This window comes from Vipera berus (genome assembly GCF_964194415.1).
Source record: "Vipera berus genome assembly, chromosome: 7".
Classification (NCBI taxonomy): Eukaryota; Metazoa; Chordata; class Lepidosauria; order Squamata; family Viperidae; genus Vipera; species Vipera berus.
This window is the reverse complement of record NC_138209.1, coordinates 32,841,490-32,913,578: the sequence shown is the minus strand read 5'-3', so window position 1 is coordinate 32,913,578 and position 72,089 is coordinate 32,841,490. Positions and strand designations below refer to the sequence as shown.

At 39.6% G+C, this 72,089-nt stretch overlaps 1 protein-coding gene across 1 annotated transcript; it reads right to left on the bottom strand.

Moving 5' to 3' along the window:
• Window positions 1-54,002: 54,002 nt before the first annotated feature.
• Window positions 54,003-63,042, bottom strand: PCDH18 (protocadherin 18). The gene is made up of 4 exons (XM_081332154.1): window positions 60,520-63,042; window positions 58,966-59,051; window positions 58,690-58,853; window positions 54,003-54,958 (listed from the first exon to the last, which is right to left on the bottom strand). Exons 1-4 carry the CDS (start codon window positions 63,004-63,006, stop codon window positions 54,300-54,302), a joined length of 3,396 nt encoding a protein of 1,131 aa, XP_081188280.1. The 5' UTR covers window positions 63,007-63,042; the 3' UTR covers window positions 54,003-54,299.
• Window positions 63,043-72,089: the final 9,047 nt, after the last annotated feature.

Here is a 72,089-nt window from a genome sequence, read left to right as displayed (position 1 = left end):
TCTCAGAAGGGAGAAATCTTCATTCAACAGCAGCATGGTAATTCCCTGGCAGGAAAGAGTCATTAAAATGCTTTATTCCCTCATGGGAATGCCATATTAGCAACCATAATAGCTAGAAATGTTTCTCTTGCTTTTATTAATTTTTGGGTCCTGGCCTGTGTATTTATGCTTTATTAAATACTATATTTCAAGCTATGATGCCAAATATATAATAAAGCAACTTTTAATTTTCTTAAGTATGCTCCTGTTGATAAGTATTTATTTCACTACCTTTTTCACATCAGTTGTGTATTCCATTGCACTGGAAAATGCATTGATTTTTGCAAGAATTTAATTTGAGCAACTCTCTCTTTTTTGTTATTGGAAAACAAATTATAATGGGCAAAGAGTAGCATTTGCAATAATGGTCCCATTCGCTCTGTTTCTGTATGGGATCGTTGTACCAGACATAAATATGGTTAGTGATTGGGGATCCTATTCTATCTTTAGGTTGAATTTTCCTTTGAATTAAGCCCATAGTGAAGGGGTTTTTATCACCCTGTAAGCAATGCTGTGTTATCGTTTGGTCAAGTGAGACTTCAAATATGCAGGTTACTTCAGCATGTCTTTATGCCTGAAAACAGATGTAAAATATCTTTTCAGAATCAACAGAAAGCTTACATTCTTTACATTTTCAAATACTTCTGAATAACTGTGATTAATAGGCTTTTGAGAAACTTTAATATTTTTCCCTTTCAGTGGTTACCAACAGTTTGTGATAGGATGACTTTCATGGTTCACTGAATCTACTTTTTCTAAAAAAAAAATCTGCACTTTATATGCTTCAAATTAAGCTTGAGTTACATCCTGAAGTTTAGGTTAGGTCAGCAGAAGAGCATGTAATTTACATGGAGGAGATTTCAGGTTCAGTTTATGTCATTCCAAGTAATCGGTGGGGTTAAAAGGTCTAGGAAGTCACATTAGCTGTCAGTAATCCGAGTGCACTTCTGTATAAGACATATCAAATGTACCAAAGTTTTATTTCCTGTTCCAGAAGGTCACTCATGAAATATTTCTTTTACAAAAATATTCCTACTCAATAGGATTTAATCCAAGAAACAAAACTTGAGCAGAACAAGAACAGCAGGTGACATCTTTGGTTATTCTGAGTGAAAAGTTGAAAATATTACCTTGGGGGGGGAATGGAAAATTGTAGTTTTTAAAGTAATAGGTTTTTTTTTCTTCAGCAACTGAATATATTTATTTTCACCTGTACTTTTGGTAAAAAAATAGCCATAAATTTTGATATTAAAAGATTAACTAATTTGAAGCTAGATTTGAATAGTGTAATCTGGGGAAATTCTGGGATCAACAAAACGGTATTATGTGAGGAAGATGTTCCTTGAAGACTTAAGTTGAAGACTGTATCTTGCATTAGTCATCGTTATCTTCTTCTTCATCATCATTGTCTATCCACTGCAGGATGAAGGCCTTTTCCATATGTTTCCAACCAATATGGACCTGAGCTTTCTTTTGCCAGTTGAGCCCGTAATATTTGGTGATATCATGGATCCATCTTGTTTTAGGTCTCTTTCCCGGATGCTTTTTATCAAGTGGGAGCCATTGGGTGCCATCAGTTCTTTTTGCTATGTGACCAGCCCATTTTCATTTCAATTCTTTTACTCTCTGGATGATATGGTATATTTTTTTTCTCTAATTCATGTGCAGGTCTTTCTATCTTGTGTTGTGATGCCGAGCATGTATCTTTCCATGGCTCTTTGCACCACTCATAGATTTTGTACCAATTATGAGGTTACTGTCTATATTTCACCAGCATATGTTAGAACAGGTAGCACACACAGATTGAAAACTTCTGGTTCTTCATATATATTTTCTTTCTTTCTTTGGTGAATTTATTAAACATAACATGCTTCTTTTGCAGGTTTATTTTTTAGCCAAATGGTTCTCATGCTTTGTGTAGCTTTTGAATGTGTCTTGTAACTCTTCTGTGAGATGAGAACCATGTCATCTGCAAAACTTAAGTAATTTATATAGGTACCATTGATTTTTATTCCATCTTTTGCCCAGTCTATTTTGCAAAGTATTTCTTCAAGACGGACTGAGTAAAGGATAGGTGACATTGTATCATCCTGTCTTACAGCTTGTTCTAGGCTACACCTCCCCCATGTATTAGTATGGTATAAAATTTCTTTATAATTATTTTTGCAGTGGTAGTCCCACCTTTTTCTCTATAGACAATTCTAATATTCTTATCAGTTTTTTTCATTTGTAATTATGTGGGAAACAGTAGGGATCAATTTCAAAAAATGGCTTCACATATTTGTCGTTTTAAGAAAATATCATGCCTCTCATCTTGAATGTTTTCATGCTTCATTATGTCAGCAAGATTCATTATGGTATCCATTATGGCAACAAAAGAATAAGCTGAGTTTGTCTGCAATTTCTCAATTGAGTATGAAAGAATATGAAAGTATATTGTGAGAGTTTAATTTCCTTGCATAACAATAAAGGCACAAATAAGAAATGTACTGTTAAGAAGAGCTGTACATACGTATGTGTCAAGTTAAAATGTTTGATGAGAAAACCTCATGCATTATGGAATTAACTGTTCCTGATAAGAAGTCAAACTTTTCCAAGAACATTTGAAGGGCAAGAGTGTTGAACCACTTTTATTAATTTTTATCTTTGAAACTAGTTTGAATAATTCAGTTGAAATTCTTCAATAAAGATTATTTGATATACACTGTTACAAAATAAAGATTTATATGTACTTCTTTCCATAGTGTTATAAAAAATACAGTTCCTGTTACCAGTTTGTTCTATTTATATTGATGTAAGCCTTCAACACAGAGAGAGAGAGAGACTGATTGGTCCTAAGTCAGCTAGCCAGCTTTCATGCCTAGGCTTTTTAGCCTAGTGCTTTAGCAACCAAACTGGCTGTCAATAAATGCAAAACAATATTTTGTGTGTTATTTATTTGTTTACTTATTAGAATATATCTACAATGTGGTTTACAAAACTACTGTAAATACTAAAATTCACCAATGTAAAAATTTAACTAAAAAAACAGCAATCAAAACAAGCATCAAACCAATTTTAAAGTCAGTGATACATATTTAAGAAATGAACATTTAAGAATAAAATTCTCACTTTAAAATGACACTTTTCCCACTTTAAAATTATACTCTATTATGGAGGAATCCTAGAGGAGGACAGAATAGGCATTCTTTAGAAAGTAAATAAATAATAATAATTCAAGATACCAAAATGAATTGTCTCTGGGTCCATGAATCTCTAACCTCACAAAGAGTTGGTACTCTTCATAAACAGCTGGATAGGATGGGCAAGATCTGTCTTGAAAAGGTAGTTCCTAATTTAGGATAGACCCAAGCCATAACTATTTTGAAGGTTGAGATCACTGAACTGGACTTAGCAACCTAAAGTTATCCAAAGCATTCTAAGTAAACCAAAAAACCCAGTAGCCCCAAAATGAGGAAAAAACAGGAATCATACAATGTAAGGAATGTAACAGCCACTGTGTAGGACAAACAGGGAGAAGACTAGCAGAGCACATCCATGAATATGAACTAGCAATCAGAAGACATGATAAAAACTCCTTAAATTTACAACACATGGGCATATACTGAACCATAGCTTCAACTGGGAAACTATGACTATCTTAGATCAAGTCAAGTCCAAAAACAGTAGGGAAGTGCTGGAAGTCAGCCATCAGTAGGCATATAGACATAAAAAAAAATCACATACCATTCAAAAAAGACAATCAAAACCCCCAAAAGATAAAAACACTTCTTCAGCAGCAATCAATATCCAGATAAACAGAGATTAATGCCAAGATTAATACCAGACCAATAATCAAGAAATAAACAATACCAACAAGGAATTACCAACTCAGAAAAACAGTAAACAATAATCTAATCAAAGAATCACCAAGAACACTGACAGGGCAATCCACTAGTATATAAAAAGAGAGTAATCTCCATTCACTAATAATGTTTCCCAGTTTGGTAATGAAATGTTTGTAAGAAAACAACCAAGCCTAAATAATTTGAAGTTTGTAGCTAGTTTAAATTCCCCTTAGTTAATGAAGAGTTTTGGATAAAATTTGCCTGGCAATTTCTCATGGATAGCACAGTTTTATTATTTGCCTTTTTATTTTAGAAAATAAGGAAGATGATTTTGATGAAAATACGCAAGAGTCTTTAGGCAAAGGGGGTAAAAGTCTTTTTTAAGCTGGAAAAACAAGATTTTATTTCTTTTTACAATTCTTTAATCCCTTTATTCAGGGTGGAGTTGGGGCAACTGAATGGAGCTGAGCATTTACTGGCTGAATGATCTTCATGATGCCTACATGGAATTCACAGCAGATATTTTCTCTTTGTGCCCTGATAAACATCTTCACTTCTAGACCACCATGCCACTTAGCAAGATAATATTTGGAAGAAATCAGGATTACACTTTCTTTTTTTTTTAATTGAAAAGTTTTAAAATACAGTTTTCCCTTAAAAAACCCCCCTTCCCCCTCCCTGCTCCCCCCCTACCTCCCCCCAACCTCCCTCCCTCCCCCCCTCCCTCCACCCCCCCCTCCCCCCCCGACTTCCCAGAGCTAAATACAAGGTATATATATATAAAAAGGCAACCATAAACAACCATATACTAACAACTATAAATTCTAAAATCCATCACTCTCTAGCTTATATAGGATAAGACACACCTTAACAATATTAAATATATATAAAAAACTAGAATAAAAAAAAAGAAAAAAAAACGAAAGAAGACTTATTCGAATGCTACATAAAACTTCTTAACCCTATACTTGTTCTGGATAAACTCAATCCATTTTCTCCATTCCATAATATAGCGTTCTTGCGAATGATCTTTCAAATAAGCCGAAATCTTCGCCATCTCTGCCAGGTCGGAAACCTTTAAAGTCCACTCTTCTATGGTCGGCAGTTCCTCTTTCTTCCAATATTGGCCTATCAAAAGTCTTGCCGCCGTAATTAAGTTCAACATCAGCTTGGTGTCCACAACTGTAGCGTCTGCAATTATTCCCAACAAAAAAAGTTGCGGACAAAACTTTATCCTCTGTTTAAAAATCTTCTGCATATTCCACCAGACTTTTATCCAAAAAGCCTTAACCTTCTTACATGTCCACCATATGTGAAAATACGTTGCATCTTCATCACCACACCTCCAACACTTAGGCTGATAATTCGGATACATACTTGCAAGCTTTTTAGGATCTAGATGCCATCTATAAAACATTTTGTAAAAGTTCTCTCTTAAATTTTGAGCTTGAGTAAATTTTACGTTCCTCACCCAAATCTTTTCCCACATGTCCATTGTAATAACTTCCTGGATATTTTGGGCCCATTTTATCATACAATCCTTAACAAGCTCTGTTTCCGAGTCAATCTCTATCAATGCAAGATATATCCGTTTAATATGTGTTGACCCCTGATTTCTAATCTGCTTTATCAAATTTCCATCAGTCATTGTAAATCCATTTTTCTGGTCTTCTTTCCACCTGGCCTGTAATTGGATATATTGAAACCAAGATTGAACAACCTTCTCTTCTCGCAAGAGGCTATATGATTTCAAACACCAAACATTCCTTTCCAGGCTTAAAATTTCCTTGTACGTAGTCACATCATGTTTGAAACCAGCATGTATATTTTCTATTGCGTGTTTTGGAATTGCCCACAATGGTATCTTGCTGCTTAGCTTATGTCTATACTTCTTCCAAACTCTCAGCAATGCCTGTCTTAAAATATGCATCCTAAACACAGTATCTACCTTCTTATCATACAACAAATATGCATGCCAGCCAAACAACAAATCATGGCCCTCAAGATTTAATAACCTCAATTGCGTCAAATTAATCCAATCGCTTATTCCTACTAATGCAGCAGCTTCATAATATAATTTAAGATTAGGCAATTTAAGGCCACCTCTCTCACGAGTATCCTGCATAATCTTAAGTTTAACTCGTGGCTTTTTCCCTGCCCACACAAATTTATTGATACCTCGCTGCCATTCCTCCAGATTAGAATCTTTCTTAAGAATCGGTATCATTTGAAACAAAAATAAAAATTTGGGCAGGACATTCATTTTCACTGCTGCAATCCGTCCCAGCAAAGACAATTGCAATTTTTGCCAACTCTCCAATTCCTTTTGAATTTTCCCCCATAGTTTTTCATAATTATTTTTATATAGCTTTGTATTAGAGGGCGACAAAATCACCCCCAGATATTTAACCCTTTTAACAATCTCAAATCCAGTTAATCCTTCTAAGAGAGCCTTCTGTGAAACTGTCATATTTCTAGCCAAAATTTTAGTTTTCTGTGTATTTACTTTAAATCCAGAAACCTTCCCATATTGTGTTATTATCTCCATCAGGTCCACAACAGAGTTCTCTGGCTGGGTCACTGTAACAACCAGATCATCTGCAAATGCTCTCAATCTATAGTCCTGATCTCCAACTTGTATCCCTTTAATTTTTTCCGAGTTCCGAATCTTAACCAATAGTATCTCTAATGTTAACACAAATAACAAGGGCGATAACGGACACCCTTGCCTTGTGCCCTTCTCAATATTACATGCTACTGTCAGGCTATTGTTAACTATGATTCGGGCAGTTTGTTTTTGATATAATGCCCTAATCGGCTGTAAAAAATTTTCCCCAAAATCCATTTTATCTAAAACTTTCAACAAAAATTGCCAATTCAATTGATCAAAGGCCTTTTCAGCATCTAAAAAAATTAGCGCTGCAGAGATCTGGTTGTGCCTTTCCAAAAACTCTAACACATCAACTATATGTCTCACATTATTTTTCATTTGCCTGCCACTAATAAACCCCGTTTGATCCCCATGAATCACCTGTTGCAGAACCCTCATCAGTCTATTAGCCAAAACCTTAGCAAATATCTTATAATCTGTATTTAAAAGCGATATCGGTCTGTAGTTTTTAACTTGAGTAGCATCCTGGTCTTCCTTCGGAATCAAAGAGATAAAAGCTGTTCTCCAAGACGGTGGCACCTTTCCCCCCCTCTGAATTGTCTGAAACAGTTCCTTTAACGGCTTTATCATCTCAAATTGTAAATTTTTATAATAGGCCGCAGTCAAGCCATCCGTGCCTGGCGCTTTATCCACCTTCAACTCCTTAATTGCTGTAAGAATTTCTTCTTCTGTAATCAGTTGATTAATCCCCTCTTTTTGTACTTGCGTAAGAACCGGGATGCTAGCATTCTCCAAGTATATATCAATATCTTTTACATTAATTTCCTCTTTAGTATATAATTTCAAATAAAAATCCACAAAAGCATCCTTAATAAGATTCTGTTGAAACACAACCCTTCCTTTATACTCAATCTTATCTATATTAGAGGCCCTTTGTTTTTTCCTCAGTCTATAAGCTAACCATCTGCCTGGTTTATTAGCGTTGCAAAAAGTATTGTGCCTAGCAAACTCATTGATTGATTGATTTATTCCAAAAGTTTATCCAGAGCATCTCGTAAGTCCTTCGATGTCAGCGCTTCAGAAGGGTGCAACGCCTGTAGTGATGACTGTTGCACCGGCGAGGATCCACCGCTCCGAAGAGTTTTAGGGGGAGGTTTCGCTGCCATCTTTTAGTCCTCAATTATGACGCACTTTCACTTAAAGTTTAAAAAGTCGAACAAGCTAGAGAGTATAGTAAAATAATCCTCTTCACCTTTGCCACTTGTACCGCTCTGCCTGCTCCTTTAAATCATAGTCCTTTCTTCAGGCAGGGATGGTTCGCAGACGCCTGGCTCTGCTCCAAGAAGTTCAGAGCAGAGACGCCGGCCAGCTGGGAGCAACCCAGGCTTCGGGGGAGTTCAATCCTTCAGCCGCCCAAGCTCCAAGCTCAGGCAGCCCCGGAGAACTCTACCCCTACCAGGGGCCTCACCCCCTCCTCTTCTCCCAAGGAGGGGGCTTCAATTTCGCCCGAACAGCTGATCGGCGCTGTTTCGGGCGAAAAAACAAACAGCTGAGCCGCGGGCAGCCGGGGAAGGCTGTCTTCGGCGCCGCGCCGCCACCGGAAGTCCCGGGATTACACTTTCTTGATTCATTGGCATATGAGAAGTAAGGAGATAAATCACGGACTTACAAGATAGAGTAATTCCTTGAAATTTTATTGTCTTTCAACTTTGATATTCATTCAGAAACTTCTTGTTCACCCTGTGAACCAATGTCTTCAGTCCACTCTGGAAGCAGCAGTCTTCAGTAACTAAAACTGTTTTAAATCCTATTTTGAATTCTTCTTCCCCATTCAGCTTGTATGTCTGGGAGTTCATGTGACTGGATGACAGATTGCATTTATTTCCTCCATTCCATCATAAATACTTCATCCTAAATAAATTGAAGAGTTATTCTAGCAGTCATTGTTGACAACCATATGCAGAGGATCAAGCCTTGTGTTACCACGTATTGGCGCAACCATGTTTTGTGCCATGCATTCAATATATGATTCCCTAACATATAGAATGCAATGGTTTTATTAACATAACATTAAACAAAGATTTACAAAGGTGCTGCATTTCATTTGACTGTAAGTTTTAATGGCTTATAATATGTACTTGAGCTATTTCAGCTCAATAAGAACAGTGATCTCATCATTAATTGTTGGGAGAAAGACATAATTCATAGTATGATTTCATTCCTAACTGAGACAGGGAGCCACAAAGTCAAATTTTACTGCATGAGTTAAAATGCTTCCATTTGCTTTTAATGATATCCAAATACTGACATTCAGTGCTACTTCGATGTTTAGATATTTCTATTAGAAGGCATTCATTTTCAGACACATTTCGTTAAAACCAAAATAGTGAACAACTCAGCCAACTACAGCTATGTGTGCTAGAAAAATAATTTGAATAAATTTAGTTATGAGGATTACTTTGTCCGTGGATATTTTATTTAGCATCACCAAGCAACTCTATTTTTAAAATTATTTTAACTTTTAATAAATTTGTAAAGTAACTGGATTTTAATTGCAGGTATTCTTGAAAAATAAAAATAGTAAGTAGTTGCACACTAATGGCCACCTCACCAGGAATGCATTCATATGTACACACACACACACACACACACACACACACACACACACACACACACAAATAGCCTGAAAAAAATTAAGGTAATAAAATCAGTTCTCTCTGATTTTATAACGATGGATACTTGGGAAAAGATATGGGTTAGAAATGTAAATTCACACAGGCACAAAATTTAAGAGAGAACTTTTATAAAATGTTTTATAGATGGCATTTAGATCCTAAAAAATTAGCAAGTATGTATTCAAATTATCAGCCTAAATGCTGGAGGTGTGGTTGTGATGATGCAACTTATTTTCATATATGGTGGACTTGTAAAAAAGTTAAAGCTTTTTGGATTAAAATTTGGTGGAACATGCAGAAGATATTTAAGAAAAAGATAAGGTTTTCTCCACAGTTATTTTTGTTGGGTGTTATTACAGACTGTACTGTCATAGATACTAAATTGATGTTGAATTTAATTACGGCAGCAAGACTTTTAGTAGCGCAATATTGGAAGAAGGAAGAACTACCTACTATAGAAGAGTGGACTTTGAAAGTATCAAACTTGGCGGAAATGGCAAAGATTTCAGCATACTTGAAAGAACAATTGCAACAGAGATATATTGTGGAATGGAGAAAATGGATCGATTATATTCAGAATAAATATGGGACTAAAAAGTTTCATTTAGCATATGAATAAGTATTAGTATTATATGATGTATTATTAGTTACTCAATATTATTTGGTTATTTAGTTATGTTTAAGAGGAGTTAAAGTGTGATAGAACTTAATGTGTTTTTTTAGTTAGTTAGCATATTTAGCTTAGGTTGGTAACAATTAATACCCTGTATTAAGCTCTGGGAAGTCGAGGGGGGAGGGGTAGGGAGGGGAAGTGGGGGGAGGATGTTTTTTTTAAATGTATTTTAAAACTTTTCAATAAAAAAATCAGTTCTCTCTCACTTGCACTTTCGTTCGCATGGTAACATTATTGAACATTAAAATTAAAAAGATAAGAATTGATACAATCTGAAAAAAAGAAAAGGAAAGAAAGAAGAAAGAAAGAAAGAAAGAAAGAAAGAAAGAAAGAAAGAAAGAAAGAAAGAAAGAAAGAAAGGAAGGAAGGAAGGAAGGAAGAAAGAAAGAAAGAAAGAAAGAAAGAAAGAAAGAAAGAAAGAAAGAAAGAAAGAAAGAAAGGAAGGAAGGAAGGAAGGAAGGAAGGAAGGAAGGAAGGAAGGAAGAAAGAAAGAAAGAAAGAAAGAAAGAAAGAAAGAAAGAAAGAAAGAAAGAAGAAAGAAAGAAAGAAAGAAAGAAAGAAAGAAAGAAAGAAAGAAAGAAAGAAAGAAAGAAATGACTTCCCCCTTCAAAATAACTATATACAATTTTAGTAATGTATAAACTGTTCTTAAAATATAACCAATGATCTCTTCTTTCTATACCACATCTCTTATATGTGAATAAATCTTTAAAGCCTCATTGTTCAGATCTGATCAGCAATAGTCCATTAAGGATCACCAGAGATAGTAACATATGTATTTTAACCAGTGCTTTTTTTGTAAAAGAAAAAGGTGCCGGAACTCACATGTGTCATACAACCCGCCTTGCCTACCCTACAAGGTTCTATCCAAAAAAAGGTGCCGGAACTCCGTTCTGAGCGTTCTATGAGAAAAAAAGCCCTGATTTTAACCTTGATCAAATAAACCAACTGCATATTATTTCTTTTGGAGTCAGACTCAGCTACTGCATAGAGTGCTTCAGGTATTCAATTGTCTATTCCCCACCCCACACACAGAAACACTGTTTCTATTCCTCCTAAGATCTCTACACCCTACCAAAGTATATGACTTGAAAACAAGCATCCAGATGCTAAACTGACCGGCAAAGCTTAAGAAAATTGGCAACACCTGTGCACATTTAGTAAGGAGAGAATTAAAATTTGACAGTAACAGTTTTCTCTTTCTAGAAGCGACGTGATGATTTCACTTCACATTTTGTGACTCTTGCCTGGAATCCAGTTATTCATGACCCCAGCTTGTTAACTGACTAAGACTTCATCTCTCTCTTCAGTTACCATCATAAATCCTTGTCTTGACCTTGGATTGTTTAATTGGAATTCATCTTTGTTCAGCTATGTTATTATCTTCAAGTAATCCCTTTTTCCTTGTTTTTGCCTTTTTCTCCACTATCTCCTGCTGCCTTGGTCTCAGAACTCAAAGCACAAATCCTCCCTTTAACACCACTGGTGATTAAGAACTGTATCTAGCTTGTAAATGAGTGTTAAGAAAGCCAGGACATGAAATCCTTTTACTTTTAAGAACCTTGATTCTTCAACTCCTCAAATAATATTCTAGAAACATGCTTATTTTTTGTCCCTTCTCACAAAATTCTTTACATTTTTTGCAAGTCATTTTGTAAATCCAATATAAGAAAATTATCTAGATTACCTTTTGGTTTAGTAAGACATCAACTGATGTCATCTGTATATCCAGTGTAGCAATTTTTTCCACATCATTTTCTTAGCTTGTTATTTTTAGGTCCACTTTCAAATCAGTCTCAGACCTATTCAGTAAAGCCTGGTTTTCTTCCATATCATCTTTGAAATGCAGTCTGTCTATAATGACTAATATTTTTAAAATAGAACTTCTGGTTCCATTATTCACAATTAATCTACAATACATCCAATATTAAAATACTTTTTCTATTCTATAATAGTACATTTAAGTGCTCTTTTCCTTTAATTTTAATATTTAATTGCTTCTTTTAGTTTCCCACCTTCAAAATTAATTTCATCATTTTTTAAAGAATTCAAAACAGCAGCATTTTGCCATGGTAAGAATTTGGTAAGGATTGAACAAATTCACCCAGTACACAAAACATGCCCTTATCTTGTTTGAGGTAGGCAAGACTCCAAACTTTCTTAAAGTATAACATAGAGGCTGTCTTTTAGGTCAAACATTCCCTAAACAAAAAGACCGCCAAGTTACCAATTGACTTATGTGCAGCCAGCAGGAGAGACAATGCTTTCCATTTATTGCACAGTGTGTCAAATATACGAAAGCTTACCTGCTCGGAATAAGTCATGAATATTCAGTAAACCTAGCTTCTAGTCTCTCAGAGATGAAATTTGTATCCTTAAATCAAGGTGATTGAACTTTAGATAGTTGACAAAACTTTATAAAATGTATTTATTCTATTCCAAGAATTATGGCCTCTGTACTGTCATAGACAAAGAGGGTCTTGTGGTAAAGGAATATTTTATGAGTACAGAGAAAAAATTTTTTATAGGATAACCCCGTTTCTTGGGTGATAAACCCACATTGTTTTATTCCAAGGATAGTGAACCAAGACATGGAAAGCTGTTACAGGTAGGTTATTTGGTCGTTAGAATTATATGGATTTGTGACATTTAGGTATATTTCAGGATAACCTGTGTGCTTGATGCAAAGATTCTAGGCATAAAAAACCATGTACGTAAATTGCTTGACAATAATGAAGCAAAGATGGTAGATATTGTCATCTGTACCTGGTAAATCAAATAGGAAACATAAATAAATGTGCTAAATCAACTTTTATTGTAAGGCTATGTTGACAGAATCTTCTAAATACAAAAATACAAAACTTTCCATCAAGACTGCTTGAGCCAATTGGACAGATCCTCTCTAAGTCACCATTTCTCTTGTCTGATTGTTTCCTAGCATCTCTTCTTTCCTTTCCCCAAGATCATTCCAGATGTGAGTGATGATGTATGTTATGTATGCAGGCATCTGCATAGCAACAGCCCTCAGGGGGCGTTGGCCTGGACAGTTTCGGCGGGAAACCTAGGGCCAACCCCATTGGCTGTTAGCTTACCTGGCCAGGTATATAAGGAGGCGAGGTAGCCCTCATTCCTCAGTTCACTTCCCCTTCCAATAAAGAGCTGAACTCACACACCGGCTGGCGTCTCTCTTGCGTCGGACCCACTACACAATAGTGGCGACGAAGGTGGGATTGCTGCCGACCAAGAGCTGAAGTCACTGGGGAAACGCTCCGCGAGCTGAAGGGAAAGGCATTTTTCCTTCTTCCCCCCACGACCGCCAGCCGAACCGGCAACGCCAAGCGCCACATCCACGACCAACTGCCGCCATGGCTAGAGCCGGACAACCCCGTGAATTTGAGACCCGCCGCCCCGAAACCTGGACCCGTTACCTGGCTCACGTTGAACTGTACATGCGGTTCAATCAGATATCCGAGGACGGTGCAAAGGCGGCCGCCCTGCTCTGACTTGGGGGACCAGCGCTGCAAGAAGTCGCCGCAAACCTGTTCCCCCAGGAACAACAACGTCGCGTACCGAGACCTCGTGGCCAGGCTCAACGCACATTTCAAGCCCCGGTGCTCCAAGGTGGCCGCCCGGTCACAATTCGAGAAAAGGGACCAGCGCCCCGACGAGACCGGTGCCGACTTTCTCGCCGCCCTGCGGGAAGCTGCCATCACTTGCAGGTTCACAAATTTGGAGGAGCGACTACGGGACCGGCTGATTTGCGGCCTACGCGACAGGCGGTTGCAGGAGCGCCTGTTCGAAAGAGAGGAGGTCTCTCTCCAGGAAGCCGAGGACGCCATCCTAGCCCACGAAGCGGCCTGCGGGGCCGTCCAAGCCTGCCAGGAAACCCGGCCCGGCAACCAGGCAACCAGCGTCCACCGGCAAGGGGCCACAGAGGAGGACGACCTGAGCATCGACCTCCTCCAGCGGAAGTCGACCCCCGACCAGCGAGCCAGATGCCCAGACAGGACCAGGCCTCCCAGCAACACCGCCGTTCCCCAGAGGTGCACAGGGTGTGGTGGGAACCACGTGCGCAGCCTCTGCAAGTTCCGGTCCGCCACGTGCCGGGCCTGCAAGAAAACAGGCCACATAGCTGCCGTCTGCCGTAGCCGCCGCCCCCGAGAGGAGATCCACGAGCTGCAGCCGGAGGAACCGCCGTTCGAAGGTACTGGGGCCCCCACCAAAACAAAAATTGGCTATGTCGAGAGCCGGCTGGCCATTAACCATACGGGTAGCCGCCGGCTGCTCAAACCCAAAATTAGATTAACAATCCGTTTGCAAGGTGTCCCTTGCAGCATGGAGCTTGACTCCGGATCAGCGGTCTCGATTATTTCGGACGAGACCCTTAACCACATAATTAGCCAGAGCAAGCAACGGATTAAATTACGGCCTACTAAATTAACCCTGACCGATTTTCAGAATTCGCCGGTCAAGGTGAAGGGGGAGGCCACCATTTCAGTGGGCTTTAAGGGTCGCGAAGGGCACCTGGATGTTGTAGTGGTAGAGGGCCACAGAGCCAGCCTGGTCGGGCTGGACTGGTTTGAGGCCCTGGGAATCTCAGTATCCGGGATCCATCGGATCCAGGGGGACTCCGTTGAGGCCGTTTGCCGGGAGTTCGCCGACGTCTTCGACGGGTCATTAGGCAAGTACACCGGGGGCCCCATATCGTTCAAGCTTAACTCGAACGTCTCCCCCGTTAGGGTCCGGCCACGGCGAGTCCCGTTTGCGCTCAAACACAAAATCGAGCGCGAACTAGACAAGTTGGTGGCCCAGGGAATCTTAGAGCCTGTAGATGGAGGGGAGTGGGAAACCCCCATTGTGACCCCCCTCAAGCCCAACGGGGAAATAAGGATCTGCGCCGACTATAAGTGCTCGGTGAACCGCGCCCTAAACCCGCACGCTTACCCGGTTCCCGCGGTCAGCCACGTTCTCGCTTCCCTCCAAGGCGGCGCCATTTTTGCAAGGCTCGATCTTGCACAGGCGTACAAGCAACTCACGGTCACTAGGGAAACAGCTGACATCCAAACCATAGTAACCCATAGGGGGGCGTTCCGGGTGAACAGGCTGCAGTTTGGAGTCAGCGTTGCTCCCGGCATTTTCCAGGAGGTTATGGAAAAGACACTCAAGGGCATTCCAGGAGTCTGCCCCTATTTTGATGACATCCTGATTGCAGGAGCATCAGCAGAGGAACTGGCAGGGAGGCTTAGGGAAGTGCTGGCAAGGCTGCGCACAGCTGGCCTCAAACTCAAAAAGGAAAAATGCAGCATAGGTGTTCCTTCCACAGAATTTGTGGGGTTCAGAGTAGACGCCAGGGGAATCCACCCCACAGAATCCAAGGTGAGGGCCATCAAACTAGCACCCACACCCAAGAACAAAGCAGAGCTTCAGGCATTCCTGGGTCTGCTGAATTTCTACCATACATTCCTCCCACACAAGGCAGCCATCGCTGAACTGCTCCACAGGCTGCTAGACAAACAGGCAACATGGGCCTGGACGGCCACCCATGATCAGAGCTTCAAGGCCCTGAAGGCATTGCTGTCGGACAAGTCCACAGTAACCCATTTCATCGAGTCCAAGCCCATTTGTATCGCCTGCGATGCATCCCCTTATGGTGTGGGCGCTGTCCTAAGCCACCTTGAGCCCAACGGGGCACAAGTCCCCATAGCATACTATTCTAGGACACTGTCTGGAGCAGAAAGAAACTATGCCCAAATAGACAAAGAAGCCCTGGCAATCGTGGCAGGAATCAAGAAATTCCACGATTACTTATATGGCAGGGAGTTCACTGTCTTCACGGACCACAAACCACTCCTGGGCCTGTTCACCACAGACAGGCAAACCCCCCAGATTCTGTCCCCCAGGATGCTCCGGTGGTCCATCTTCCTTGCAGCATACAATTGCAAGCTGGTACACAAGCCAGGGAAGGAGATGGGCCACACAGACGGTCTAAGTAGGCTCCCCCTAGACACACACGACCCAGACCCAGCACCAGCCACACAGATCCTAGCCCTGCAGGAACTACCCGAGTGCCCAGTTCTTGCCAAGGACATTGCCAGCCACACAGCCACAGACAACATCATGGGCAGGGTGCACTCATGGGTTTGCACAGGGTGGCAGGACAAATCCCCGGGACCAGAGTTTCAGGCCTATTTCATTAGACGCGATGAAATCTCCACACACAAAGGGTGCCTCCTTTGGGGTAGCAGGGTCATCATTCCACCCGCACTACACGCCAGGGTATTGGACTCCTTACACGAAGGGCACCCGGGGGCGGTCAGGATGAAGGCACTGGCTAGGAGCTACCTCTGGTGGCCCGGGTTGGACAAGGAGGTTGAGGATCGGGTCAAGGCCTGTTATACGTGCCAGAGATCCAGGCCAGAAGTGCCACATGCATCAGTACACCGGTGGGAGGCCACACACACGCCATGGTCCCGCATTCACATTGACTATGCGGGGCCATTCCAGGGTCAACTATTTTTAGTAGTGGTGGACAGTCACTCCAAGTGGTTAGAGGTAGTCCCTGTCCCCAACATGACCTTGGGGAGGACAATCCAGGTGCTCAGAGCTCTCTTTGCCACACACGGCCTCCCCAACGTAATTGTGTCTGATAATGGGCCTCAGTTTACTGCTGCTGATTTCCAGGCGTTCTTGAAGGCGAACTGGATTAGGCACGCCACCTCTGCGCCTTTCCATCCATCTACCAACGGGCAGGCCGAACGGATGGTAAGGACGACCAAAGACACACTCCGGCGCATCATCAGCGGGGACTGGCACCACAGACTGGCCAAATTTTTACTAGCCCAACACACAACACCATGCGTGGCTACCGGCAAGAGCCCAGCAGAACTGCGATGGGGACGGCGCCTCATCACCAAGCTGGACCGCCTACACCCAGACCGGGTAGCAGCCGAAACCGGTAGGGCAACATCACCATCATCACCATCATCACCATCACCACCAGCATCACTACCATCACCATTGCCATCATCATCCACACACAGGGTCCTCAACCTGGGGGACCTGGTCTGGGCAAGGAACTATGGGGCTGGACATCCTTGGGTTCCAGGGACAGTGGTCGGAAAAACAGGACCCCTTTCGTACATTGTAGGGGTGGAGGGGGACAGACGCATAAGGCGACACATCGATCAGCTCAGAGGAAGAGTCCCTGAGCACATCACACACACCCCTGAGTGCGTCACACACGTCCCTGAACTCAACGCACACGATCAACAGGAGGACCACACTCCAGGAGGGGTCAAACCAGCTGAGGATGTCACAGGGCAGGGACCAGAGGATGAGGACTTCCTGATGCCAGCTCCTTGCAGCCCTGCACAAAGGCCTCAGGAACCCACGGTCCAAGCCCAGGGGCCAAGCACACCCAGACGATCCACCCGTCCACACAGGACACCAGCCTACCTGTCGGACTATGTGTGCAAGTGATCCTCACACAAGGACACCACTGTTTTTATATATATATATACTCATAGTTATAGTAGTTGCATGTTGTTGTTGTTATGTGGGTCTTCTCTAAGGGGGGAGGGGTGTTATGTATGCAGGCATCTGCATAGCAACAGCCCTCAGGGGGCGTTGGCCTGGACAGTTTCGGCGGGAAACCTAGGGCCAACCCCATTGGCTGTTAGCTTACCTGGCCAGGTATATAAGGAGGCGAGGTAGCCCTCATTCCTCAGTTCACTTCCCCTTCCAATAAAGAGCTGAACTCACACACCGGCTGGCGTCTCTCTTGCGTCGGACCCACTACACAATAATGTAGATGAGGGGGAGATAGTATGATGAACTTCAGTGAAGTGGCAGTTTCCCAGAAAAGAGGAAGCATATTTGAAGAAAGGGGGTGGTTGAGAAAAGAGACAACACTACCCAGAGCTGAATAGGAGGCAGGAAGAAAGTTTGGATAGTCTCTAGAAACTTCCAGGGAATATCCATTAGGATGAGAATAGTAAAAGTTTAATCTGGCAATATTCTGTCTATTGCTGGATTGTTTTATGCCATTTTGAGGTTGGGACTCACATCCATTTCATGTCAGACCATGTTTATATTGGCACCAATTATGATGGAAAATAGTCAGCCAGTCCAAATATAGAATGCTAAGTAGCAGATTGAAATTTAGAATAGCTAAGATAACTTTCTTAGAAATGCTACCAGTTCCACATAACGGACCAGGCAGGCTAAGTTAATGGGGTCTATACATTAATGAGATAAGAAGCACCAGATGGAAGAGTTTGGATTTATTAGCCTTGGGCACTTCTTGAAACAAACCAAAGCTACACAAGGTATACTGAACCAAAGGTAAATCAAGTTGTTGGCACATAATACCAAAAGGGTCAAAGCAGCTTTATTTCTTTTTTATTACTGGAAAAACTCAAAGTTGGGGATTGGTTGGTTAACTGGAACCTGGTGGATAGTCTTAGTTTATTATATTTGTTTTACCTTGCTAATCAGTCAAAGAAATTTGGCTCAGAGAATTCAAGGAGATTATGCAGGACATCTAAATCTGTCATAAAATTTCACAAACTTCCAAAGGTAGGTTTCTGTTTTCAAGTTAACGAAAGAATATATGATTTACAGCAGGATTCAACTGCTATTCTAAGTGATGAGTATCATGTTCTTTGACCAACCATCACAGTTTTTGGCTTATTGAAAATATGAGACCTTCCTTTCTGATTATCTCCTCCTTGCGATGCATTCTAAATATGTTTTATTAAGTATGTTGATATAAAGAAAGAAAAAATGTTATATATATTGAACTGTACACACTTCTAAATTGTGTTAATATGCCCCCAAATGATATGTGTAGTAAAAAAAATCTAATATTACATTAGATAAAATTGTTTGTGAAAAACTTGTTATGAGAAAAATGTTTATTTGTGATTAAGGTATTAGACTAAGATTGGGGACATCTCATTTCAACTTTACCCTTAATCATGGAAATCGCTGGATTACATTGGGCCAATTATTCTTTCTTGGACCAAACTACCTAAGAGTATTGTGGCAGTGAAAAAAAATGAAGATATATTCCCACGGAAGTTGCTTTTTGCTCTAAGACAATATGCATATAACTTTTCATACATTGTTATTTTAAAAAATAATAGGAAAGGTAACAAAAGAAATTGGAAAATTTTGAAAAATGTGGGACTGAGTAAAAATGAAATGGATTCCTGATTCAACAGGAAAGATACATAGAAATGCTACCATACAGATTCATTTTAGATATCTCCATATCAGAACTACATTGTTTCCTTCTGTTCAACATCTTTGGGCCAGAAGTGATGCAATTTCATAAATAGCACTTGGGAAAAAGGTACATAACTCTTCCTAGCATTTTAAATCCCTGCTTTCTGCAATAAAATTTCTTCCCAATTTTCAGTCTCTTACTCCTGTATCTGCTTCTATTTCTGCAAGAACAAGCTGAAGCAATAAGCTTTGATTTTCTTTCAGAGATTTGATACATGATCATTTCCAGAGCTGGAAATCTGGAACAATTCTAACTTTACTAAAAGCACTTGTGCTTGTATAATGTACTACTTGTAAAATATCCCATTAACTAAAATGCTGTGCTACACTGGTTTATTTTACCTCTACATATTCCTAGATTACGGGTTTTAACCATTTAACATGTTAAAAAAGATTCAGATCCCAAAATACATTACTGTAGGTGATAACTAACATGTTGCTACAGTAATGTATTTTGGGATCTGAATCTTTTTTAATTCTCCTTTCACACTTAATGATTTTTGCATTTTATTTACATTTTCTTGAAAGGATGGGGATTTCTGGCATTTAATTGTGCTGATTTCCTGCTTATCTTCTGAGAGAAATTGAACCAAAAGAAAATGCATTTGAATTGCTTGTGTTAGTTGAGATTATTGTTCTAAATGGCTATCCTGAGTGAACTGCAGAGGCACTTATATTTTTTCTCTCATAAATTATAGTAACAGTGATCTGCTATTTCTTTTAATGATCTCTTGTGAGTTATCTTTAGTGTAATAGATGGCTTTTCTTTTTTTCCCATGAGTCTTGCACTCGACCTTTTGTGGAGGAAAGATATACTATATCTTTGCAGTAAATACAAACTATTCCATATCTGCATTAATAGTTATGAGTTGAGGTCCTTGGCTCTCTCTGAGCTTGGTTGTTTTCTTCCAGACCAGCACTGATGATGTTACCTAGTTTGGGTAATGAAATGTCTTCAAGAAAACAACCAAACTCAGAGAACAGCAAAGAACCCTCATTTCAAACTGGAACTAGAAATATTTTCCTTTATTGATTTATGAATGACTCTGAAATATGCTTGTAAACATTATGGTTAAGCATATGTTATCAGGATTAAGATTTCTTGTTCCTCTTTCTTTCCTCTTAGTTTTTGGTAAAGTACTTTCAGTTTGGGATGGGGATGGGAAATAGTAACCTATGTGTAATCTCTGAAGAGAATAATGCCTCTTTTCTTAAAATGGAGGAATAATGTAAAGCACTTAGAAAAAACTAAACTATGCTTGTAGCAGAGAGGAGAAAATATTGGTATAAATGAAAATTTTAGAAATAAAGAATAGTTAGGATGTTTGTTCAAAGCCTTTTTACAGCCTTTGGCTGAATGGTAAAGTCATTCAGGAGTGAAGGACAAAATATTAGAATTCTTTTGTAACAGAAATGCTTGACCCTCTCCTTGTTACATTTCATGCTGTCAGTTTGGACACTGTACCTCAGAGACAGGCTTATTAATGGTTTGAAAATCTAGATGGTTTATTTTAGGCAAAGTACCTTTTTATTTCTTCAGAACAGTTCACTGTTTCTTATGGTATGGAATTGCTTCTTACTCTATTCCAAGATTGAAAGCAAGGACATAAATGCAGAGCTCCAGCTGCTTTAGACTATAGTAAGCTGTTTGTGGGTTTGTGTGTGTGTGTGTGTTTTAATACAATGGAACTTTGGCAAAGCCTTGTAACAAAGAATGAAGGGAAGGAAAGGAAGATTTTATGGAACAAAGTTTTTGCTTTTAAAAAACAGATGGTTTCTGAAACACTTTGCCAACCCACACAATTCATTCCAAGAGCACACTGCAGAGCCTTCCATTCCAATTCTATTTCTACATTACAGTTTTTTAAGGCTTTAAAAAAACCACTCAGTCTTTATTTTATTCTCCACGTGACCCGCTCTGGGTCTAGTGGCTAAAAAGAATGTGGTTAAAAAAATAAAAACAAATTACACAGGAGAAAAAAAAATGTTTTTCTTTTTCTTTTTAAAAAAGTAACTATTTTTAACCTGAAGGACTTTAGATACTTTACTCCCTTTTTCTTTTTCTCCTCTTTTTCCACATTCAGAATATTTTTCCTATCATATAATCAAATAATTTGATTATATTAATTATTATATTATTTTAGCTATATATCCAAATTTCTATCAAGCATCTTCACCTTTGAAAATTTTTCTTATATGCAAGTCACATGTAAACGGAGTCTGGTTTTCTCTTTTCTAAGTCTTTTGCTCACTGATACATTCACTCTTTCAAATTCAATTTTCCAGGATATATTATTAAAGCAAAAATAAATAAATTCAAAGCTAATAACATAGATATTTGAGAGGCGTGGTGGCTCAATGACTTAATGATATTGGAGGTGTTTTCAGCTCCAGTGGTTTGAATCCTAGCACTGCATGTCGGGGTGAGCTCCTGTCACTTGCCTAAGCTGAATGATGATTTATTTCAACCCCCTGCAGGATTTTTTTTCTTTTTTGTCTGTTTTTTTCCTTTGATCTATTTGGCTTTTTTCATTAACTTCTGCTTTTCCATAAGGAAACAAGGCATATCTTTGGATGATAAAAGTATTTTTATTTGATTTACATTTTATTGGACATTCACTACAAGAAATTTGTCCTTTATCAATTTGTAAAAAGTTTGGAGTTTATTCTTCTTAATCTTTTTTTTAAAAAATTGGATTGAAATATCCAGAAAATATCTTCCTTGTTTTTTGTCTTTTTCTTCTTCTGCTTATCTACTACAATGAACAACAACATAGCAGATTATAGATAAGGGAAAGAGGCTGACACTCGAAAAAAAGACTGGTAACATGCAGTTCTTAGCTGAAAGCTTTCTTTAAAAGTTTGATGAACTCATAAAGACTGTGGAAAACATTCAAAGGCAAGTGACTATAAAGAAATCAAACCCAGAAAAGGAATGTGATTTCAAAGTAGTAATTTGGCCGGGAAGAGATATGGACTCAGAAATAACAGAGCTGAATTCATACATGTCCCTGAAATTCAAGCCTGCACATGTAAAAAACTGTCTGCTGGTATAGTGGTCTTTTTAAAGTGGATTGAAGAAGACCAGGGAATGGATTTATCACATCTAACTGGGGAACAATTTTTGGGGAAGATAGACTGGCCTTGGAGTTTGTACTTATTCTATTTAATCAGGAAACAATTGATAAGAAATGGTATTAAGAAACAAATATGGATATTTGATCCAGGACCAATCAGGGTTATTTTTTTTAGATAATTTGGGATAGTTAATTTGTGGTAAATTTTCTGTGAGTTGATTGCAATAACAGTTTAATAACAGAGAGTTTTGGAATTTTAATATTGTCTTTTTTATTATTACTGTTCTTATTAACTATTTTGTTATTAATATAGTATATAGATCATAGATTAACAATTTCTAAGTAGAATTAGTAATTTAGTAGTTTAAAATTCTTTGGGCCTGTTTCACAAGGGATTCGAAACTAATATTGTTATAATATATTAGTCAGCATGCTGGCTCAGGAATTCTGGGAGTTGAAGTCCATGAGTCATAAAAGAGCCAAGGTTGCCTAACCCTGAACTAGGGAGTTGAGTATGTGAATATGTGTTAGTCTTTTTTAATGCACCTTTTTTCTTTCTAATGTTTTGTTTTGTTTTTGTTTTTGTTTTTTTTTAAATTGGTTTGTTGTATTTTAACTTTCTTCAATAAAATAAAAATAGATTTAAAAAAGAATTTCAGAATTGAAGCAATCTTGATGTACATGTCTTGTAAAAAAATGATAATAAAATTTGGACATTTTAGATGAAATGCTTACATACAGTACTGCTGAATCAAACCAGGCTTCCATTGAAAAAAGTGGATATAGATGTCTTTAATTGTGGTTTGACCATGAAAATAATGATTGCCTTAAATTTATTACTCATTAACTATATAGTATATGCAGTCTTTCAGGATCAAATAAGATATGCTATTGTGCATTTCTTGTCTGGGCTCTGAACCACAAAGTTGAGCAAAATGGAGGCACTGGAAGTCCATTGTTATAGTAAGTGGGTGTTATTCTCTGATGCTGCTCATGGCTTTCTATCGGTTTTTGGCAGTGCCTATCTTCAAAGCAAGACCTCGTAGCACAGGGTCATTCAGCCATAGATTCTAATTCTCTTAGATAGATTTCACAGTGAGGTAGGGTCTTTCACAACATCCTTGTAGCACTTGCATGGACAATCTCAAGGTCTCTTCCCAATCTCCAGTACAACATAGAGAAACTGGCCAGGCATATGGTAGCTGTCCGTTTTGATAACATGTCAAATCTACCACATCTGGGCTCTGATAATAAGGGACTCAATGCTGGTGGACTTCAGAAATTCAAGGAAGAAGGAGAGGCCATTTCTCAAAATGTCCTTCTAGTATCAACCAAAATAATGACACCACTGCTCTGCAAACTGCATTAGATACACTGTTCCAGCCCGATACAATTCCTTGTTAAGGTACCACATGGATTGTTTCTGGTTACTTATGGGACTGTCTCTTCCTTGTTGTTTCTATCCATCTGTTCTGATCTGGCAAGTGGAGCATACTGGAAATGCCATCAGCCAAGAAAAATGTTAGTTGCTGGTTCAAAGAAAGATCTTTTTCTGCCCTGTCATCCACCCTCTGAAATGTCAACTCCTCTGAGATTAGATTGGGGTCTGCCTTTTTGGCCTTCCACAAGGCTTTGAAGATTTGACTCTGTGCCAGGCCTATGGGATGTGACCTGTTTCTTGGCTGTAATGTGGACTTTTATGATTCACCAGCTGCTGATATTTCTTGTTCTATTTTTATTTACTTTGTAAGCTGCACAGAGTCATGCATTTAAGATGGGCAGATATATAAATTGAATAAATAAATAAAGTGAGATATGAAATCATGCATATATTGACTTTATTTTTGAATTTTCATCCCATAATGAATGTCTGAAGCAAACTCTCATGAAAACCTTTTTATTCTATAACATATGTGGTCTTTTTTAAAAGAAATCACGAATTAAAACCTTATTAACATGGATCCTTAATTTCTCTACTGTCTGCACAATTGGAGTGAATTTCCATCAGTTCCTTCTATTTTCTCCTAATCCCTCTCTATGTGGACTATGTCCAATACCATTCCTGTTCATTTCTCAAATCTCATATGCACAGTTTTGGGAATTGTAAAAGAAGCAGAGAAATGCTTGGGAAGTCTTATTCTATGAATCTTAATTTCATTCCATTCACAAAATGAAAATTATGTCTTAAACTTAATCTTGGTAGCAGCTACATAACTATATTGCAAATGTGCAATGCTAAGAAATGGATAAGTAATATTTCTAGAGTACTTCCCATCAGTATTCAAAATCATACCAATCCTAATTAATCTTTTTATTTAATTGATGTCATCTCTGCCAGAGGTTTGTATAATCACCTTTACTCATTAATAAGAAATTCTGGGTAATGTCATTATTCAACTTGTGACCCACCTATGGTTTTATCATTTCTTACTTACTGATTTTTTTCTTTTCTACATATACAAAATGTTTTTTAATGTGAAAACCTATACAATACAATTTTCTTGACAGCTGTAACAACTAGACAAATTAACACTTGCCATCTAAATTCAAATGCCCCTTTAAGCAAACCCTTAAAATCATTCTCTATTAGTGTACTGCTTGGGGAAAAAATAGGAGAGAGGAAAAAAGGAATAAAAATAGTAGAAGGAAAAGTAAATATTAAATAGCGGGAATGAAGACGAGATAGCTGAGTACAGGAAAACTCATATTTATTTCGTGCAGAATCTGTACTGAACAAATGGCTGCAACTAGCCGCAATATATAGTCTAGCCCCTAGGCAGCAGCCAATAGATTTGAAACAAGCATTGCCGCCTAGGGATAGCCAATTGTAGCTATGGAGCATTGTAGTCTGGGTTGCTGGAGAGCCGTTAGCTGCTCCAGCAACCAACGTGTTATTACTATGATCCCAGTACATAACACCCCTCCCCTCTTAGATCAGACAATATTAACATAAGTTAGTCTCAATGCAGTTATCAAGACTCATTATCAAAACTCACTAAAGTAAAAGTACTAGAAAAAAACAACGCATATAGGTTAAAATGTTATTAAACAACGTCTGAATGAATATCTTCAAGGATAGCACATTTAGACAGTTATAACATAGCACTAGTTTCTGTAGTATAGTGGCAAACAGCAATACAACAATATTATAGCTCTTTGTTTTACAACGTAATCAGCGAGATATGAAGGAGGCTTGTGTGCCCTAGTGGAACGTCTCAGAGTTCCAATCACTTTGTGGTCTACCAGCTTACCCAGTGGGCTGGGTAGACTTGTGTCCCTTTGTGTTCCTGAGTCAAGGGGATTAGATGCTCTCTGGCTGGCCTCTCCAGGTTGGCCCACCCCAGAGTCAGACTGATCAGCAGAGTAGGTGCAGTGGTTGCTGAAGTTCGGATGGCTTGCTCCTTCAGGGGATCCATGTTGCATTCCAGAACTCCCTACTTCTCCCTCTGGTTCCACCTCAGTTATGACGGAAAGGTTCAGAGAGTCCATGTGAGGGCTGGCTTGGCCGCAAGTTTGAGGACCTTGGGAGGGACTTATGACACAGTCCTCACTTAGTGGCCATTCTGGAAACTGTTTCCTGAGCTGATCAATGTATCATCTGACAACTTGCCCTCCCTCCAACCCCACTTCATAATATAGGGGTCCGGATGCCTTGGTAATTTGACCAGGAACCCACAGATTCCCATGACCATACTTCCTGGCCCAAACCCAATCACTCATGTGCAGCCCCCTTGGGGGTTTTGGTCGAGAGGCTTCTGCTGCCACTCTATCTGGATGCAACTTTTCCATTTAGTGATCAATCGCTTCCCCCAACGTAGTTCTGCAGGACGTTTGCCTGTAGCAGTGCAGGGCATAGAATGCTGGCAGAGTAGAAAATCTGCCAATCTGTGATGCCAGTCACCTGTGACAATGTGCTTGAGTGATTCCTCACCATGCGTTCAGCTTGACCATTAGAAGACAGATGAAAGGGCGCACACTTTGCATGTCTGATGAAATTAGCTCCAAGGAAGGCCTGGAATTCAGCAGCAGTGAACTAGGCCCCATTGTCTGAAACTAAGACATCTGGCAACCCATGTGTGGCAAAGAGTTTTCTCAGCACCTGGATGGTCCTAGCAGTAGTCATGTTAGGAACTGTAATTACTTCCAGCTGTTTAGAGTGGCTATCCACTACTATAAGGAAGAGCTGTCCCTGAAAGGGCCCAGCATAGTCTATGTGACTCCTAGACCATGTAGTGTGCATTTCCTCCCACCTGTGAATTGGAGCCTGTGGTATTTCAAGCCTAGACTGCTGGCATGTATAACAACCATGGACTTGTGCTTCAATGTCCTTATCAAGGCCAGGCCACAAAAGGTAGCTTCTAGCTAAAGCTTTCATTTTGACAATGCCTGGATGGCCTTCATTTAATGACTGCAAGACCCTGTCCCTTAGGGAAGTGGGAATTATGACTCTATTTCCCCATAAAATGCACCCCTTGTGGGCAGATAACTCATGCCTTCTGACAAAATAGTTTTGAAATTCAGAACCTGGGCTTTTATGCAACCAGCCTGTGTATACCCATGACAAAACTCTACTAAGTATTTTATCTGTGGCAGTTTCAGCAGCAATGTCCCCCGCATGGAGGGGAAATTCAGGTATGTCCTGTATGGACAGTATTCTAGCAGCTAGAGCCAGATCTGGTTCCATTAGTGGCAGTGCGGGCCTGTGTATGTTCCTAGGGTTGAATCAAAAACATCTGCATAGTCCTCGCATACTGACATGAGGTCTGCAGTTTGTGTCCGGTTAATACCAGTAATCTGAATACCTAAGGTATCAAACCAATCGAGTCCAATGAGACTCGTTCTCTGGCCCCCTACTACTATTACATCCAGGTACCCCAAAAACCCCTTAAATTTTACCGTCAAAGTGGCTTCTCCCTTAAGTATAATATGAGCATTTTGAAAATCAGTTAGGATGATATCTGAGGGTTTTAGTTTGGCCCAATTGTTACTGTGCCTACACACGAAGTTAAAAGTGTCTTGAGAAATAATTGAGACTGCAGAGCCAGAGTCCAATTCCGTCTTACATGGAACTCCTTGTAGCTCTACCATGAACTTAAGTTTGGGTTTGAGGGGGTGTTGAGCCCTGGTATGGCACATGCTTCTATGGCTTCTGAAAACCCCCACACTGACTGGACCCTGGGCCCCAGTACCTCTCCTAGTCGATTCTTCCGACTGGTTTTTGGGTGGCTGGTCTCTCTATCGGGCTCTGCAAACCACTGCAATGTGACCTGTCATTCTGCAAGCTCTGCACGTGGTTGATCAGAATCTGCAATTAGTGCAAAAATGGTTGCCGCCGCACCCCTTACATCTCAGTAAGAGAACTGTCTTGTAACTGTCCTCTTGCTGCTGGCTGTTGCGGTGTTGTGTGTTGGATTGCTACTGGAGTCTGTTGATTTCAGGTTCTTCTTCCTCGGAAGATTCTTTCATGCGTTTTGCGTCCTCAAGGTGGACTGTTTCTACAAACTTTGTCATTTTGGCGGGCTATACTGTTTGAACTGTGCCCCCAGTGGCTTCGTCGGCCATCACTTCAACTTGTGCTTCACAAAATGTTAAGTTTGGTCTAGCAAAGAGTCTCTGCTGAAGCGTTTGGTCCCGTAGGTCGCAGACGAGCCGGTCTTGTAATCACTTTTCTAAATTAGAAAATTTGCAAAGGCATGCGGCCTGCCTCAGGCCCGCCATGAATTCTGAAGCCGATTTACCCGGTTGCTGCACCCTTTGGTCGTTCTTGAACCGCCAAGTCATTTCCGACATCTTGGGCTGGAAATGTCCAGTTAGCTTCTTTTTGAGGTCTACGTAGGCAACCGCTTCAATCGGTGTTGGCGTGAAAAGGTTCTCGGCCAAATCAAAGGTTGCTGGGCCGCACAAGCAGAGTAGCATTGCGGCCTTCAGTTCTTCTTCTGCGATCTGATTAGCCCTGAGGTAGTTTTCTACCTGGGATAGATATGATGGCCATTCCTTCGGGTGCTTCACGTTGAATTCCCGAAGTTTCCTGACCTTCGGCATTCTTTCTTTGCTGGTTCCTGCATTTCTTTCTGAATCCTGCTTTCCAGGCTCAGGGAATGAGTCCACTGAGCACGAAGTCGCTAGCGTAGCTTGCTAGCTGACCTTGAGAGAGCGGGGGAGAAAATGCCTTTTCCCTCCGGCATGCACTGCCTTCCCCTCATTGAAGTAGCCGAAGGACCACTCGGACGACAGGCTACTTAACTAAAAGGTTTATTGTGAGCAAGGCAAACATAGAATAACTTGCCCGGCTTTTATAGCCGGCAGCTGACAGCGAGGGCCAATCAGGAGCGTTCATTTTGGCGCCGCGTCTATCCGGACCAATCCGCGTCGTCTGTTCTTTGACAGCTCAGGCTTCCGCATGGTCCGGTGTTTTGACAGCCGCGAGCTGTCAGTGGTTGCGCCTGCGCCGTGCGGGGAACTTTGACAGCTGTCAAAGTTCCCGCGTGTTCTCCTGTCAGAATGTTTTCCCTAGCTGGAACAACCTGTTAATTGATGTATTTTTAACTGTTTACATATATAATACACCCCTTACCCCTCCCCTGGAGCGTTCCCTCCCCCTTGGTTGCCGGAACCTGCCCACTGGTAGTCCTTTAGGTAGGCGGGGGCTCTTCGGTTCCTGTTGGAACGGCGAGGAAGTGGGGGGTTGTCTGGTTCTGGTAGTTCGTTTCCTTGCTCTTCTTCCTCTTGGTTTGGTATAGGTAGTATTTCTGGGGGGGGTTGCAGATCGAGTTCCTCTGGTTGGTGTTCTGAGTTGTGTGGTGGGTGTCTGGGTCTGAGTTGGTCGATATGGCGGCGTAGGTTGCCGTGAGTTTGTGTGGATATTAGGTAGGAAATGGGTCCCGTTTGTTTTAGTACTGTCCCCTGGACCCACTTGTTTTTATCCGTATATGACCGTGCCCATATCATTTGCCCTGGTTTGAGTGTGCGGTTTGGGTAGGGGTGCTCGTTTTCTTCCGGGTATGTGTCAGGATGCAGTCTGTCGAGCCGCGTTATCAGCCTCCTCCCCCATCTCAGTTCCGACGGGGATTTGCCCGTTGTTGTGCATGGAGTTGCATGTTGTGACATGAGGAACTGGCTGAGACGCCGCTGCCAGTTCCCCTTTGCGAATTTTTTCAAAGCTTCTTTTGTGGACCGCACCATAATTTCAGCCATCCTGTTCGTCGATGGGTGGAACGGCGCAGACGTGACCAGCCTAATACAATTCTTCATAGCGAACATCTGAAATTCACGAGAGGTGAATTGAGGTCCATTGTCTGAAACTATGGTGTCTGGAAGACCATGTGTGGCGAATATTTTCCTTAAGGCTTGTATAGTGGCTCCTGACGTTGTTTTTCTAAGGGGAGTGACTTCTAGCCATTTAGAATAGCTGTCCACTACAATTAGGAAACTTTGCCCCTGGATAGGTCCTGCGAAATCTAAATGTATACGTGACCATGGGTTCCTCGTAGTTTCCCATTTGTGAATTGGTGCTTGGGGTGGCTCGTTTCGGGTCGCTTGACAGGTGTAGCACCCTCCCACATATCTTTCTATCTCTTTATCTATGCCAGGCCACCAGACATAACTTCTGGCCATAGCTTTCATCTTGACAATGCCTGGATGTCCTTCATGTAAAATGTGTAATGTTTGGTTTAAGTTCTTCTCTGGTATTATGACCCGATTTCCCCACAGCAGGCATCCCCTATGAGTAGATATTTCATTTTTCCTGCTAAAATATGGCTGGAATTGGGGGTGTGGGTTTTGTGCTGGCCACCCTGTTGTGGCCCATTTGAGGATTCTGCTAAGTATTTTGTCCTTAGCTGAATTGTTAGCTATAATGTTTGCAGACAGGGGACAGTCTGGAAGTTGAGAGATTGCTAGAATCAGTCCAGCTGGGGCTGGGTCTGAGTCCTTGCTTTGAATGGGCAGTCTGCTGAGGCAGTCTGCGTGTCCTAATTCCTTCCCCGGTTTATGTATTAACTGATAGGAATAGGCTGATAAGAATGTGGACCACCGTAGTATTCTCGGTGAGAGAATCTGTGGTGTAGTTTTATTCCACGTGAATATGCCCAGAAGGGGTTTGTGATCTGTAAATATAGTAAAGGGTCTCCCATAGAGGTAGTCATGAAATTTTTTAACCCCTGCGACTATTGCTAGGGCTTCTCTGTCTATTTGTGCATAATTCCTTTCTGCTTTAGACAGAGTGCGTGAATAAAAGGCTATGGGTCTTTGTGTACCATCCTTGAATAAATGACTTAACACTGCCCCGATTCCATAGGGAGAGGCATCGCAAGCGATGCATATTGGGGTGTCTTCTCTGAAAAGGGTGATCGTTGAGCTGTGACAAATAATCTTTTTTAATGATTGGAAACTATTTTCATGTATTTTGGTCCAGGACCAAACAGTTCCCTTGTCCAGGAGCCTGTGCAGAGGCTCAGCGATAGTGGCTTTATGGGGAAGGAAGGCATGATAAAAGTTTAATAACTCTAAAAAAGCTTGGAGTTCTTGTTTATTCCTTGGGCTTGGTGCTGTTTGAATAGCCCTTAGTTTTTCTGTGGTGGGATGGATGCCTTGGCCGTCAATTTTGTACCCTAGGAATTCTGTGGATGTGACTCCAATAGAGCACTTTTCCCGTTTAAGTTTGAGGCCGGCTTCTCTAAGCCGGCTCAGCACAGCTGACAGCCTGTCAGCTAAGTTTGCTTCGTTTTCTCCGGCGATGAGAACATCGTCGAAATAGGGGCAGACCCCGGGTATTCCTTTCAGGGTTTTCTCCATGATACCCTGAAAGATACCCAGGGCTGCCGATATGCCGAATTGGAGCCTTTTCACTTTAAAGGCACCGCGGTGGGTGACAATTGTCTGGGCTTCCGCGGTGTCATTAGTGACAGGCAGTTGCAAATACGCCTGCGTGAGATCAAGTTTGGCGAAAATGGCGCCAGAGCGGATGGAAGCAAATACGTCCCTTACCGCTGGCACCGGGTAAGCGTGGGGGCTGAGGGCTAGGTTAAGGGTCGCTTTATAGTCCGCGCATAATCTCACTTCCCCGTTAGGTTTGATAGGGGTGACTATAGGGGTCTCCCAGCTTCCCCCTTCCGTAGGTTCGAGCACCCCGAGACCTATGAGGCGATCAAGTTCGTTTTCTATTTTTTCTTTAAGGGCAAAGGGTACTCTCCTAGCTCTTATCTTTATGGGTTGGATTGCTGGGTTTAACTGTAAGGAGATGGGGGGACCGGTGTATTTTCCTAACGTGCCATCGAAGACGTCTGCATACTTGTTGCAAACGGCTTCTAGGCTGGGTGATTGAATTGTATTTACCCCCGTTATGGCGATTCCTAGAGGGCCGAACCAGTTTAACCCTATCAGGTTGGTGCGGTTTCCTGGCGTAACTAGAACTTCTAAGGGACCCTTGAACCCTTTGTACTGCACGACAACCTTAGCCCTCCCCTCCAGAGGAATGGGGGTTTTCTGGAAGTCTGCTAGGTGGACCTGGGTTTGCCTCAGAGGAATTTTTCCCTTGCTTTGTCGGCAGATCTCCTGGTACGTTCCAAATGAAATTAAAGAGACTGCTGACCCTGAATCTACTTCCATGAGGCAGGGCACTCCCTGAATTTTTACCCTGATCCTCACCTTAGAGCTTAGGCTGTGTACCCTGTCAATTGTTTCTACTAGGTTCCCTGGTGTTTTTTCTCTGATGGCCCGGGTAGCTGGCCTACCTGGGGGATTGGTCTCCAGATCATTGATGTTGTCGCGCCCCCGGCTGCGGCACACCGGTTTGATGTGGCCGGTCTTTCCACAATTGTGGCACTTAGCGTTTCTGAACCGGCAGCTTCCTCGGGCATGATTGCCCCCACAGCTGGCGCAGGCGGCCCGTTGCTCGTAACGCGGTGGTGGCGGCAGGGGGTTCTTGGTTCTGCGATGATCCGAGGTGTCGCTTCTCCTCTGTTGTCTGCGTTCCATTTTCCGCTGGAGGGCTTCCCCGTCAGTGAAGTCCACCGACTCGTCGCTGTCGCTGAGCGTGGCGCTCTCTTGGTATACCGTTGCTGGGCTCTCAGGGGTCGTGGTGGTCGATTTCTTCTTGTGGCTGTACTCATACGCCATGATTTCTCGGGTCAATTCTGCCAGGCTCATGTCGGGTTTGGATGTCAGCTTCTTCTGCAGCCTCTCGTCCCTCAACCCGATCACCACCTGGTCTCTGATGCGGTCCTCCAGGTCGGGGAAACAGCAGTTCCGCGCGGCGTGTCTGACCCCAGCGATGAACTCGTTGGCGGGCTCGTCTGGTCGCTGTTTCTTCTGGGCGAATTGGACCCGCCAGTACAGTTCTGAGCGAGCCGGCATATAGTACTTGTTCAGCTGGTCCACCAGGTCCGCGTAGGAGACCTCTGTGATGGGCACCGGGCTAAACAGGCCCACGGCAGCGTCGTACACTGGAGGTCCGCTGATGTATAGTAGAGCGGCGGCCTTTGCTCTGTCGTCAGTGATTTTACTGACGAGGAGGAATCCCTCGACCTGGCCCAGGTGTGATTGCCATCTCTCGGGATGGCGGGTATCGAATTCCCTCACACGCCCGAAGTTTGCCATGTCGTCCGGTCCTGGGTCGCTCCTTTGGAAGTTAAAACTTCCAGTGACAGCTCTTGCCGGGAACTCTCTTCCTCGGCCGTGACTTCAGCTCGGGAACTCTCTTCCTCGGCTGTGACTTCAGCTCCGGAGCGATCCCACCTTCGTCGCCAGTGAAGTAGCCGAAGGACCACTCGGACGACAGGCTACTTAACTAAAAGGTTTATTGTGAGCAAGGCAAACATAGAATAACTTGCCCGGCTTTTATAGCCGGCAGCTGACAGCGAGGGCCAATCAGGAGCGTTCATTTTGGCGCCGCGTCTATCCGGACCAATCCGCGTCGTCTGTTCTTTGACAGCTCAGGCTTCCGCATGGTCCGGTGTTTTGACAGCCGCGAGCTGTCAGTGGTTGCGCCTGCGCCGTGCGGGGAACTTTGACAGCTGTCAAAGTTCCCGCGTGTTCTCCTGTCAGAATGTTTTCCCTAGCTGGAACAACCTGTTAATTGATGTATTTTTAACTGTTTACATATATAATACACTCATAGACTTCAACTCTTTATTTAGTGAAGCAGGATTCCGCCCTCATCACCAGTGTTAAATAGTGGGTTCTTTGGCGCAGGAATGAAGACGAGATAGCTGAGTACAGGAAAACTCATATTTATTTCGTGCAGAATCTGTACTGAGAAAATGGCTGCAACTAGCTGCAATATATAGTCTAGCCCCTAGGCGGCAGCCCATAAATTTGAAACAAGCATTGCCACCTAGGGATAGCCAATTGTAGCACTAGAGACTTGTAGTCTGGGTTTCTGGAGAGCCGTTAGCTGCCCCACAACCCACATGGTATTACTATGGTCCCAGTACATAACAGTAAAGATGGGAGAAAGAATGTAACAGAGAATAAAAGACTGTCAACAAGTAATAACTGCAATCCCACTTACTTCAGTTTCTGACTACAACTCAGATCATTTCTGTCCCATCCACCTATCAGCATATAGCCCTCCAACATATAATGATGCAATGTGTATATTGAGAGCAAATAGATGCCATATATGATTTGCAAGGCCCCTGAGTTGAATTCTACTGAAATGTTGAATTTATTTCCAAATAAGTGTCTTAAGCATTTATTTTCAATCTGCTAGATCATGATCTGAAGTTGTTGTCAAAGGTAAACCCATTAAATACAAAAACTTTGATTCAGTTAAGAAAATAGCCACAACTACATTTCTCTCTTCTTCTCTATTCCTTTGTGCCTTTTTATGTATAACAATCACAGGCTTTCTATTATCACCATCTGCTTGCTCAGGTCTTGAGAACATCACATTCTGTGTCCTACCATTAAACTTCGGCAATTCTGTGTGCTGCTTTCTCCAATTAACTGTAGCAATCTATGTGTTACTGTCAGCAGTTGACAACAGACTTATTATCGGAAAGGCTGAAAATTACTGTGAGAAGTTTGTCTAGCTTTTTTTTTACATTTCTTCAGAACATAGAGGAAGATAAGTCATTTTGGTTGGTAAAAATTATTCTTGTTAGCTCCTTTGGGGCCATTCATATATACTATCCATGTAACAAAATAGATATACAGATGAGAGTTAAAATGAGGGGTATGAGGTAACAAACTTCCTGAAGCTAATAAAGACTAAAATTGCACAGTTTTTGAATAGAGACTACAGGGAAACTGATGTAAGGTATTCTAAGTTTGAGAGCAGAAGAAAAATTGATTAGAAATACATGAAATAAATAATTATCATGAATTCTTTCCCCTTATTGGTTTGTGTCTGTGCCTTTACGTCAGTGTTGAATCTTGACAATTGCCTGGACTAGTCCCTGCACTTTTCTTGTCAAGATTTCAGGAACGGTTTGCCATTGCCTCTTTTCTAGGCCTGAAAATGGCCTAAGATCAGCCAATTGGTTTTATACCTGAGGTGGGTCTAGAACTCATAATCGGACAGTTTATAGCTTGATGCCTTAACCATTACATCAAACTGCCTCCTATTAGTTGTACCATGCTCTAAATATAAGCAGAAAGAAACTATTTATTTTTCACATGTACATGTTAAATTCTTGTCTCTTGAGTAAGGTAATTTCTTTTTTTAATCTTTTCTTAATTATAAGTTTCATTATAAAATAAAAATACAGAAAAAAGTTAGAGAACAGAAAGAAAGAAAGAAAGAAAGAAAGAAAGAAAGAAAGAAAGAAAGAAAGAAAGAAAGAAAGAAAGAAAGAAAACAAGTGGTGAATTCTGTATTTCTTCAGTGTAGCAAAATTGACAAAGAAAACAATCTCAACCTTTTGCTTTACATTTCACAACATTTCAAGCTATTGCTATAATAACAAAACTATTCTAAACCCCAAATCCACTTTTTCTATACTAAAAATCATGGCTTTTCTTATCTAAGTTAAATCTTTATATTCATTGGAAATATGTGAACCAGTGACAAATTTGCTTTCCAAATCCACTTCTTTCAATTTCAAACTCAATTCACCTTGAGTAAATAAAACATAGGTCTACCAGATTGGCGTTACTAGGATTGCTTTTCTTTAAAAAAGCTTCTTATGGGTGACAATTAAAAAGGTATCTTAGGATGGAGCCTTGTTTTGCATTTAATCCAAACTCAGGATGGCACGCTCAACAAAATTATTCTTAAAATCTACATTCACCTTGGCTTTATCATGCCACAAGTAGGCATGCAATCCAAATCTCAAATCATGCCCTCCAAATCACCCATTTTTCATCCAAATGAAACAGTAAGCATCAAAATATAATTTTAAATCTGGTATTTTCAATTGAAATGATGTAATACACAAAGGTTTCCTAAATGGTTTAGGTATAATTTTGTTTTGTTTTTGTTTCATTTTTAAAAGGTTTTTGTTCATTATGCTTCTTTATGTAATGGTACACTACTCTTCCAGAAGCTTTGTCAGATAAATAAAAACATATGATCTCCTGTGATATGAGTGCACATATAAGGAAGATATTGAAAACAATATTTTTTAAAAAATATATTGCACCATCCTTTATCACAGACACATTATCATATAGTCTTGATACTGAAGACATATTGTCAGGTTGCCCCAATTTATGGTGGTAGAAGTGGAAGAGGAGAAGGAAAAAGAATATAAGATTCATAATAATAATCATCATAATAAATATAAGTAGTGTGATTATATGCTATAACAGTGTTTCTCATATCTAGCAAGTTTAAAATGCATGGGTTTCAGTTCCCAGAATTTCCCAGCCAGCATGGGAAGATCTAAGAATTTAAATCCACACATTTTATACTTGACAGATTTGAGCAACACTGTGATACCATCTGTTTTTGAAAAGTAAGTTTTGTATAATAAAATAATTGTGCTTCTTTACTATTTTTTTTTCATTCTGACAAATCCCCTGAAAAACTTCAGATTAGCTCTTTTTGCAAAAATTATAAAAATATCTATCTACTCTGCATCTTGATATTTGTTGACTTCATTCAATATGCTGCATATAAAAACTCAGATTTTGGGTTGTGTGCAAATATTTCAAGGTAATTAGTATTCTGATTGCTGTCCAAGTTTTAAGATGTTATTAAAATGTTTGCTAGTGCCGTTGTATAAAAATATTATTTCACATCTCAGGTCAACTGTTGACTTTGAAATGTTCAATCTTATTGTTTTAATGAATGTTCAATATATGAAAAACAGCTTGACAGAAATATCACCAAAGAAATGCTGCTGCGTTAATCAAAATGAAATCTAATAACAAATCTCTTATTGTAATTGTACTTACATTTATGAAGACAAGCTTATTTTTAAAATATAAGTCTCCACAACTGACAAACTGACATATCAAAATATCTGTATTAAAAATCTCATTCCTAAAATATTAAAATATTTCAGAATTCATTAGCTACTAGCTATGTGTAAAAACCTTGATGCTAACAGGTTAGAAGACTCTAATTTATTTTAAATAATAGTAAACAGGGTAGACGTATTCTGCAGCATTGGATTACATGAATAAATGCATTTCCTAATTTTGTGATTCAAATTAATCAGACTACGTACATATTAGCAAATGGTTGCAATATACAATAGTGTTAGGCAATAATTTATTCAAGGAATTTTAAGCTGTAACACTGATATTATTGCTAGATGCTCATCCTTTTTCCACTTCTGGTTAAGCAATTGTTGAAATTCTGCAAAAGGCTGAAAAGTCAGTTTCATCTGAAGATGAGAACAGAAAAAAAATAAAAATAAACCTATTGATTTCACCCAGAAGTGGCTGCCAGGGACCGAGTGGTCATTTTTCACATTTATAAAATCTTCTCCTACAATGGCCTGGTAACTCCCTGAGCATCTTTATGGCACCAATACAGTTATTTAGTTGCCTTTGGTATAGAAGCTTTTGCTTTGGCACACCTTGGTGACTTTAAGCTGTATGGACTTTACTGTAATTCCTGAATTGGCTGACTGGGGATTCTGGAGCTGAAATCCACACATCTTATAGTCACTGAGACTGAAAAATACTTCTGTAGAGGGTTTGTAGACCTCTGGGGTGGGTTGAAGATGTGTCCAAAGAGAGTGAAGTCAACGGTTAGGGAAGAAACAGGAGTGGGTAAATGAATTGGCTCTGGAGCATGTGGGGAGGTAGGATTGTGCTCCACACAAGGCTCCCCATGAGGAGACTGTAAGATAGTGGTCTCTGGCAGGTTTAGAGACAAGGAAAGTCATCTTGCATAAAACATGATTCAGCACTTTCAAAAAGACACTGGGTTCACATATGTCCTGTCTTAATCACCTTAGTAAATTCTTTGTTAATAGCTTTTTGGATGCAAAGAAACTTGAAAAAGGCAATTTTCAGTATACTGGATGAGTTTCCTTCTATTCTGTATAGAAAAAGTTTCATGCAAGTTTAAGGCCTTTTTTAGTTGTTTATTTGTGAACAAAGAACAAAAGGGTGACCAGAAGATTTTAGAAAGTTATAAACAGATTAAAGGGCCAGATAATATTTCCCGTGGGTTGTTTAAAATTTTACATATAGGTAGATGATAGATAGATAGATAGGTAGGTAGATAGATAGATAGATAGATAGATAGATAGATAGATAGATAGATAGATAGATAGATAGATAGATAGATAGATAGATAGATAGATAGAGACAGTGGTGGGATTCAGCCAGTTCGCACCACTTCAGCAGAACCGGTAGCTAATTTTTTGTTGCCTGGGCCCAGGATGGACTTCTGGAAGCGCAACCACACAGAGAACCGGTTGTTCACATATTTGAATCCCATCACTGGATATAGATAGAGTGAGTAAATGAGTGAGTGAATGAGTGAGTGAGTTTGAAACTAACTATAACAAATAGTCTTGTGGGAAAGTATTGTTGATTAGTTTAAAAAGGCACAGGATAAGAATGGGCTTTGAAGTTTGATTAAAGGGAACCAGAGACAACTAAAAATTACATTTTAAAGCAGAGCTTCCCAACCTTTCCGGGTTGGCAGCCCAGAGGCAAAGGAGGAGCATGGAAATGTACATGCACTTGTGCACACACACATGCACATGTGCAAAATGGTCATGTGCACTGCGGCAGTGCTGGTGGTGGTGCTGGCACCTGTGTGCGTGCACAAATGGGCCACTAGTGCCTGTGTGATGCTGGCAACAGTGCTAGTGCCCCTGTGCATGGCAAATGAGGCCACTAGCACCCGCGCCCATGCACATGTACAAACAGGATGCTTGTACCTGTGTGACACTGGCAATTATGCTAGCACCCCCATGCATGTGCAAACAAGGCTGTTAGCACTCACGCAGTGACACTAGTGCAAGGGTGTGTGCACATGTGCATGCACTCGCCCGCCATTCCCACAGCCCAGTGGCCAACAGGCCACAGACCGGTACCAGACCACAGTCCACAGGTTGGGGACACCTGATTTAAAGTGACCCATTAATACAATGGAACAATATTATTTGATTGTAATAAAATTCAGGCATATATGGGAACAGATTTTACTGAGAATAATGTGGATGTCATGTTGACTACAACACCATTTAGTTTGTCCTTTTGGCTTCGCAAAATTGGCAATCAGAGAAGGGAGAACCCCCTATCTAATGGTAGAGATATTATGGTTGGTTATAATGGTCCCATATCACAGCCGTCTCTTATCATTGCCTTTTAAAGACTAAATTCTGGATACCTCTAAAAAGTCTCACACCTAATAAAATAAACCTCTGTTATATTCAGAAATGGTGTTATACAGCAAGAACTCCATTTTATAGTTTCTAGTAGCCTGCATTTTAGACTTAGTGCATGAATGTATTTACCCTTTGACTTATACTGTATGTTTTTTAAAAAAATAAGAAGAAGAAGACCATGGTGATAGGGAAAGAATGTACAATTGTGGAAAAAAAGTCTAGAAAGGACATCAATACAATGTAAGCAAAGAGACATAAAGTCATGATGAGGATGATAAATTTTTCAACAACCAAGTAGGTAAGGAGTAAATTTAAGAAAGAAACATATCTAAGCATGGCTCTTGTCTGCTTTACTTGTTAGCCAGTTAGCCAGTCCTCTTCAGAATTCAAATACATGTTATATAAGCTAAAGCCACACCAGCCTGAGGATGACGGATGAGATTTCGTCGAAACGTTGCTCTTACACCTTCAATTCTACATGGGGAAAAACCTGAATGACCAAAGATATATATATATATATATATATATATATATATATATATATATATATATATATATATATATATATATATATATATATATATATATATATATATATATATATATATATATATATATATATATATATATATATATATATATATATATATATATATATATATATATGTCTCCGTGGTCATATATGTATATGTATATGTATGTGTGTGTGTGTGTGTGTGTATGTGTATGTGTATGTGTATGTATATGTATATGTATATGTATATGTATATGTATATGTATATGTATATGTATATGTATATGTATATGTATATGTATATGTATATGTATATGCATGCTGGTCTCTGTGGGTATACCACTTCCACCATCCCCATTTTTCTTCTACAAATAGGAGACAAAACAATCCTTCTTGTAAAAGACTAAACTAACTAGCAAAGGACGTTTTGAAACAAGGTTGAAGAACACATGAAACTATGCTGTAAGACACATGGGACTTTGTAGTTTGTCCATTTTTGTCTAAGGAAATTTAGCCTGGGTGACCAAAATTTTCTCCTCTAGCTTTCTCAAGACAGTACTGTGCATCATGGTTTGTACTGAAGAAATAGCATGTAGATGTGCATGGGTATAGATGTATACATATTGGTTTGTGCACAATACACAATCACCATTTGCCAACTGATTGGAGTCCTAAAGCAAAGCATTCCTGCTATATTGTAACAATACTGCATCATAGTTATTACAAAGCAATATCCAATTCAGTATCTGGATGCTGTTCTTTATTGCCCATCAGAAATTCCAAAATACAGAAGTTTATCTCAGATTATGAACAATACCATATTTTGAGAACAAGTACTGACTTCTCTACTCTACTCTGCTTTACATTTACTTCTTAAAATAAAAAAAACCCTCTTGAACACCAAGTTGCTTGAACACTGACAATCATTTATTATTTACTGTTGCTTGTGCATTAGAAGTAACTCTTTAAAAGGGAAAAAATCACATCCAAACATATTGTGAGAGATTCTCTAAAGAGGAATGTTTTCATATGTAATTTATCAGAGGGATCTTCTTCTCTTATTACAGATTTAAATCTGACACAAGCCATCAGACAAATTGCATTGATACTGTACTTGTTTCTGCTGCTTTTAAGAGCCAGGTTGGATCACATTTTGTTTTTGCACAGAGGTTTCACCACTGGGGAGACACAAAGTGTAGTTGAGCATTTCAAATTCAAAACCAACAGAAATTGTCTCTAAAATCCAGCAGGCTTGCATTGCCAATGTATATTATTAATCTCATAGGGAACTGATAATATACTTCTTCCACTTGGAAAAAATAGAATAATTTAATTGGAAGAAGATCCCTTTGACTCTGTTCAAATTATGTGTTTTCTTTTGATCTATTTGCAAGCACTCAAAAATCAGAACTTTAATGTTGTAGTTATTAACTAAGAAATGGAAAAAAGAAATGTTCAGAACAGGAGTCTGAACAAAATTTAATCCCTGAAATTTAACACAGAAATGGCAGAGGAGTTAGCAGAGTAAGCAATGACTGTGCCCGCCAGTTTGAGGATTTCTGCCCGCAAAGCAGGCATCATGCATTTGGCTTTCAACCAGACAGCAGTCCCAGGGATGAAACACAGAATTCAAAGAGGTTCCTCTCAGAAGAGATTACAGAGCATGAACACTTCAAATAGTTTGCCAAGCTTCTTCAAAAAACAATGCCGGTAATGTCTGATACAACATTTAAAGTAGTATCTTACAGAATTAATACGTCCCAGGCAGTATCAATTATGATGACACTTGTACAATAAGAACAATAGGCAAAATAGATGAAACAGATCAGCGAACATATTTAGATGATGGCTCTGTTTATCTTCAGTTTATTACAAAAAGCCCACAGGAATTGTATATTAACTTAATGTTTACATGTTGTTTGGCCATATATTTTTAGACTTAGCTCCTAATAATGTTTTGCACAGTACTCACTAAAATCTATGCTCTGTCAGGCATGGATGAGTAATTCAGCATGGTTTGGTTCACATTGCTCAGTACAGTAGAGTGGAGTATACCAAAATGGAATTGGATAATTTGTAGTTCAGTATAACACATAGACCTAGCTACCATCTAACATTTATGTGCAATTATAATAAGATTTCTTTGCTTTTGCACAGCACTTTATGTGAACAAAACAAAAACTATAGTGCTTAGCATATTGTGTGAACTAAGCCAAGATTAACATAGCCTCAAAAGGTCATAGAGGGACTAGATTTGCTTTGAATTAATACTATGATACTTATTAATGAACCTCATTTTGCCTCCTGCATATCTAATATTGTCTTTGCATGTTTAATATTACACATGAAAAAAATTATCATATTTATAATGAAATGAAAATTTCCCTCACAAAATGTTCTTTTTAGTTTCCTTTAAAAGGTACTAGGAAATAATAACTGTGCCTGTAGGGAGTTTTCCTTTTTATATTTCAAAAAGAGCACAACATTTTAAATCAAAGGGCATTAGTTAGAAGTTACTTATTTTTTTCATATCTACCCTCCCACACCCTTTTGCATGTATTTAAAGCTTGGTATTCATTACATTACAAAGATCAAAGAAGAAATGTTCTAGACTAAAGACTTAAAGATTTTATGCTCATAAAATTATAAAAATTGCACCTGATTATCTCTAAGATTTGGAGTACTCTTTGATATAGTCCTTCAAGCAACACTTTGAGTTTTTTCCCATTTATATATTTGTCACTATTTATTTACTACAGAACTAAGATTGGTCTAAATAAGTGTTGATCCATTCTTTATGACAACATTGACCAACTGACTTGCCATCTGTGCCTAGGTTACGGGCTTAGAAAGAGTGACTGGCTCCAAATCACCCAGCTGACTTTCATGTCTTAGGCAGAAGTAGAATTCTTCAGTCTCCTGGCTTAGAGCAGTCTTAACTCACTAGAACAAACTGTTAATCATACATAAATTAAAAAAAAATCAGATTATTATGTGTATGAATATAAGAATGAAGGTGTTTACATATGTTACATAGCTAGTTGAAATTTACATTCATGTAGTTTAAGATATCTCACATCCCAAAGTTTTATTTTATTTACAAGTAAACTTCATTTGAACTATGGTGCTGGAGAAGACTCCTGCGAGTTCCTTGGACTGCAAGGCGATCAAACCGGTCAGTCCTAGAGGAGATCAACCCTGACTGCTCTTTAGAAGGCCAGATCCTGAAGCTAAAACTCAAATACTTTGGCCACCTAATGAGAAGGAAGGACTCACTGGAGAAGAGCCTAATGCTGGGAAAGATCGAGGGCAATAGAAGAAGGGGACGACAGAGAATGAGGTGGCTCGATGGAGTCACTGAAGCAGTAGGCGTGAGCCTAGATTGCCTCCAGAAGATGGTAGAGGACAGGAAGGCCTGGAGGAACATTGTCCATAGGGTCGCGATGGGTCGGACATGACTTTGCAACTAACAACAACAACAAACTTCATCTACTGTAGGACTTTGAACTTTCCAAAAATAATTTTGGCAGAAGTGCTTTGGATTTCATCCAATCATAGCCCCTCATTTTTTTGGCCCATATTATTTATTCTTTAATGAATAAGAGCAATTCGGAAGAGGACACAGCCCTAATCTGTATTTCAGAACTGTATATGTGTACCTAACATGTAACAAAAATCAATTTTAATATTAGTGTTAACATACAAGCATGTCTTCAGGATTAGTACTATATAGAAATAATCTATATGAAAACAGAAGTAGAATTAGTTCTACATCAAAGTTGCTTAGAATAGCAAAATTTCATCTGTTTTCATATGACTTGGGGTGTTTCCACCTATGGAAGGGTAGAGGGTAAAAGGTATATGTAACTCAGAGTAGTATGATAGCATTACATATCACTATATTGGATAATATCCCAACTTTGCAATGTTCCTAAGAAGTAATATAGGATTTTTAAATTTGTTCAATATCATGTTAGATCACTACATCCAGGGCTTTTTTTCTCATAGAACGCTCAGAACGGAGTTCCGGCACCTTTTTTGGATGGAACCTTGTAGGATAGGCAAGGCGGATTGTATGACATGTGTGAGTTACGGCACCTTTTTCTTTTACAAAAAAAGCACTGACTACATCAAAACATGTATATATTTAGCTATCAAATGTGCAAACAGGGATGGGAAGGGAAGAGTAGAATGGATATATCTGAAATGCCAATGAGGCTTTAAAGGATCTTTTCAATTACTTCTGAGTTATTTAATTTAATACTATTTTTATCAGTATTTAGATTTTAGATTTAGATTTTATTAGATTTATATACCGCCCTTTTCCCGTAGGACTCAGGGCGGTTTACAAGGTGTTTAAAACATCAATACAAAAATTAAAAAACAATTAAAAATGATTAAATTCAGTCCTTGAAGTAAAAATATAAAAACCCCAATTAAAACTCTCAGCCTGGGCCGGAAAGCTCAAAGAGCCAGGTTTTCAGGTCCCGGCGAAATGAGTGAAGGTCGGGGGCAGTCCTAAGCTCCATGGGCAGCTGGTTCCAAAGGGCAGGCACACCCACAGAAAAGGCCCTCCCCCTGGGTGTTATCCGCTGGCAGTCTTTTACCGGTGGCACCCTGAGAAGGCCCTCCCTGTGGGAGCGCACAGGACGAAGGGAACTTGATGCCGGCAGCAGGTGTTCCCTCAAATATCCCGGACCCAAGCCATTTAGGGCTTTATAGGTCATCACCAGCACCTTTGGCAATAATTATTTATTTATTTATTTATTTATTTATTTATTTATTTATTTATTTATTTATTTTTTATTGGGACTTATATCCTGCCCTATCTCTCGAAGGACTCAGGGCGGCTAACAACAATAACATACAATAAATACAGAAATTAAGATAAAATTAAAATTAAAGGCCTCTGTACAATAAATTAAAATTAAAATTAAAATAAATTAAAAATTAGAGTTAAAAATTATAAACATAATTAAAATCCCTGTCAGTCCAGGTCAGCCAGGTGGAAAAGGAGTGTTTTGAGGCCGCGGCGAAAGGACTGGAGATCTGGGGCCATCTGAAGCTCAGGGGGAAGCTGGTTCCACAGGACTGGCACTCCCACAGAGAAGGCCCTCCCCCTGGGGGTCGCCAGCCGACATTGTCTAGCCAACGGTACCCTGAGGAGGCCTTCTCTATGTGAGCGTACTGGGCGATGGGAATTCGTTCCCGGCAGCAGATGGTCCTGCAAGTAACCCGGGCCTAAGCCATGTAGGGCTTTAAAGGTAAGTACCAGCACCTTAAATCTCACCCGGAGGGCAAACGGTAACCAATGCAGCTCACGCAGGAGGGGTGTAATATGGGAGTATTGGGGTGCTCCCATCACTACCCGTGCAGCCACACTCTGCACCAGCTGAAGCCTCCGGGTGGTCTTCAAGGGCAGCCCCATGTAGAGAGCATTGCAGTAATCTATACGGGAGGTAACGAGTGCGTGGGTGACTGTACGTAGGGCATATCGGTCCAGAAAGGGGCACAACTCACATACCAGGTGAATCTGGGCAAATGCCCCCCTAGCCATGACTCCAATATGATCTTCAAAACTGAGTCGTGAATCCAGGAGGACGCCTAGATTGCGTGCTCTATCAACGGGAGGTAACATCTCTCCTCCTATAATCAAAGATGGAACCTCTTGGACTAAACGAGATGTCGGTACGTAAAGCCACTCAGTCTTGGCCGGGTTGAGCCGGAGCCTGTTCTTTCCCATCCAAATCTGTACCGCTTCCAGGCAATGGGACATCACATCGAGGGCATCACTGGGTTGGTTCGGGGTGGAGATGAAAAGCTGGGTATCATCAGCATATTGATGATACTTCACCCTGAAGCCACGGATGATCTCACCCAGCGGCTTCATATAGACGTTGAACAGGAGGCGCGAGAGTACCGACCCCTGAGGCACCCCACAACTAAGGGGCCTAGGGGTTGACCTCTGCCCCCCTGCCAACACCATCTGCGAACGGCCCGAGTGGTAGGAGGAGAACCACCGCAGAACGGTGCCTCCCACTCCCAACTCCTCAAGACGACGCAGCAAGATACCGTGTTCAATGGTATCAAAAGCCGCTGAGAGATCTAATAGGACCAGGACAGAGGAATAACCCCTATCTCGGGCCTGCCAGAGATCATTCACCAGCGCGACCAATGCCGTCTCCGTGCTATACCCGGGCCTGAAACCCGATTGGTACGGATCCAGATACTCAGTTTCCTCCAGGACCAAAGGGAGCTGCCGTGCCACCATGCTTTCAATGACCTTCGCAAGAAAGCGAAGGTTGGAGACAGGACGAAAGTTATTTTAAATAGCTGGATCCAATGCAGTTTTCTTAAGGAGGGGCCTTACCACCGCCTCTTTCAAGGCGGCAGAGAAGTACCCTTCACTCAGTGAGGCATTGATAACTGCTAGGAGCCAGCCTTGTGTAACCTCCCGAGATGCATAGACCAGCCAGGAGGGACACGGGTCCAACAAACACGTGGCGGCACTTAATTTCCCCATGATCCTGTCCACTTCATCCGGAGTCACAGGATATGCACATACTAGGCACAGAAGCCCAATGCAGTCACATTAGCACAAACTATACAGTACTTTGTCACATATATGGAACAGGAAAGCTGCAAAAAATTGTACAAATCAAATCAATGTTCATGAGAAAATGTCTTACTTAGTTGAAATGTAAATCTTCAAAATTTCTACTATGCTTTTCAGTTTCATTTCAAAGATTTAAATCCATCTTTGACAATATGCCTATTACAGCTGAGAGAGATGAAGAATGAGCCATATGGAAATAGGGTGAAATGTTAAACTACTTTGGCTACCGATAAAATATGGAGAGAAAATGGGATCTCCTAAGATTTTCTATTTATTCCATGAAACAATCATCTTCAAAGTGCATATCATCATCAAATTTCAGTGTGGTTTATATTCTTAATTTTAACTGAAAGAATAAGTTGATAACATCTAACCAAAATAATCTCACATTTTTTATATAGGCTTTACTGTTTAAAATAGAATTAAGTAAAGGAGAAGGATTGGTGAATTCATAAAACTTAGTATTATGTGCACCATTTTTTAAAAAAAATTCACAGAAATTTTTTAAAAAATAAATTCTAAAATATCTTTTATGTCAAAAGTGTATCCAAATAACATCAAATTTTCTTAGTGTTTTATTTCAGGAATTTTGGGCATGGAAATTCTCAGTTTAAGCAATACTTGAATGAAGGCACCTCCTATATATGCACCACCTAGAGGAGCATTTTCATAGATGTATGTCAGTAAGCAGAATTGTGTGACAGAAATAATACTTGCTTAGATTGGCTCAGTAGATTTTGGAAAGAGATCATTGAGAAGGGCACTGTCCCAGGTAAATGTAAGAATTCAAATGCTATGTTTGAAAGACAGAAGAAAACAGCATTCCAGTGTCCCCAACTCATCTTTTTAAATTCAGAGTTATATTCTAATTATAAGCTCAGAAGAATTTGTCTGCTGTCAGCTTCAACCTCATTGATCACTCTCTCTGATCAGCATATCAGGTTCCATATGTCCTCTGCTTTTGTCCTTCAAATCATGTCCTCAACTGCTTTGTAGACTTCAAATGTTTCATGAATGAATGAGCCTTCAGGAAAGCAAACATTTCCTAATCCGTTTAAAGATTATTAGTTGCTCTTTCCTGGACTGAAATCAACAATCCATTTTGAATGGCCAGTAGAATATTTATGTTAGCTATTTCAGCTATCAGTCATCATTTCCAAGCATCTTTTTCCCATGGCCTTTTTAAATATTTTCAGTGTTTACATCTTTATCACTTCATATCTGCCACCCAACTTTATTCTATGAGCTACTTATGAGAATTATGTCTTATAAGAATCTAAATGACACCAACTCTCAGCTGTACAAATTGTTTTGCTGGGTGTCTGCATGATGGATTGTTATGACCCAGCCCAGCTGTATTGAATCATTAGTTCTTTTGGATCTGGAAGCAATGTTTACATAGTATGAGTACTTAAGGCTTTATTCCAAGACAGGATAAGATGGTAATCAAAGAATATTAATCAAAGACAGCAATTTTAAAAAAATATTTAAGAATACAAAATACTATAAGACAAAGAAGGAAAGATCATTTCACTTTTTCTGCCAGTTAAATAACCCAAAAATGTATAGGTGAGAGCAACCTTTCAAAGCCAGAAAATATGCAGCATTTCCCAGTTAAATTTCATCAAAGTTTCATCTCATGGAGATTTATGACTAGCTTACATAGAGTTTGAAACATAATTAAGCACACCTACTTTTCAATGGTCTTGTCTCACTAGATCGTCTCACCACAAAAATTTTTTGACTTATACTGGCAAGTGTCTCATTAACTTACATCACAGTTGGCTGTTTTGTCTTGGATTACCAATAAACATTTCTCAGGCATGTTGAGTTGTATATCTCTATTTTTATATTTATATTTTTCATTTACTTTTCTCTTTGGATTCAGTTTCAATTAGTTCATCCTATCCGATACCAAATGAGAAGCAGATATGAATTAAGTTCTTTCACAATAGAAAAATAATAGAAATACCTCTGTGTAATTTCCTTGAATCTGAGATACATATATTGATCTATTCTGGTGATTAATATGTCAGTTCTATTGTGTTTAATATATAACAGAACAGAATAACAAAATTGTAAGGGACCTTGGAAGTCTTCTAGTCCAACCTCCTGCTCAGACAGAAAACCCTATACCATTTCAGAAAATGGTTGTCCAATCTCTTCTTAAAAACTTCCTGTGTTGGAGCATTCACAACTTCTGGAGGCAAGTTGTTTCTTCTTAGCTCCAGGTTGCTTCTCTCCTTGATTAGTTTCCATCCATTGCTTCTTGTCCTGCCTTCAGGTGCTTTGGAGAATAGCTTGGCTCCCTCTTCTTTGTGGCAGCCCCTGAGATATTGGAACACTGCTATCATGTCACCCCTCACCCTTCTCTTCATAACAAGTGGCTGGCCAATCTCTTCTTAAAAACTTCCAGTGTTGGAGCATTCACCACTTCTGGAGGCAGGTTGTTCCACTGGTTAATTGTTCTAACTGTCAGGAAGTTTCTCCTTAGTTCTAGGTTGCTTTTCTCCTTGACTAGTTTCCATCCGTTGCTTCTTGTCCTGCTTTCAGGTGCTTTGGAGAATAGCTTGACTCCCTCTTCTTTGTGGAAGCCCCTGAGATATTGGAACACTGCTATCATGTCACCCCTCACCCTTTTTTTTAAAATCCCATTTATATCCCGCCCTTCTCCGAAGACTCAGGGTGGCTTACAATTTAAAGCACAAATCAATGTGCTTAGCAATAGCCTTCATTCTATGTATATGCCTGCTTATTAGGGCTTTCGCCCCCCCCCCCAAGCGGCATTATTACAAAGTCAGCTTATTGCCCCCAACAATCTGGGTTCTCATTTTACCTACCTCAGAAGGATGGAAGGCTGAGTCAACCTTGAGCCTGGTGGGATGCGAACCTGCACTAATTGCAGGCAGCTGGCGTTACTTAAGGAGGCATTAGTCCACTGCTCCAACCTTCTCTTCATTAAACTACACATACCCAATTCCAGCAACCGTTCCCTATATGTTTTAGCCTCCAGTCCCCCAATCATCTTTGTTGCTCTTCTCTGTACTCTTTCTAGAGTCTCAACATCTTTTTTACATTTTGACAACCAAAACCAGATGCAGTATTCCAAGTGTGGCCTTACCAAGGCATTGTAAAGTGGTACTTCATGTGATCTTGATGCTATTCCTTGGTTAATGCAGCCTAGCACTGTGTTGGCTTTATTGGCAGCTGCAGCACACTGCTGGCTCATATTTAAGTGATTGTCCACTAGGACTACAAGATCCACCTCACAGTTACTACTATTGAGCCAGGTACCACCTATACCTGTGTATTTGTTTTTTCTTGTCTACTTTATTTTGAATACTGTATGAATATTGTATTTTGATATTTACACCTATAGATTTTTCATGAACTCTGTGGAAATGTATTTAAAGAACTATATTTTCCAGTCTGAGAAAATAGTCACAGTGTTTGATAATATATTGGAAATGGTCAGATATCACCATTATTAAAATGCCATCTGAGCGACACAACAATAGTTTAAAAGAAAAGTTTCATCTTTTCTGTTTGTCTTCTAGGCACAAATTGATTTAAACATTTTGCATCTCCAACTGTTAATTCCCAGTAGATTGTGGACAGTGAATGTAATCCAACATACATACTTAGATCTAGAGGAATTTTTTTGTATTTATTCTTCTTGGGAAAGCTAAATTTATATGGGAAGAAAAAATATGTATCCTATACTTTGCAGATTGAGTGACATAACTTCAGGGTATATGATCATAATTTTAGCTAATGCACTATGTACTTTGGCACACACAACATTCAATTCAAGAAAAATTGTTTGATACATTAAACTGTCATTTTCATATGCTCATCTTCAGGAACATATAGTCTATAATCAGTCATTAATGCCTTTTTGTTTCCTACATAATGTTTGAGTGCTCATAATTTCCATGCAGGAAGATCGAAAGAAACGCCAAGCTATTGATAATGATCCCAATAGCATACAGCGCCCACTTTTCCTCTCTTTGTCTGTGAACCATTCATTTGTCAGGAAAGAAAAGCAGTGACTTCGACTTGGTTTCTCTTTCTTAGTTCCTAAAAAGGAAAAAAAGAGAGAGAGAATATATTGCATAGAATTATCTAACTCTGTGAAGTTGCTTTGCTTCTCATTCCTGGTTAAGGGTTACCAGAATATATATATACTTCTGTTTATTTGTTCCTAAGATACCATGTCACAATGACCTCACCTCATACGATCAGCTAGATGTATTAGAGTGAAAAGCACCTACAACACTTGCGTTTAACCATGTGAAAGCATACACTTATACTACACACGGCAACATATATTTTCTGCCATGTTCCCATGACATTGCCTTGATAATATTCCCAGGCAATGAGTGAGTCAGCCTTAATTCATTCTTGAGGTACAGATATTAAAGTAGTGTTTCCACTTTTGACATATTCACAAGGTCAAGCTCACAGTGCATAAATCTATTAGACTTCGGAATGCATTACCTTGCAGAGAATTCAGAGACATTAGTGACAGAATAGGGATCATCAATGGAGCAGTAAATTTCATGCCAGTACAGCTTCACCGAACCAGTTTTTGCTCTAGTATTGCTATATTGCTGGCAAAATGTTGGCTTCTCTCAATTCTCCTTTGTGTTTTGAGGTTGGTAGGTGACTGTAAAGGTAAAGGTAAAGGTTCCCCGCACATGCGTGCTAGTCGTTTCCGACTCTAGGGGCCGGTGCTCATCTCCGTTTCAAAGCCGAAGAGCCAGCGCTTGTCCGAGGACATCTCCGTGGTCATGTGGCCGGCATGACTAGATGCCAAAGGCGCACGGAACGCTGTTACCTTCCCACCGTAGTGGTCCCTATTTTTCTACTTGCATTTTTACGTGCTTTCGAACTGCTAGGTTGGCAGAAGCTGGGACGAGTAACAGGCGCTCACTCTGTTACGCGGCACTTGGGATTCGACCCGCCAAACTGCCGACCTTCCGATCGACAAGCTCAGTGTCCTAACCCACTGAGCCACCGCGTCCCTAGTAGGTGACTGTACATACCTACATTTTACTGCTGGAATCTTTCCTCCATGGTATTTTCTATCTTTACATAGTTGGAAATTGCTACTGAATCCCTGCTGTGTTTATTTCATTCTCCAATATACTGCAAAGCTGGATGCTTATGAAAAATGCAGCCATTTCCTTTTTTGCTTAGTGATTCCTTGCCTAGTTCCCAAATGCTATTTAAAAGCTTAATATATTTATTGAAATTCATTCAAATGTAATTTTCTCGGTCACATCTCAGCTGTAACTCCTGAATCTCATTTTCAACTTATTACTGCAGATATAATTTTCAGAGGAGGAGGAGGAAAAGGTGGAAGTTTCTCTTCCTTGGTAGATAAATAACTCTTCCAGTACCATTGGTAATTCCCTAGAAGGTTTTGGCTATCCTGCCTTTCTAACAATTCGTGTGCTTATCTCTACAATGATATGAGTGTGGAAAATTGCTTTGAAACTCAAAATGAAAAAAAAAGGTTTTTAGTCTTGATACTTTTTCTTTATTAACTCTTTGCAAAGGGATAAATTCTTACATACTAGGCTCTGCTGAAAATCACTGGTTTTACTGGGTCTAGAAATAAAGTTGAGCAAAATTATGCATAAGGATAAAAATATCATTGTCTGGCACCCTGAATTTTTCTTCATACCACCACAGAGGAAGCTGCAAGCTGAAGACAGATTCTAGAAAGGTATGGAGTTTAACTCATTTGTAGAATTAATATGCATGCATGTATAGTTTCCAATTTCAGATTCAAAGCTTAGATATATTTATATTAAAGAGTGTACCCAGTGGTGGGATTCAAATATGTGAACAACTGGTTCTCTGTGTGGATGTCACTTCCGGAATTCCATTCTGGGTCTGTGCAACAAAAAATTAGCTACCGGTTCTGCCGAAGTGGTGCGAACCAGCTGAATCCCACGACTGAGTGCACCCAAATATTACACAAGAGAAGCAAGAAAGCCAATTATTCTTATCAACCCCTAACATTAATAATAAGAAACCAGAAAATCCTTAAGGGATACCAGTTATCTACAGCTGCTGCAGCTTTTTTCTGGATGAGGGTATACTAGAAATTAGCTGAGGCAGATCAAATAAGAGAATGTGGTCAAAACAGTAATGACATGTTGTAAGTAACATTAATTAAAACCAAATAAATAAATGGACATATTTAATATGGGAATGTCCATGAATTTAATAATTTGGCCACAATTTTAGCTTTTTAATCTGTGTTCCACATGTATTCATTAATCTTTGTTGTGTATCTCTGGTTTATATTAACTACCTGGCATAGACTGACATTCATGTTCTCATGAGATACTAAATACAATTACTCACATGAGAACATACATGTGCCTCTTTCAAAACAGAACTATGTGAAGGAAATTATTAAAAGAGAGAAATAGTTGAAGGAAAAGGTTTAACCCTCTCCTATTCATATCCAGAGGTGGCTTTGAGCTAGACTCTTCATTTCACATGTGTATATATAAATAGATCAAAAATATCAGGAAAGCTGAATTATACAAAATTTCAAGGCTGATCCAAGATCTTTCGCAGCCTGAAGTAGAGCAGAAAATGGCACTATACATGTACCCTCCAAATCAGTAATGTTATTTTGACACTTGAATCAGAACACTGGACTCCAGTTATTTTTAAACTGTTGACCCACTTACCCCCTACATGGTGTTGCATAATATTATTCTTCTCCTCTTCCACCCCCCCCCCAAAAAAAACCCTGGGGGGAAGGTTCCCAACTACTAGTCCCAAGCTGATCCTTGTCACACAAACAAAAAAAAATCACAAATTGCATCATTAGCCCCAAGATAATACTAGATTAATTCCAGTTTAACAACTAGTGATCTAGAAGGATGTTCACCATTGTGAAAAATATAATAATGAATATAAATCAACTGCTGATAATTTGTTACCTTTTCACAACACCAAAAGCAGCTGTCTGGTTCTATTTCTTCCTGCACAATGTACCATATTGAAAGAAAAATAATCTATGTCGAAAAGCCATGCTTACCACAATCATTTGGGGTAGCTAGTTGTCAATAGTAGCTATAGGAGGTTTAAATTCTGTTTGAATCAGCAAGTGGCTTGCTTGACCAAAAATTTCCTGTAAGAAATACAATGTCCATGAATATATATATTTGGAAACATTTATTATTGCAATAGGAATGTTTATTTATTTGGAAGGAGCCTATTAACTTGAAACACATGTGTGGGATAATTTTGTTAAGTTTTAAAATTTGCTTTTTCTAGATGACAACTATGTCTGTCAACTGTGTCAGACTCAATGCTTGTTAAAAATGTATATTAGCATCATTTATACCTCATGCTTCAATAATGGAACAGACGCAAACATTAAACAAAGCAAAACAAAAAACAGACCACACTGCATGTGTAGAGTAGAAGGAAAATTAGACCAAATACATGAAGGGAACTTAACCAAAACAGAACAGTACAATTGATATCAGTGGATCAGTTCCAATGTATATAATCAATTAAATTAAATTAAATTAAATTAAATACCACACAAACATAAAATATACACCATTTCTTTTTTGGAACTATTTGACCATTAGGGAATTAGGCTATGATTTTCAATCAGAATAATGTACATCTTTCCTTTTTAATTATATAGGAGGATGAATTATCCAGGCTTGAATTTTTTTAAAAAAACTGCTAAGCTTCCAGAAAGTTGACAACTCTTTATTATAAGAATTGAAACACTGCAACAAGATCTTAGTTCATTAATTATTGAAGTTTCCATTTGGATAAAGTTTAAATTGATTCAATTTTGTATAACATTAAATACTTGTAGAGAAACCCATGGAAAATGGCATCCCTTAGCTTTTGAGTAATTATACACTTGTGATAGAAATACTGTACTTTGACACAAATGGTGTCAGTTGCTTATGTGTAGGAAAACATGCTTGTCATGGGAGTACAAAAATAAAATTTATTTGTTAAATTATGCATAAATATAAGATACAAATGTATTTTTAAAATACAGTTAAAGGTATCACACTTGCATTGTGTACATATGAAAATACAGTATTTAAGATTCAACATACACAGACACATTTATGATAAATGTAACTAATTGGCAATGCCAGTTCTTTTCATTATGGGTTCCCATCTTTTCATTTTCCAAAAATATGGAAAATTAAGATGCTATGAAATAAGACCCTCTAGTTCTGCCGGACATCATGTAGCAGCTTGTTAATTTCTGCCACCAGTTCACTAGCATCCATGAGTTCATGTTTACTATCACTGAGGTGGTTAAGCACATTGTCAAACTCATCTTCTTCATAGTTCTCTGGAATTTCCTCCATGGCAGGTAGCCATTTTGAAGAGGGCTGGGCACCTGAATGAGTTCCCAAAGTAAGCCCAGTGCTGTTTGCAGGGTTTTGAAAATGAGTACTGGCTGCCCATGCTGCCACCCCTTGTGGATAGCTTACAGTCTTGGCTGGCAAATGTCCTTTCCTGCGCTCTAGTGAACTGGGAGGCTCTATTTCATTACATTCTGTGTAAGCATCCAACGAAGGAGGCAAGAGACGTTGGAAGACACTGTTCATTTCAGAGAGCAGAGATGAGGTACACATGTCAGCTGCTTCTTCCAAATTCTGATTGTCTTTGCCAAAAGTTAAAAAGCTCTTTTTCTTTTCAGATGATTCAACCTCTTGATGGTCCTCCTCCTCCTGTGGTGGCTGGCTTTGCGGAGGCTGAAATTCTTCTCCTGGTATAAACATATTGCTTCTGTAATCAGAAGATGGGGAAGGCAGAGGTGGCATCCAGCACTGGTCTGAATGCCCCAGGACTCTGCATTCCTCTGTGCACAATCTCATTGCTGAAAGCAAAATGAAATTAAATGTTAAAACCTGCACGATTTCAGTCACAACTCAAGGTGTAACTCTTGACTTTTTAAAACCTAAATTTAAAAGTAGTTTGAACAAACATACATATATTTTCTGGTCAAAAAAATACATTCAATAAATCAGTGCTTAAGTCTTTTTCACTGAATCTTAGAATAGTAGTGCCTAATTTTGTTGAAAGTTTGGTTTTTGGCCTTTGAATGGCATTCTGAGGTTATACTCCAAAGAAGTATGTGAAGATAAGAACAAAAGCTAAATTTCATTTAATTTTCCTTTAAAATGAATCAAAGTATAAATCCAGTGCAATCATGGGTTTAATTATTTGATTTTATTTGGAATTTTAAAGTAGAAAAATATTGGTTCAAATGTTTGTGTTACTTTGGTACTATAGTTATATGAAATTTTTTTATTGGCTTATTTATATCTTATTTCAAATATTTTTCTCATAACTTTTGATGAAAGTGCCTTTTTGCTACCCAGAAAAGAAGACTAAAACAGTCTAATTACAAAGACTGCCCTAGTTTTGAACACACTTAAAACCAGAGTTCTTGATCAACTTCATAAATCAAAGTTGTGAAAGGATTTTTTCTTAATAAGAGGGCAGGGTGGCATTAACTCCTGCCATTTTCATAAACATGTTGTGTTCCGTTTTGATGTATATATTTTAATCCAGTTAGACAAATAGCTGCCATTTAGATGCTAGATCTATAAAATATAGAACTCCATATATCATATATTACTCACACCACAGTAAAAAAATGAAAATGAAGGTTATCCTAATTTCACATATGTACTTGAATTTTTTATAACGGCTCTAGTTTTGAACCATGGTTAGTAATTAGAATGCAGTATTACAGTCTAATTCTGCCAACTGCCAGTGGTTTCATCCTGACCAGCTCAGGGTTGACTCAGTCTTCCATCCTTCTGAGGTCAGTAAAATGAAGACCCAGATTATTGGAGGCAATATGCTGACTCTGCAAACCACTTAGATAGGACTATAAAGCACTATGAAGTGGTATATTGTGGGCACTACATCACTGGAGATTGTTAAGAAGAGGCTAGACAGTCACTTGTCTGAGATGGTATAGGTTCTCCTGCTTGAGCAGGGGCTGGACTAGAAGACCTCTAAGGTCCCTTCCAGGTCTATTCTATTCTGTTCTGTTCTGTTTTGTTCTGTTCTGTTCTAAATGTATATACTATAAGTCAGTGGTGGCGAACCTATGGCACATGTGCCAGAGGCGGCACTCAGAGCCCTCTCTGTTGGCACGTATGCCGCTGCCAGCAGCAGGTCCATCAGGCTGCCACCGCCACCTGGAGCAGGAGCCCTGCCCAGCACAAAGGAGGCAAAGCGGCCAACTAGTAAGCTCAAGTAGAGCAGAAGTCACCAACCACTGTCGATTGCCAGACTGGAAGAAAAGGGAGGGCGAAGCATTTTACATGCGTGTGTGCACACATGGGGGCTGCGAGCATGCACATGCTCCAAATGGGGCAGGGCTAGTGCCTACGTGATAGTCACCCTGCCTCATTCTTGCGTGGTGCAGCGTCTTGTATCTGCATCCTGCGGCGCCACGACGGCCGTATTTGTGCCTTGCTGCAGGTTGGCCCATTTTTGTACCCCTGGTTTTTGTGTACCAGAGGCGACACTCAGAGGCACCTCCCTGCCCCCACCCCAAGGGCACCACAATGCTGATGCACCCTGGCACTTTGCAATAAATAAGTGGGTTTTGGGTTGCGGTTTGGGCACTCGGTCTCTAAAAGGTTCGCCACCACTGCTATAAGTGCTATTGCTATTGCTATTATGCTTGTTATAGACTTTTATAGAAAAAGTTTGAATGGCTGTTTTAGAATTTACTGAAAAGCTTCAAAGCACCTTTGTCTGATAAGTATATATATTGTGCTCTTTCTTCCAGGTGCTCAAAGTGCAAGGTAGCGGTCCCTTCTCCATTTCTTCCTGTAAATTTCCTATGATGGAAATTTAGTTGAAAGAAGCTTAGCCCAAAGTCATGGCTAAGGATGTATTTGACACTGCATTTATCATCATAATTCAAGATTTTGACTATTACAGTACACCACACTTGCTCTTATACATATAAATAATTTGGGATTATAACCAAATATTTGTATTTGGTAACTATACAAAACATCAGCAGCCTGAAATGATAAAAAGTGGATAGTCTTTGAACAAGTTACTTCCTGATATTAATTTAGTTAAGTATTCTATTTATGAAGATGGAGATAAAAACCAAATCTTTGCATAATTTTTTCCATTCTAATTAAACAGAGATTTCCTTTATGAACTCTAGTGCATGATTCTGGTTAGACCTATCATAGCACACTGTAAGGCAGACATGTCAAACACAAGGCCCAAGGGCCAGATGCGGCCCGCGAAGCCATCCTGGAAACAGTGAGGGAACGGCCCCCACTGCCTTGGCCCTGGCCCAGAGACCCTCCTTCTGCCAGAGACCCTCAGATCTGTCCCACTCCTGCCCAGGCCCCCATAGGCACCCTTGATGCAAACGATGTAGAGCTGGCCACGCCCACCCAGTAGGCCATACGCACTCTAGCCATGCCCACCCAGTAGGCCACGCCCACCCTGGCCATACCCACCCGCCCCCCCCGAGGGCAACCGCAATGCTGATGTGGCCCTCAATGAAATTGAGTTTGACATCCCTGCTGTAAGGGCAAGTGATTTGAATGATTTGAAAAGGGGTTGGATAGATTTATGGAAGATATGTCCATCATGTTTTATCAGTCTTAAAGACTTATCATTACCACTGTACTGGAAACAGTATTCCCCATGCAGTTTCAGGGCATCAATAATAAGTGTCTACCTCTTGCTTGTACCTGGCTTGTGAATCTAGCTATATGAGAAACAGATGCTGTACTAAGGTGGACCTTGGTATGAACCAGCAAGCCAATAATGATGATCTTATGCCCTCACATTTGGAAAACTCTTATTTAGTATAAATACAAATAGCTACACTAACAATAGGCTTCACTGCTAGCTTCAAATATGGACAATATCTGCCAGATGAAACAAAAATATAGCAATCAGAAATTGTTCTCTTAATAGCATCAATATCTTAGCTGGATAATATTATAACATACTATTTTACACTAGAGACCCTGATACTGGTGTACAAAATATTTAGTGTTTTTAAAATATACAGAAAAAAAATATCATGCTATACCACTATATACACTCGAAAACTCCAACTTTCCCCCCAAAAGCCAATTATTTTAGGCACATCCTAAAGAACATCCTGAAGTGGGCCAAGTCATAGAAGGATACCAGAAAGTCAAGCAAGGACATGGATTTCTTACTTGTGATTTAACAGTAGCATGATAAAAGAAGCATTCTAGTCCAAGCATTGTGGTAAACAAATACTGTATCTATTTGCCATTAACATCTGATATATTCTTACAATTTTGTGGATTCAATTCATTTCAAATTTAGGGAAAATTTAAAGACACCATTCATGGGATAGAAATTTATTCCAGAGAGTTGTGACTCTCTTGTAAGCCTTCATATGGTAAATATTGCTTTTAAGGACTTGAGCAAGTTTTAGGTGTTGTTCAGTACAAATGGGATAGGAAGAGAAACATGTTTATTTTAACCAATGGAAATTTTTCTATGTATCATTGTCTGAAAATACTGGAAATAAGTTATTGAATATAAGCTGTTTAATTTCCACTGAATTTTTACCTGCAGGAATTCTCCCATCTGTAAGGAAAAGGTCACTGAATCCTTCTCCAAGAAGCCTGTCAATAGGAGAATCTCTCCCTAAATCATAATCACTGTCTCCTGCTTCACTGTCACCACGACCACTATCTTTCAGGCTGAACTTATCCATATCTTGAAGGGCATATCTGTGATAAAACAAAAGAGACATGTGGATTGAACAGGGCTTCATTAGCTCATGTGCTAAGCCTATACCTTCTGATAATACTACTCTGAACTTTGACCAAAGAAAATCCTCACCTGTAGCTTCTGGAATACTTGTTGCCTCGAAAACTTGGCCTTGGTTGATATTGACCTTGATGAAGCATGGAGAGAAGCTGAGACACCTGTTATGAAACACACAAAACAGCAAGAAAAAATGAATCCTTACAAAGGTTATCCATATAACTGCCCAATAAAACCATGTATATTAATCCTCTCCTCCTTTTTTAAACCATAAACTGTCTGTTGAAATAATCTGTGAGAAGAAAGTAACAGAATTCAGTCAATATAAAAGATAGTTACGAACACCTTAGTGTACCAGATACACTTTAACCTTGTTCCTTAGTCTCATCATCCAAGGCATCTAAAAACCTTAACTCTGAACCTTAAGCTAGTTAAATTCAAGTGTTTGGTTGCAAATAGTTTAAATTCCATTGAAGTTAGTAAAAAATTATATTTAACTGCTCTGAGCTATGGCTCAAAGGCCTTAAAGACATTCATTAAAAATTTGCATGCAGAGTTGACAGAAGCTGTTAGAACAGATGTAGTTAAAACTTCATTAGTGTTAGTAATATATTTCTTCATTCTTTTGTCTTTAAATATGTAAATACATTATAAGTATACTTAAATACTGACGCATAGAACAACATGTGATTTTTACATCCTGGAAAGATTTCTAAGGACTAATTCTAAAATATATTTAATTAACTGGAGTAATATTTATTTTATTTATTTTATTTTAATTCCATTTATATCCCGCCCTTCTCCGAAGACTCAGGGCGGCTTACAAGCTTAGCAGTAGCCTTCATTCTATGTATATGCCTGCTTATTAGGGCTTTCACACACACCCCAAGCGGCATTATTACAAAGTCAGCTTAATTGCCCCCAACAATCTGGGTCCTCATTTTACCTACCTCGGAAGGATGGAAGGCTGAGTCAACCTTGAGCCTGGTGGGACTCGAACCTGCACTAATTGCAGGCAGCTGGTGTTACTTAAGGAGGCACCAAGGCTATTACTACTGGTAGCCTATTAAAATTTAGTTAATATTGTATCAATATTAACTAAATTTTAAACAGTTTAGTTAATATTGCACCGATTACTACAAATACGGGTAATAGATATAGATTGCAAAACTCTAGATCACCACTAGGTACAACAAAATGATATGCCTTGCTCCCATCTAGCGGTCATCTGGAATTTGGATAACAAGGGTAACAAAATCTAGCCACCCTATTATTCATGGCTTTAGTGATTTGTACAGAAACTAAAATCATACTCGCAGTTGGAATTCCATACATTTTGTTATATTTTTAAATGCAAGTAGTTTAATAAGAAATAGTGATATCATCCATACATCACTGTATACATCACACACACGCACACACGCATATATTGGTACTTAGGAAACAGCAACATATTTTCCCAGTGAATTTCTGGATATGTATAAATACATATTGTAAATGTAGATGTGTACAATCATCATATATAATAATGGAAATGATACATTGCAAATTAGGTATTGTAACTAAACAGACATAGGATTCATTTATTTATGTGAATGATTTTAATTAATACAATCTGTATGATCTTACCTCAACAGCAGGAGTAGCATGAGTGAGTTCAAGAGAGAAATTCTCTGGTACATGATTTGATGAGATGGTCACCAGACTATTTAAAGACTGATGACTGTGATGGCTTTGTCGACTGCTCATTTGCCCTCTTTCTAGTGTTGGAGATGATGAAGGTGAAGCTTTGTGGTGGGATCTAATTGGTAAAGTACCATTAATGGTAGGCACTAATGTAATGTCCCCTTTGTGAATCTGTCTTGATGGCCTTTTGGGATGATGCTGGTATGTGGATTCTGCAACACGACAATTATAAGACCGGGTGTCTTTCTTCTCACGATTACACATTGTAGCAAAGACGACCATAACCACCAACAAAACTGCACATATTGCTCCTAAGGATATTATTGTGATCATGGAAATGTCTAGAGGAGCTTGGTTTGGATATGTTGCTTCTGTAGATGAAAGCTGATATATATTTTTAACAACACTGCATTTCAGAACTGCTTTAGTACTCAGTTGAGGACTTCCTTTGTCCCTAACAACCACTGTAAGTTCCCATTCTTTTGATGTAACAGATTCAATGCTAGCATTAAGATAAATGTCACATGTCTGTGGATCCATCACAAAGAGGCCTTCTTCACTACTAGTTGCTAATGAGCAGCTTAACTCTGCATTAACTCCTGAGTCTCTATCTATGGCCCTTATCCTAGTGATGCAATGGTTACTGTCAGCTTCCTTAGGGATTGAAATTTCTGCTGTATTATTATGCAGTGCAGGCCCCACAATCAAAGGAGCATTATCATTTTCATCAATAATAGTTAGTACCACTGTTGTATTGCTAGCCAACTGTTGACTCCCTCCATCTCTAGCTTGAACCATAAAGACAATCTGGTTTACTTCCTCATGATCAAAAGTCCTAAGTGCATAGATGGCTCCAGTAGAGGGATCAGTGGTCACATATGTATTTATGGAAATTCCCAAAATGAAACTCTCCAAGATAGTGTAGGTCACCTGCCCATTATCTCCCAGATCTGGATCAGTTGCTGTAACAGAGGTGATATAAGCACCTGGAGAATTATTTTCTAAAATTACAGTTTCATATCTATTTGTCTGAAATTGGGGTGGGTTGTCATTTTCATCAATGATCTGGACAGTAAAATGTTTCACTGTGGAAAGACTTGGAGTTCCTTTGTCTTCTGCTATGACTGTCAGGCTGTATTCAGATCGCTTTTCTCTATCCAGAGTAGTATTTGTTAAGATGAAATAGTTATTCTCATATGTCTTCTGAAGTTTGAAATGCCCATGTCCATGAAGCTTGCAAACCACTTCTCCATTCAGCGCAGAATCTTTGTCTTGCACCCTAACCAGGGCCACAAAAGTCTCTGTGGAAGCTTTTTCAGAAATATAAGCAATTTCTTCTTTTCCTGGAGACATCAGGTTTAAATTGATTTCAGGCTTGTTGTCATTCACATCAACAACCTTAATAATGATTTTGCAGTGAGCCGGAATTGAATTTGGACCCAAATCTTGTGCCTGAGCATCAATTTCATAGGATTTGGTGGTCTCATAATCCACTGGTTTGAGAAGAGTTAGTTGACCCCTTTCAGAGTCCATTTTAAAAGTCTCTATAATTTTGGAGGAAACATGACTACTAAAGGAGTAGACAACTTTGCCATTGGCACCCTCATCTGGATCAGTGGCATTAAGGTCAATAAGCAATGTGCCAACATGTGAATTTTCTAAAAGTTGAATAATGTATGTCTGTTGTTCAAAAACTGGACTATTGTCATTAGAATCTGAAATGCTGATTTTTAGGAGGGATGATCCAGTTCTCTGAGGTACACCATTATCCGAGGCAGTTAGCTGGAGTTCATAGCTTGATTTCAGCTCCCGGTCCAGTTCCCGCACCACAATCAGCTCTGCATATTTGGCTCCATCTGTCCTTGTTCTGACTTCAATGGTAAAGAAATCATTGGCAGAAAGAGAGTATGTGTAGAGGGAATTTTCCCCAACATCTGGATCAAAAGCACTATCCAAAGGAATCCGCGTACCTACGGCTGCACTCTCCGAGATTTCGAGAGGAATAAGAGCTCTGGAGAATTGAGGCGAATTGTCATTAATATCCAACACTTCAACCTCGACATGGAAAAGCTGCAGATGTTCAGTCGGCAGAGTGATCACGTCAAACTCTATAGAACAGTTTAAGTTTTTCTGGCAGAGTTGCTCCCGGTCAATTTTAGCTCCAATGCTGATTTCTCCGTTGTCCTCCCGAACCAGCAGCAACGGAGAATTCCCCCTCTGCATGGCTCTGAACCGCACCGAAGAGGGATTAGGCAACCGATACAAAACGTCGGCGACATCTTCAGAAAGCCTGGCAATGACCGAGCCAACCCTCTGCTCCTCATAAATCCTGTATTTCAGATTTTTGCCCGCCGCGCCTTCCCAGCAGGACATGACGGCGGCCAGTGCAAAGAGAAGCATAAAGTGCATTTTTCGACCCAAACGCGGCATCGGCACAGGCTCCCGGGTTCTTTCTGCCAACAAGTTACAAAGCGATTCGCTCAACTTAATCTCGATCCCTCAAACCCAACGTACATTTGGTTCTTGGGAAAATTGGGAGGAGGGGAGGGGGGGCGAAACCCGCGCTTGCAAACCTTCCTTCTGAAACGGATGCCACGTCCCAGTTGCTCAGGAAAAGTTGCCTACGGCGAGACCAAGGTGGCGGATCTCCCAATATACATCCCGTAGGCAAGCCGGCCCGGATTCCTCCGCTTCTTCTCCTCCAAGAGGTTTACACATCCAGGCTTCTTCCTTCCGCTGCAGCTATTATTCACCGAGTGTCGAGGAGCCGAGGCGGCGCGGCGGTGGCGCGGTTCCTTTCCCGAATAAGACCCTCTTACGCTCGCCCTCTTCAGTTTCTGGCGACTAAGTAGCCCGGATTGCTGACTCCCGTCTAAAAATCGGTAGAACTTCACTTCAACTCAGACAAAAGCTTTTGCCCGGCTGGATGTGTTGAATTGCTTCCAGCCAATCAGCTTGCTTCCAAATCAAAGGACAGTGAAGTCACACATGCTCATAGACCAAAAAGGAGGGAGGCGGGAGGTAGGAGCGGCTTCCATCCTCCTCCTCTCCCCCCCCACCCCCATTACCACAAAAGGAAACAAATTGCTGAAGAATGTCTTAAAATCAACTTCATATTCTCCAGTTTTTGTGAAGATTTCGCTTGGGATGGGCTTCTTTCTTTGTCATTTTAACGAGAACTTCCATTAATATCCTGGCATACACATACCACTTCAGGCTTTGGTTAAAAGGCAAACTCAACCTTTTTTTTTTTTTTTGAGTAAGTTTGCTCAGTCAAGAATTTGTCCTCCCTCCCTCTTAGTCGTTTGGCTGCTTTCAAGAAACTGTTCCTTTCAATTTTTACTTCAAATCTTTTTACCCACAAGAAAATTTGATTTTTAATCTTGCACTTCCTTTCATTTTGCAATCAGGGAAAATTCATCCACAGTTTTCTCCTTTCCCTCATTCAGAAAATGGCTGTGTAGCATTTGACATAGTTGGACTCTTGAGCGGTTTGAGCTTGGTAGCTTCCTTGCAAATGTTCCAGAGCTGGTAGTAAAATGTCTGCAAGAAAACAACTAAGCTCACAAAGCACCACGAGCCCACCATTTCAACCCTTAGCTTCATACATTCTCTTCTATTTGACATTGCTTTGTAGGTATGTTATCTTCCGCAAAAGCCTTTCCTTTCTTCTTACTATAATACAGACCTTGCAACTTCAGAAGGTTTCCCTTCCTCTTTGTTTTAAAAGCAGCCTTTGTCTTTGACATGATGAGGCATGCTAAACCATTTTGCCCATATGTGAAATCAGTTTAAAGTATCTTTGGGGTAGGATATTAGAAAAACGGGCCAGCGTTTCCCAAAGGACAATTTATTTTATTTTATTATTTTATTTATTTATATATTTGCTAGAGTTATTTGCTTCTTTTCCTTCAGGAACTCAATATGGTGTTCATAGCACTCTCTCTGCTCATTCCCCCCCCCCCCCATAACACAATGCTCTGAGATATTGTCCTGAGTTACTAGCTCAAAATCTCCAGCAGAGGTAGACCTGAACATGGGTCTCCTCAATTCTAGTCAAGCAGCTTAACCACTGCACCATACTGTATCTCCACAAGTTCTCCTTTGTTTCCATGGAACCAAATTTCATTTCTTGTAGTCCTTTATCATTTTTGGCAGCTTTGCTCCAATACATGGCCTATTGCTATCATAATGCTTAGCCGGGAGAAAATTGTTTAAGAATAGATTAATTGAGATAATTTCAAACTTGGTTACAAACTTTAATTTCCAGTATGGTCTGTAGCAATGACATCTGAATTTAAACTTCTCTTCCTCCACCCATGCCAAACTCTGCTTTCATTGTGAGACATGACAAGGGTCAGCTAAGTGCTGATTATTTTCTGTGAGTTTGGGCTAGAGTCCATAAGGGTAATCCCATCTTGAAACTGAGAAAACTATTGGTAAGTGAAGTTGCATTTGGGGACCACCCAGATCAGTCTACTGAATTGAGCAGAGCACACGCATTCAGAGTGGAAAGTTCCATGTTCACTTCCTGGTATCTCCAGATAGGATTGGAAAAACTACAGTCTGAAACACCAGAGAATTTCTATTAAACAGCATTGATAGTATGCAGTAGATGAAACTTCAGCATTGGAATAATAATCCATCTCAGAATCAGCTTCTTCTGTTCCAGACTGTATAGATAGCTTATATCTTATGTACTGTCTTTTGTATAATTATGTCCATAGTTATAGTATAATTCATATACAGGAATGAGCAGTTAAGAAAATTTTGGCAATATCTCTTAAATGAATTAGAGGAGTTTAGGAATGACTTGGCTCATGCAGAAATGAATCAGTGGGAGAAGCCAAGGTTCCAGACCCAAGAGCTTTTATATCAGTTCAAAATTATTGTTTATGCTAAATAATGATTACCAATCAGCAATTAAAATCTTAATTGGGTTCCAGTTTGTTTAACCGTATTATTGTTTGAACTCTGAACTATAAATCAATTGGTGTTTCCTTGTTGAATGTGAATCAACATTGTAAAAACTCTTTTCTTCAACTCTTACAAATATTTCCACCTGAAAATTTTGGCATAAAATGATGACCTAGGGCAGATGTCTCTCTGTGGAGATACTATGTCTGGAGACACCTGGTCTGTACCAGAAAATAAATATATTTCTATCAGATTATTATCTTTTATTTTTCCAAACTTTTAATAATTAAAGCTGTACGTCTTTAATTTGCAGTATGCTAATTATATCTCATATTTTGCCCTGTGAAGCTACTTGAAGTGTTTTGAAGCTGAAATTAATACTATAACTTTTAAAAATAGAATACTAAAGCAAAAGTTTCCCGAAACAGAAATATTTTATTGGGCATTAGCCCAAAATCTACAATGTACATGTGGAAAGCCACACTTGAAATAATTGTTGAAGTCATTTATAAGTAGGAATTGAGATCCATCTCTTCACACACTACTGCAGCTTAACTATTTATGAATGAAGCAGATAGGATACATCATGGAATGTATGTGATATAATGGGAGAGCAATATTTCCATGTCCATTAAATCAAACTGATTCTGGACTGAAAAATTAATTGTCATCTTTTAGTTATGAACCTATGAACTGAAATTATTGTGAATTCAGGTGTAGGCTACAGACTTATGGACTTAAGTCGTGCTACTTTAATTACCTTTGTAATATATAAGGATGAGCTATTTTGGTCTGGCAGGTATGGACATCATTTGAGTGGAATATAACTGACTTTTCCAATTGTATTCCACTCAGCTGCAGTCGTTCCATCTTTCTGGATCCAGAATGTTTTATTTCAGATCAATTTGACTATCAGACTGTATCAGCATGGGCATGTTTAGAACTCTAATACTCACAGAGATCACCAATCACTAAATGTTTTCTTCTGGCCAAGAACTATCTATCCTTTAGTGTCCACATATCAGTCAGTAGCAGAGGCTGTGTCTTGTCCCCAGCATTTGTCTCTGTCCAAAGTACATCTCTTTCCCCTCTTGACAAACAGAAAAGAATCAATTGCAATTGTGCTCACCACAGTAGCAATCTTTGATTGTCTTCTATTTTCTAATGTTGGTGTTGTCCTTGTAATTCTACATTTTAGATTAATTATGTAATATTTCTAGCACACCTCCAGGAATTCGGAGTTGGGACAACAGAACATTCTCCATCAATCAAAGCAGAAGTCGTTTTTTTTAAACCCAAGATAATTATGTATTGTCATTTTGAATGACATTCACTATTTTGAAATGGCATTTGCCATTCATAAATGTAGTGCCATTGGTACAGAGTTTTTTTGAACTGTCTTGCAATTGTAAATATCTGGGTATAATATTGCTTGAGCAACAGAGGTGGGAGTGATAATCATGTGGGTTTTGGCAGTAGCTGCTTTCGTTCTTACTAGGTCTATCAGATCAAAGCTGCGAAAAATATGGGCAAACTCTAGATGGCTGTGAAAAATTACAGTATTCTGTATGACTGTACTGCCATTTAGGGATCATCAATATTTTTGCAGACCTGGTTTAAAAGTCATGCCACATATCTCCATCTGATGCAACACTGTTTTTTCATCCAGTCAGATTTTCATCCCTGATCTTATGAGACTACTTCTTGGGCTTCACCCGGATCTTATATCTATATATAAGATCCCTCCCTCCCTCCCTCCCTCCCTCCCTCCCTCCCTCCCTCCCTCCCTCCCTCCCTCTCTCTCTCTCTCTCTCTCTCTCTCTCTCTCTCTCTCTCTCTCTCTCTCTCTCTCTCTCTCTTTCTTTCTTTCTTTCTTTCTTTCTTTCTTTCTTTCTTTCTTTCCTAAGTCATTCCAAATTTTTGCAAACATGCCCTAGATATAATTGTAAAACATTGGCTCTTTCTCTGCCTCCTCTACCTCCGGGGCTGTTGTTCTCCTCAGAATTCAACCAAAATCACTATGAGCCTTCTTCCAATAAAGAAAGCAAAAGAGTCTCAGTGTGAACTCTCCTTTTTAAGGATTCAAAAGCAGTTTATATGCTATTCTCTCTTCTTTTTTTCAGAAACCAGTGTCGTGTATCAAATTGCATAGAATAGACATGGCTATAATGAATGTATTTAGTAGTGAGTCATGCAGATGAACACTGTGCCTCCCCGTGAATAATACTGTTTTACAAGTTTGCAGCCTTTTCAAAGTTCAGAATCCCAAAAACTATAGGCAAACTGAAAAACCTAATCAAGCAACTGGGACTTTAGAAACATATAGCCATCTGGCCTAAATCACTAACAATCCAAGCCAATAACTGTATCAATTCAGGCTTTAGTGCTTCAAAAGAGCAAACCAAGGAATTAGTGTCTTTTCTGAGTTGGGTACAGAAAATTCATAGATAATTCCATTAGCTCAAGAGCACTCATTTGTGTTGTTCTGCTGTATGTTGTCAAAATATTTTTTAAAATATCAAAATACAATTTGTTGTTTGAAAATCTTGAAAACCAATTTATTGTTTGCTTTTCTTTCCTTTATTTCATTGCTCATAACAGAATATTTTAAGGTTGTTTTAAAAGTCAGGTAATTATACAATTTTCCATTGTTGGAATTGGATTTGTCACCTCTTAAAAAAGTGTCAAATGACTAATTCATGGTCGAAAATAATTTCAAAACTGCATCTTAAAATATTTAAACTATCTCTCTATATTCTCATATTCCTAAGAATAATAATTGTGTCACGACGTCCTCTGCCAGGTAACAAGGTTTATTTCTTCTCCAAAGCAAACCGCGGTAAAGTCAGCGTTGAGGCATCTAGCCTCAACGCTCTTTTATCAGGTTACCACGCCCTGACCCCACCCCTTCAAAGCAAACCGGCATCCGCCCGCCTCCCCATAAATGCCCCACCCATCACCTTGCATAGCCACCACCCACCGTGTGCACCGCTGCGGCCCGCCAAGCCCCCTCCCCGGTAAGCCTCCCTCATGCGCCCCAGTCCGTGCCGGCATTGCGGCTGCGAGCTCCCCCCAGTCCTTCTAGGCGCCCAGGGAGTGAGGGTGGCAACACGGGCATAGCCACACACCCCTCCACGTTTTGCTGGGGCGGCCCTGTCTGCCCGTTCAGTCCCGCGGTGCCTCCAGTCCGTTCCTGCCCGGACACCGCCTGCAGCCCAGAGTCCTGCCGCCGAGGTGAGACAGATGCGCCGATCAGCTGGGTGCCGGCCAGCTGTGCGGCGGGGCTGCGACGCGTCCTGCAGGATTCGGGCGAGGCCACGCCCATCGAACGAACGCCCGGGGCCCGACGGAGCTGACGGTCCGGAGGGGGTGCGCCGATCAACCGGGCGCCAGCCAGCTGTTCGGCGGAGCTGCGGCGCGCTCCGCGGTGTTCGGGCGACGCCACGCCCATCCTACCGGCGTCCAGCTGGTCGGCGGAGCCTTGGCGCGCCTCACGGTGTTCGGGCGATGCCACGCCCATCTCGGTTGGTTCCGGGGCTTGACGGGGAGACTGTCGGCGATCCGGAGGGAGCGCGCCGGTCAGCTGGGCGCCGGCCAGCTGATTGGCGGAGCTGCGGCGCGCTCCACGGTGTTTGGGCGAAGCCACGCCCATCACAGCCGGTTTCGGGGCTTGCCGGTGGCAGTGTCGAGGCCCGAGCGGGCGGCGGACCGGCGGGGCTTGACAAATTGTTAATGCATGGAAGCTGAACCACACAGTGTATTTATCTTCTGCATGCAGTAATTTTAAAATGCATTTCTGAGGGATACTGTATGTGCATTAGTAAAAAACAAGGAACATATCTAAAACCATATCCTACAGCAAGAATTTGGTTCTTGAACTTCTATTTGTTGTTCAATTATTATTATTAATTGTTATGTTTTAAATTATTTTAATTGTATTTTGAAAGTTGTGAACTACCCAGAATCTTTTGAAATGGTATGTCTATAATAAAGCCTATTTTTATTTTTATTTTTATTTTTATTTTTATTTTTTTATTTTTATTATTATTATTATTATTATTATTATTATTATTATTATTATTATTATTATTATTATTATTATTATTATTATTATTATTATTATTATTATTATTATTATTATTATTCATCGCACAGTCGGCCAGATGTTCAGACTGGATTTGGCATTTTTGTCTACCTATAGAGTACTTACCAAGGACCTGGGATAGGCAGATGTGGATGTTTGATGGTATTACAGATATCGTCACAGGATGGAAGCAGTTCCTAATAAGGCTGCCTTTTGCAATTGACTAATGGTGAATTTGTCAATGCCAATCGTGTTCAAGTGGTGCTCCAGTTGTTTTGGGATTGCACCCAAGGAGCCTATTACTATTGGTACTACCCTTGCTTGCCTTTGCCACAGTCTTTCTATTTCTAATGGCATTCGCCATTAGTCAGTTGCAAAAGGCAGCCTTACTAGGAACAGCTTCCATCCTGCGACAATATCTGTAATACCATCAAACTTCCACATCTGCCTATCCCAGGTCCTTGGTAAGGACTCGATAGGTAGACAAAAATGCCAAATCCAGTCTGAACATCTGGCTGACTATGTGATGAATAATGATGATAATAATAATAATAATAATAATAATAATAATAATAATAATAATAATAATAATAATAATAATAATAATAATAATAATAATAATAGACAAAGTTCTTGAAAATGAACAAGTCAAGATCCTGTAGGACTTTTGAATCCAAACAGACATCTGGCCCACAACATGCCTGACATCACTATTATTGATATTGCAATACCAGGTGATGCACAAATTGATGAGAAACAGCTTGAAAAAGTAACAAAATATTATGATTTGCAAATTGAAGTTGAGCAACTATGGAGGAAGAAATCAATGGTTGTACCAATAGCAATAGGAGCCCTTACAGCAATACCCAGAGGGCTGCCTAGATACATGTACATTTTGAACTTATTAGACCTGAATATCCTGACTTTGCAAAAAGCCACTCTACTTGGAACTGCCTATATACTCAGATGCCACCTTAATAGCTCTTAGGTCCTTTGTCAGGAATTGAACTGTTTTTACCAGTCCCATACTGTGAATTGAATTGAATTGAATTGAAGATTAAATCTTAAATAACAATAGTAGCAATAGTAATAACTGAAAATATATCTGCATGATAGATGGTTTGGTTCATACTGTAGTATTCCAATGTGGGCAAATATTTGTGGAATATCTGGCTTACTCTGAATTAATATTATAAAAAAGGTAGCAGAAAAATGGATCCTTTAATTACTATGCATTATTATGCAGCACAACTGAGTAGCAGTTACAAAGTTAACTTAAAAATATTAATTTCTTCATTGAAGCTTTAGGGTTTTATTTTTGCATATATTATGTTTACAAGCAAAACATCCTGAAGCTTTTCTATACTCCACAACCTTAGAGTTTTTTTTGAATATCCTCATTACATTTTATGTAGTACACTGAGGTCATAAAGAAAGGAGACAGTTCCATGTACAAACCACATACATTTTTTACAGAAGCATTTATTATGGGATGTTGTTAGACACATATCAAGTAAAATTAAGGTGGTCATCAAATTGCACTCAACTCCTAGTAATTTCATGGCTATATGCCTGTGTTTTCTTGGCAACGATGCAGGAAGTGGTTTGCCATCACCTCCTTCCAGGATATATTTTTATATGAGTGAATGGTTTAGCTTCTGGGAAGGTTAAAATGATTTAATATGAATTAAAACAGTGTCTTTTTTACCTCAAAACTTTGTCTCCGGAATTTTTGTTTAAAAAAATGTCCAGCATTCTATCCAAGTGAAACAAGCATGATAATTCTTAGAAGCTAGCCTGACATCAGCAACACTACTTTGCAAGTTACAAATTTCTAGCACGTTAATTAACTTTTATATTAGTGCACACTTATTCTTTACATATGCATATTTGATTGAAACAAAGCTAGAAAGCAAGAAACCACTAGATAATATTTCCAGTACAACCAGACTCAGCCTATCAGAATAAAGCAATTCAATCAATAATCTCTGTTTTATTTTGAAAAAATAAATAAATTCATATTTTGCATAGCACCTGATGCATTGTGATATGTCACATCATGTGATATCATGTCATCCCATGCCATAAGAATCAAGATTTATAGGAAAGAGATGTACGGTAATATGATATCTGTATCGTGAGATTAAGGACATAACTTTTCAAAAGGAATTTAAATTTTGGAAAATATTTTCATAGTAATGGAGGAGACAACATCCACAGGGCATAAAATGCCTCCTCCTGGACAGGAAAATTACGGTATGACATTCTCAAGGGGCCTTCTCATAGGAATATATACCATAAAGATAAAATGCAGAAACAATGGAAACTTTAACAATTTTACCAATGAAAGGAAACTCCTCTGACTCCAAACCAGCATTAGGATGTAATGTGGCATAATGTTTACAAGTCTTGAAAAATAGGAAATCTAAATTCAAAAGTAAGTAGCACATATTATATAATGGTTACTGGAAGGGTTCATCCAGTTTTTCTTTCTTAGTTCAGTAATTACATA

Coding starts and splice junctions, on each gene's coding strand:
- PCDH18 (XM_081332154.1), bottom strand. CDS start 63,006: ATGCCGCGTTTGGGTCGAAAAATGCACTTTATGCTTCTCTTTGCACTG. Junction 58,854..58,965: donor AAGTATTCCAGAAGCTACAG/GTGAGGATTTTC, acceptor GTTTTATCACAG/ATATGCCCTTCAAGATATGG. Junction 54,959..58,689: donor AGATGGGAGAATTCCTGCAG/GTAAAAATTCAG, acceptor TTTTGCTTTCAG/CAATGAGATTGTGCACAGAG.